The sequence below is a fragment of the Blennius ocellaris genome (assembly GCF_963422515.1).
Source record: "Blennius ocellaris genome assembly, chromosome: 15".
In the NCBI taxonomy this organism is placed as follows: Eukaryota; Metazoa; Chordata; class Actinopteri; order Blenniiformes; family Blenniidae; genus Blennius; species Blennius ocellaris.
Genome location: NC_137664.1, coordinates 10,967,327 through 11,028,274, shown reverse-complemented (window position 1 = coordinate 11,028,274; position 60,948 = coordinate 10,967,327). Strand labels below are relative to the sequence as shown.

The window sequence follows — 60,948 nt, the reverse complement described above, 5'->3', positions numbered from 1 at the left end:
TGATTCCAGGCACTTTATCCGCTGCTGGATGTGATAGGCTGCGCCGCCGCCAGCTGAAGGGAAACCGTCTCAGTGCACGTCCTACTTGTAAACCTCCACAGCGGGGCGATTTTGCGCGTTCCCGTGGACTCTCTCTCGCCATAGAAAACAAAGCTGAGCGTCTTCCATAACAGCTAGGGGTGCAGACCTGAGGAATATCCGAATTTACCCTGGATACGTCGCGCTGAATATGGATTTACAGTGGGTGTAGCATCGTCGGGAGAACCGAGCCTTCTCGGCTGGGGTGACGGCAGGACATTAACGAAACCGACGAAAAATAACATCTGTGCGTGTTGGGGGTTTTTTTGGTTGTTTTTTTTTTCTCCCTTTTCTCGGGGTGCTTTGTCTTGTCCACCTAACGATAGCAAACCATCATTCCCGTTTCAATCGCGAGAGATTCAGCTAGTGACTTACTAGCTGCCGCCGGAATGTATCACCATGTTGTCACCTAAAAGAAACTGCTAAGGGCGTCGGATTGTGAAGGAAAAGCAGAGAAGCTCCCCCCGGGTCCCAGCGGGTTGTACACCGGGACCTGAATCCGTGTTAGCCACAGCCGCGGAGCCCACTGTTTTTCGGCGCTATGGCGGAGCAGGGCTACTCATCCTGGTGAGTGCGCACAAGAACGCCGCCGACTACTCGGAGCTACCAGACGTTAGCTCCTATTGCTCACTGCCCAGCCTGGGGCTGCAATTTCCTCATTAAACCAAATGAATTGTATCTCTGTCGATCCACCCAAATGTGCCCCCTGGCCCCGTGTTGAGTGTTTCGGGTGCATTTATACTCGACTCCAGAGCAGAAATCCTGCAGATCCAGATATTTTACTGCTAACGGCTTAGCCTAGCTGCAGGTTAGCCGTAGCCGCGGCTAATCGGTAGCACCAGCTGATGCTTCGGTCAAATCCAACGCTGCTATTGTGAGGCGATGCTAAAGCAGCTAGCTGCCCCGCACTCGCTTTGAAAAAGCACATCGGGTTTCGACTTGTTCTCTACCCGTCGATATGGCCGCTTGTTGCACAGTTTAAACAACAACAAAAAAACAGCATTGCATGACAATGTCAAGCGGCTTCGTTGACGTTAGCCGTGCCAGTGAATTAGCCGATTAGCTGGTTAGCATTCGTCGTCGACCCGCTGCTCACAATAACAAAAGGTTCAAGCCGTGGAGGGCTTAAACAGCATCGCATGTCACGAATTACCGGCGTCCGTGTGGCGACAAAGCGCCAGGTTATCACAAGTTGCTTATTTGGATTCGTGAGGTGTTCACGCTTTCAGGCAGTGGGGGAGACATTTGAGGGGATCGAGCTTGTTCAAGGCTCGGAGATGCTGTGGTCAGTGAAATGCGCTGTCTCCGTGAATAAAATGACCACCTAGTTAAGGCCTGGCAAATTATTCCAGAATGAATTATGCTTGGCTCACCAGGGGGGGAGGTTGTCTCATTAGGAGAGCAACAGCATCTTGGTGTAAGTAGTACAACGTAATGAGTCTTTAAGATTAGATCAGGTTCATTGAATGGCAGGGGTCCACGCTTGCTTCTTCTCAAACTCTTTTTCAGTTCCAGTCCGATTCAAACCCAGGATCCAGGGAGAGAGTAAACATACCACAGAATGAAATTATGTCCATTGATACAGCGAAAACAGTAACTAAACGCTGTGTCTTGCAGTATAAAATACCACCCCATTGAAACAACTGCTGTAGTGTTTCCCAAGTAGAACCGAAACTGATTTCATTGTAGCTTATTAAACCAGCAAATGATGGGAAAAGTCACTGTATGCATAATTTTCATTCCACAGTGATGACTTATGTTATTGTTATGAAGCTGGCCTTTTCTTTATGTGGTGTGCACTTTGTTCATAATTTGTATTTCCCCATTACGTTATACGCCCCAAGAAAGTCCTTCAGTCAATTATTTGTATGTTGTAATTAAACTTGTATGTTTAAGGTCAGTCAGCTAAAACTTGTCATACAGCTGTAACCACAGTTAATTTTCACTACTGTTTTGCCAGTGGAGTGGCTTTGTGTTATTGTCGTATAAACATTCACAATGCTTTGTGATCAGAGTAGAAGGAGTAAAGCTCAATCATTTTCAAATTTCATTTCTGTGTTGATGTTAGGTGAAGCCCAAATAACCAATAGATTATGAACATCTTTACTGATCACCTCACTCATTCATAATGCTATTTAAAGTTTAGGTTTTTTTTAAATCGTATTTGCATTTTGCCAGTAGAGAGAATTGTGTTTAATGACATCTAGTTGTACTGTCGATATTCAGCATGTTGCTAACAGCAGCATTTTCTAAAACTAAACAAACTGACAGGCTTGAATGGAAAAATCCATCTTCTGGGTTTAGCGCATTTCCCCGCCATGCTTTTTTATTTATAGAAGTTTGAATGGTGTTGGCTTGGAGGGGGGGATGGTGTTTTTTAAATGCTAAATGTGAGGACTGAACTTTTAATGGAAAACACTTACAGAGTGATTTTATTTCTTATGTATTGGCAGTAGTGTCATATAAATTTAAAGTGAAGATGGAGACTACTTTTAGTTTGTTGCCAATAACAACTATGAAAAGTCTTGATGATCAGCTTCGAACCAAAACACAGCAGATCCCATAGAAATCATGAGTTATACGTCTCTTTCTCTCGATACATTCGACATGTATTCTGCCTGTGTTGGATCAATTTAATATGCAGATTTCATGCTACAGTTTGGTCATTCTGTTTCACAAATCCGAAGTCTATGAGCTTCACCAGACCTATTTATATAGTTTTTATTATCACTAATATTGGGTGATGATTTGGGAGCTGCTTTTGTTTGTTGTAGCTTTTACTTGGTCTGATTAACGTAGCAGGCTGAGCATCTGGTTTGACCTCGCAGCTTTGCCGGGTCATCCCACTGTACAGATGGCCTTTACACCCGGCTGAGAGCTGATCGCCGCTCAAGTCTCATCATCCCCAGATGTGGTCAATCCAATCGATTCCCATCGGGTGGCATTTACCCCCGTTAATGTGTGGCTTCCTGTGTCAGGACAGAATAGACAGATTATCAATGACCAATCAAACCCAATCTAAAGCCTTCGAAAGCTGTGCTTTCAAGCAGCTTGACAATAGGTTTAAGATGTGTAACTTCCAGTATTGAAGCAGTACTAAACATGCCTTCCACGGTTTAATGATTGTCCGCTAAGCAAGCGGGAGCATGTCTTCAAAATTAGGATTTTGTCAAAGCTGCGCTCCAGAAATAGATGAAATTAGATCATTACTGGCATCGATGAGCAAGTGAGGCAGAATAACTTTTAGAACTATTGCAAATCTCATTTAAATGTCAAAACAGGAGCTCCTAAAATATGAAATCGGGATCGAACGGATAATTCCTACTCAGCCTTTGAGATCATATAGTGATTACGAATATAGTTGTTAGCAGACTGGTGTTTATTGTGATTTTAAAAGGTTGTTGATGTGACAGAATCTTACAGTGGTGTTTCCTGTTCATACCATCATTGTCATGTTGGCAAACCGCAACCTGTCTGAGCCGCTATGTTTTCTGTATTTTAAAAGGATGGATTTGTTTTTCTGCTCGCACAGATCACATCAGCGTCTGCAAACACGAGTCTTTGTTGGTATTCTTTGCTCCCACCTTTATCACTGCTGTACAGGAGATGCTGCTGTAGTCGGCGTCACACCTTCAAAAGTGTAATGTTACGCTTGAAAGCACAAATAGACACTTGCAGCAGTGACATGTATTGTACATAAAGCTACCTGCTCTGCTCTTTGTGTATTTATTAAAAAAAAAAAAAGCCTGATTGTATTTCTATACAGGCAATATTTAAGCAGCGACAGCTTTAAACAGTCTATGTTTTTTTTTGTATTTGGAGTCAGACCTCTAATAACAGTGAGTGTAAAAAAACATCTGGTGGGGGAATATTTGCCAGTTGTGTTGTGCACCATTAGTTTTATAGCGACTGTAAAGCAACATGTATAAATTGCTTACAAGTAAGCCCTGCAGGAACTCCCTGCTTTAATGTCTGATCCTGACGACGTCGCGGTTAAAAGTTTGCCGTCTTGTTAGGTGCAGATATCTTCTGTGTGAGCCATCTGTTGAGGCTGCCCTCTGGTTTCTCTTCCTCACTTTTAAGTTTTGCAGCTGTCAGGCTGCACACTTTATATAGAACTTTTCAACCTTTTTTTTGTTTGTTTTGTGTCTGTGATCACGTAAGTCGGACTTCCTGAAGCAGAAAAACTGATGATCACAAAATGTTAGGTAAGAGCGAGACTTTGCAGTTGCAAGGCTTTTGTTTTTTTTCCTACATGTGGTGCAACGTCTTTGAATTTGAGGTGACAAATATGAAAACACCACCACTATTATCGAGGAAAGCTTTTAATTTATCATAGAGTCCAACATTTTTGTTTTTTTGTTTTTTTTTCTTTTTAACCATAGCAGTTTGAATTTGACTTGGGGCCCAAACAAGGACACAGTGTGGTGTTGTTCTACATCAAGTGTGAGGATCTGGAAAGTATTCATAGCACATTTCCTAGTTTGAAAATGTCACAAGAGGTGATTGGCAGTACCTTTTTTGGGACACATCCTCTTTTTTTTGTTTTCGGTGCTGCTGTTAGTACAGGCAGTACAGGGATTTAAGAATTTGGTGAATAGCTGCAGTACGTGCTGATACAGCCACTGGCTCACTGCGATGTGTGTGGGAATAACCACATGTGGCATTGAGTCGTCTCCGTGCCCTTAACATTTATTGTCTTTTCGAGAAAAAAAACATGACTAAACAGTTGTATAAAGAGTGGTGAAAAGGACGGGGTGCACAATTGATGAACTGTCTACTTTGATCATGAATCAAGAGTCGCCTTTAGACATTTTGGAGATGGAATGATTTTTGCCAGCCATACATTATTTGGGAGATGTCTCATTACAATGTAAAAGTCTCTGATGTTGTGCCATTGCTCGTTTAGGTGGCAGAGAGGGACAAGTGATCTCTCTGTCAATGCCTTCTCGCAGATTTGTCATCATACAGAGGCTGAAAGCTCGAATACTCTGAAGTTCAGTATAACAGACGCTCACACATTTAGAGAGTGTCTTCATGATCGTTAGCCTGTCTTGTGTTCAGACAGGAAAGAGGAGTGGGTTTAGTTCCAGAAGCGCCAAAGCATGGCGTTCAACTTGAGCTTGAACAACAAGCCGTGGCAACAAATGCCACATCTTTGTGACACATGGACAACCACAACATCACCAAGTTTCACAGCCAGAGTCAATTAAAAGTCGGTCAACACAGAACACGCATAAACCACAGTTACCTTGTTGTTTGCTTTGTTTTGGGGTTTTTTTCTGCATGAAGGCTGTGGATGTCATATCTGTCCAACTGAGTGAAGAAAATCTGCCCTGCTGTGTTGATGCAGGCAAGATTATACCAATTTTACTTCCTCAATTGTTTCATTGATTTTCACCCATTAATAAATTATTCTGATGTTGATCTCCAATGTCAAATTAGTTTGTTTTGGCACGATTGGAAGCCAGTCATTGGCTGGCAGTGATACACCTTCACCTGGGTATTGCTGACAAATTGACTGAATGTGAAAACTCCATTCAATTTGATCTTGAGTGGACCCAGACCACAATTGACAGCTTAATCTAAAAATGACCACAACGCTAAATGTTCTCCCCCTCCTCCCCAAACACGAATAAATGCATGAATAATTAATTATTTGATGTGATTTTTATAAGACTTTAAAAAGTTGCCATTTTGTCTGCTGGTTTGAAATAAGTGTTCAAAAAACCTTCGGCCCTGTTCACTGCACGAAAGGATTTATTGCATTTCATTGCAACAAATCACTCAAATTTGTCCTTTTCTGCCCGTTCAAATTTGTGAAAACGTTCGAAAAGCTCGATGCAACAGTTTCTCTTCACATTAATGTTGGCCTGGTACAGTTTCTGCAGCCTTCATACTCTGAAGGGTATCGGGGAACACATTTTATTTGAGAACTGCTATTCTTGATAAAACAGTGGCGGCTTTTATATGTGACTATAAAAGTTGCACACCATCACCTTGCTTGCACAGTCACAAATATTGTGATTATTTTAATATTACTCTTATTTGTTTTGGCAGATATCTATGCAGATTGCCCAAATGTATTGTTTATTTGGTCATGCATGACTGTTTAAAGGGCGATGCTTTGTTTTGGTTGACAGCAAATGTTACATAAAAGCGAATGATTTACATAACGCACATCAAAGTCTTCATGTCAGTAGGACAGCAGAATAAAAAAGCTAATTCCACCTCAGGATTGACTCATTTAATCCTCTGTAACACAAATTGATCCCCATGCGATGCTTTTACCAGCATTATCCCAGCACATGACTATTTCATTTACATCTCGTTCCTCATGATTCACCAATGGTGATCTCTGTTTAACTCGTCACTGCCCCTTGTTTCTGTTGCTTTAAAAACTGTTTAATCTGGGTGTTATACTTATGACTGTGGTTTTAGTTTGTTCCACTGTATTCATTATATCTTCTGTACCTGGACAAAGGGATTCATCATCAAATACAATTCCTCTTACAGTCAGACTTCAGCTGCTGTCCACGCTGAATCCACCAAGTACCCCCAATGTACATTGGAATATTATTTTAAACAATGTCCAATAGGTGAATCAAATATGTTTGTGTCAGCAAATGACAGTTGCAGGTCATTACTGCGACCGTCCATAAATACCTCCGTGGTAAAGAATTTAACAAGAAAGGCATTCTCTGTCAGGTAACCTGGTTATTAGGATCTAATCCCCAAATCCTATTATTAAGACCATCTACAGTACACTCTACTTTAGTCCTGGCTTTCTTAGACACTGTCTAATCAACTAATCATTCACATGACCTAAAAAGTAGCTGGTGCTACTAAAAGCCCCGTCTTATTAAAAAAAAAAAAAAAACTTAATGGACACTTGTGTCGAGCATTTAAGCAGCCATTGTACATTTCAGGTCCCTCGGCGCTTTGCAGCCAGTCCGACTGCATCTTGTGCACATTGACCTCTTCCTATCTGGCAGATTACTAAAGCACCTGTTCTCTCCACCCTGAGCAGAAGCACCACCAAGATTATCCTTCACAACTTAAAAGCCCAATTAGTTGCAATTTGGAGGGACAAAGCAGTCTGACCCAGCTCAAATTTCCAAGCAGAGGCTTCCACTCGTGGTGTTCATGTGCTCAGGAGAAAAAAAATGAACGGAACGATTAAATCTTGATCTCAGTTCTGATAGGTGTGACCAGCAGCTGGTGTGGCTCTTCCTCACCTCCCAAAATGTCATCAAACATTGTGCTGGAGGCCATCCTTGTGACTCTGAGCTCGAGCACAAGGCCATCTAATTCTAACACGACAAACTGAGCCTGCTCTCTATGCGACTCTCTCCTTGTTTCCGTCCAGTATGTTTTCCGAGTTGAATCACACAATAGAAACTATGACACAAGGTGTAAACAGGACTGCAGTGCAAGTAGTGTTTTTGTTCTTGATGGATTTAATCCATTGCTTCCATGTTTGGCTCAGAAAGTGGAGGCGAGTCAGTAGATTCCTGATTGGGAGGCCCTACACTCGGTAGCTTTTGTAAACTCAGTAGACGTTTTGTCCACATGTTTTCTTCATTGAAGCTTCAGAAAGAAATAATGGTGAGGGGAAAAAAGTTTCAAACGATGTCGGAGCTCTTTGTAAAGGCATATCTGATTAATTCTGAACAGAACGGTTTTGAAACTAGTTCTCTCCCCCCCCCCCCCCCCCCCCCCAAGTATTCATGTAAAAATGACTACGTGACACGAGTCAAAGTGTGCATTGTGTGAGTTTCGCTATCGACGTGCAAGACTTGGCAACCCTGCTTTACTTTGATCTTATGAAAGAAATTATTTTATTGCATATGCACAGTATTCAAGTGAGATTTATCCTCTGCATTAATCCATTGTGAAGGGTCAATAACTTTGCCGGGCCATAGAGCACTCAGGAGTATTGGGGCTTTGCCCCAGGCCCCCCCCCCCCAGGGGAGGAGAGGAGGGTGGAGCCGAGCGGTGGCTTTCACTATCCCACCAGAATCTCCTTCTGGTAAAGGAATTCGGTCCAGCAATCTACCAGCCACAATCTTGCATCTTTAACCTTAAGCTACTGTCCTAAAGAAGAAATTCCTTTGTCAAATACACACTTGTGTATTGTGATTTGTCCTGAAAGGGCAGTGGGGAGTTCTCCGGGAAGCATTTGGAATTCCGGGGTCTTGCTCAAAGGGCCCACAGTGGTGGCGGTTTCGGGTGAAGGACAAAATACCTTCACTGGGTGTTTGTTTGGTCTCCTAGTGAACTAGCTTTAATCACTCAAGAGGATATGAGTTTTATCCTCATCACCCCCTGTGGTAAAAAAATATTTCAGCAGATGGGGATATACATAGACGAGGGGGGAAGGGGGATATCCCCTTCGCCTACTCAGCGAATCGCACCCCGTGCTAAGCGATCATGGTTTTAATTTTGAAAAATGGATCAGCCTTTGCGTCACAGACGGATATTATTATGAGGATACTCACGCTTCAGTATCTGCAGTTTAAAGTGGCAAAAATTGTAAAAACTCTTCATTGTGGCCTGGCGACATGGCCCTTAGTGGTCAAGTCATGCATGCAACTGGTTTGATGGAGCCCGGTATTGGAATTGTGTTATTGAAAACCTAGTCTGTCAGCGAACAAGGACGTCTTATGGCACTTTGGGCCGCCATCCAGGCCTCAACAGTCCGGGATTGTATTTTGTTTTTAAATGTTCCATTCATCTATCTCACCCATGTTCTTACAGGCTTCTGTTCACAGAATTTAGACGAACCAGTTCGATGCTAGAATATGAATTAGGCACCGTGGTAGATTAAACTAGCTGTGGAGCTGCGAGCGGTGTTGACAGTGACGCAGTGACATCATTAGCGTCAGTGTATCAAAGAAGGTCAGTCTCTTCACCACTTCATGTGCGAAGCCAAGCTGCTACTAAGACATGTAACCCCTGTGTGTTAAAAGCAAAGAAAAAGCTGAACAGGGTGCAATTGTTGTGTGGCACCTGTGTTGTTGGACATTGATTGTGACCTACATCTCGGATCAAGTGGACTTTAGTTCACTGTAATGTGAAGTTTCTGTAAAGCTGAATCAGACTGAGTGTTTCACAGTGGGCATTAGGCAGCAGTCTGCATTGGAACAAACGAGACCAGGTGAAAGCTTCACGAGGCAGTATTGTCCCGGTGTCCTCATTCCACATTGAACTACATGTTACCTCAACAACCTGTAATAATTTATTTCTCACTCACTCAATGAATGAAAAGGACAGATGATTTGGCTCTCTTTTTTTTTTTTTTTTTTTTTAATACCCACTGCATCACAATGAAATCTGTGAGTTCCTGCATCAGAGGCGCTCCAGAATGAAAAATGATTTGACGTGCTGAGTCTTTTCATGCTGAGCTTTTCTATCAGGACTGGAGGGGAAGACTGGCCAAGCCCAGCAATACTCAAACAGAATGCACTGCATACCCGCTGAAATACAGATTTTAATTGCAGTGCCTGATAATTTCACCCATGAGAAATGGCACCTACTTTAGAACCCTGTTAGACCACTTCAAATGAAATAACCTTTTTATTAGATTTTTCTTTTTTTTTTTTTCTTTCTTTCTTTTTTTTTTTGTTGGAGGCATGCGCCTGCCTCGTTGCTCTGTATGTTGTAATAGAATGAAGTGTGAGCATTCACCTTATGCAGTTTGATGTCCTTGTGAACCACAGATTATGTTGTCAAGACTTGGCAGTCTTACCAGTTTTACCACCAGTGTTACTTTGGAAAGGAATGACTTCTTCAGTCTTACCAACTGAAATTTATGTTCACATACTTTAAGATGAACCAGAGACCTTTAATGTAAGGTCTGTTGCTCGTCTGAACTCGCGGTATTGTTGGCGATCAAATCGTAACTGTTGGTGTATCTATAGGGTTTCATAAGTCCCATCTCTTTACAAGACAATATTACATTGAGTTGAAATATTACATTGAGTTCCTCTTTTTACGTAGTTGAGAATTGAGGGTTTTATTCTCTCCAGTTACGGACAATTTCCATCATGATAAACCACACATTCAACTTTTTTATAAGAATTATCTGTAAAAAAATGGCTAAATGTAGCTCTAAAGCTTTGCAGAGGTAGACAGATAATTAGATCACGTAACGAAAGTGTGCGTTCCTCATCTCTCGCCAGAGTTTAATGGGAGAAAGACAGGTCTGACTGCACCTCTCCATCGAAGGCAAGCGTGTCACAATGCCAACCCTTGTCTTTGTGTCAGGAACAGGCCCGCGTTATAGTTAAAGTTGCATGTCAAGTCACGGCTGTGTCAAGGTCCCAGATAATTATTTTGGGAACAATCTGATGCTCAGACAAAGCGCCTCGTCCATGAGTTACAAGGCAGATTACATATATTTGTCTGGGGGGAAAAAACCGCTGGGTTTATTTCACGCTGAAAGGCTCGGGATTACTTGTGTATGAAAGGTTGGGATTAGACTGCATCCAAAACCAAATCAGACTGTCAGCACACTGTCTGATTAACAAGATGGAATGGAGCTGGATGGACGCAGTTTGGAAGCCACACTCCTCAGTCAAGACGGTGCAGTAAATCTGTCTTTGTTCACAAATAAAATGCCAGTCCCCTTCACTGACTTGTATTCATTTTTAAGCGCTCCCATGAGCAGAGGCGGCTGTGCCTTTTGTCCTTGATCACACTTGTTGTTATTTTGTCTTGTCCTTTACCCCAAAACTAAAATACATCCTCTGTGTGTTTTATGCACATGAAGGTCAGATGGTCGTGTTGGTCGAATGGCAGCTTTTCGGCAAGCTCCAAAGGATAACTTGGAACAATCCCACTAAGGGTGATTTTAAGTCGGCGGCCATGTCCACCCCATTGAACACTTATCAGCCACCGTAGATTTGATTGTGTGTTAGTCGAGTACATCAACGCAATCAGGCAGCGCCAGCGTGAGTCAATCAGCACTAACAACTCCTCCATTGATGCCTTTCCCAGCTCCAACCGTCGTCGTCAGACCAAGCCGGTAGAAGCCCATCTAGGCATTGTCAGAAAATTATAGGTTGAAAGTATTGATGACATGATCATATTGTATCTCTCACAATAAGTCGTTTTTTTTTTTTTTTTTTTTTTCAGCCCTCGTTTAACCTGTGTGGCGGGTATGTCTTTACACAACCTTAAAAAAATGGCATTCGCAAAACATGTGGCTGAACCTGATAGATTTGCAGAGTCTGTGATAAGTGAACAGCACAATTGGGAGAGACTGGCGGGGCTGTTCCGGGTTGTAATTGTAACCGTTGTGATTTGTGGGGTGGGGTCAGCCTTATTAAAGAATTATAAAAGTGGCCTTGTGTCTAAGCCTTACCTTACCTTACCTAGGACTTTGTCTTTTCAGTTGAGATGCGTTGTACTGAAAGCAACACATCTGCATTCTCGTGTTCTGATCGCCTTTAAAGCTCCCCGTGTTTGTTTTTCAGCTTTCTCAGATAATAATGTTTGTATATAAATTTTGGCTTTGGTGTGAATGAACTTGGGCAGAATCAGATCTTAACCTTTTTTTCATGAGCGTGTTGCAGTCGATATGCGACGTCACACTCGTGTATGACAACTAATACGCCTGTTTGATCTGTAGTTTAGTTTATTTTGAATGTCGTGCTCGCATTCATATCTATAATCAATACCTGCTTTCCCTCCAAAGTTTGCTTTTTTTATTTAAAGAAATCTCATTCAGATTTTACTATCAAACACTCCTTTCGTTGCTGCTTTGTTGTCAGCAGTACTATGCCCAGTAATCTCGGGGGGACTGAATATTTCATGTATCATGCAGCCTCAGAGCGTTGTGCAGTGATACATCTTGCATTCGGCTTTCACATTGTTTCTGTGTGTCGTCACCGAAAAAGATTTTTCAAGTTTTGAATATCATCGCACAGGCCAGATCGAGCCCTTTTGAGTGTCTTCCATACAAAGCTAATTTCATTACTACTTTTGTTTAAATCTCATTTCATATAAGTTTTCCTTTAACTCCTAGTATGAGATTTCCACCGAACATTTCCGTTTGGGTTGTAAAGTTTAGTGATGGAAGATCCATGCTTTTTTTTTTTTTTTTTTTTGTGGAAAATGTGTCAAAGACGGCCACAAACTCAGACTATGTGCTGACTGTTGTGGCCACGCCAAATTTAAAATAACTCACTTAAATGACGGTTTAGTGCCCGTCTGTTTTTCATATTGTCCTTCAGAATCGTAGCATAAAAAGTATAAATGGTCGAGGTTGACTTTTCGCTCATGTTTGTGCTTCTCTATGGGTGTGCACCCTCCAGCAGAGCAGATTATAGAGTAGAATCCAGAAACGAAACCACCTTTATTTCCAAAGAAAGCGACATTTACACAATTTACCTCATTTGAACAGTTTCAGGGGTGGGTTTTTTCTGCCCTTCTAATTTGTCATATTTGACGTTTGTATTCTTTCTTTTTATTTGACTTCTGAAAGTGAATGTGATTAAAGACAGGTTCCTCCTGTATCCTCTCAATCTCATGTCTTCAGATGGGACCCCAACCAAAACAACAAATCTACTTGTTTGTGGTTGTTTTTTTTTTTTGTTTTGTTTTTTAACCTTGGCTTGGATCAGCAGAGTGGTGCTGCGCTGAACTGATTAATTAAAGGTCGGGGTAAATAGTCACAGTCGCCACATTAGAAGTCAGCTGACCAGCTTTAATGTAACTTAAGATGTGCTTTAGATTCAACACAGGTGTTAAAGCAGCAGATTTATGTGGAGTGGAGTGAAGTGTTTGCGTCTTTTCAAATGATTGTTTATTGTGGAGCTCGTTTACCCCAGCTGTTCAGGATTTATTTAGAGTAAATGTCCTTTATGTAGCGGTAAACACTACGACTTGTGACACTCGTATATTATATTGTACCTAAGAAGATAGTTATTATAAAAACGGTTCTTTTATTGTATTTAAACCTTTTACTGGGGCACTTCTGAAATCCATGGGAATTTGTGATATTTCAATCAACTTGACGAACAAAAATGTGTTGGAAAGTGACCAAATGTCTACACAATTCACAATTTATAGAATCCTCTCAGTGGGTTAGAGGTGTGACGCAAATTCTGTTACAGATTGTAGATACACTATTGAATCGAAGTGTTGCCTCACTGGATTTTGAGTCACTTGCACGAGATAAAAATGCTTTCTGAAGTTATCCAACGAGATTACTTGTTCAATAAAGATGGAGAGATTATATGAGTCTTTAACTTTCATTTCGATCCTATAGCGTGTTATGCTGTGTAATACAAGTCTTCTTTCTCCTCCTTCCCCTCTAGGGCGTACTCCTTAGTCGACTCCAGCCAGGTGTCCACCTTCCTCATCTCCATCCTTCTCATCGTCTATGGCAGCTTCAGGTGAGTCTGAGAAGTCAAGATTGCAGACACTGGCTTGCAGGGCATGCTGATCACCGTTGACAACAACACCCGACATGTTGCTCTGAAGGATGGTTCATTATTTTTTTTGAAGCAGCCTTATTTGTAGGCTCCAGGAAGTCAGAACCCCCCCCCCCCCCCCCCAATATATATTATTTACTCATACCCAGTGCCCATGTATGGCTGTGTCTCAGCTGGTTCGATCCCAAACTTGCCTTATATTGAAAAGTGGTCAGGCAGCTCCAAAGGCAAAACTTCCTCCCAATTATGCGCGAGTACATCTTACCAGATTTGATGTCACAGCAGTATCAACATTCACACAACTCAAAAGGCGTGAGGGAAAAAGCTCGGTGATTGTTGTGGTTGGGGAACCAAGGACAGTCTGGTCAAATGGGACCTTGTGGCAAACCCCAATGGCTTTATTTGGACCAGGTTTTCAAGTAAACGTTTGCTGCATTTTGACAACCGTGTCATTTTTAGTGGTTAAAAACTGCTTGGATAGTGTAATAGTTCATAGTGACACCTCAGTCTGAAACGTTTGACACATGGACTACGATTTGAGGCAGTAACTTTTCTCCCCATGTATGAGTAGATAAAATAACAATGTTGGAGTTCAGTGTGAATTTAACAGTGCTTATTCAACAATTTTTAACATTTAAAAAAATGCCTAGTTCACATCCACTGCAGTATTGCCAAGTTAAGGTGAGCCGCTGCACTCAAGTATTGTGTGAACTGAATGCAAATTGCCCCGTGTTTCCACCGAGAGGGGCAATTCGCTCTATGGAAAATGTATCTAGTATTCACCGAAACTATGTCAAGCTGTACGGAGAAGCTCGACCCAGAATGGAAGTTGCCACACAAAATCACATAAATCGATCCGGTATCACGACGTGTCGCGTTGCACTTCATTACTGCAGCATTGTTTCATACCTGGTGGCCAGAGGCAGAGTTCAGAAGTAGAAAAGCACAAAGGGTGAAAACACTGTCCCACTTCTGAAGTGCTGCCGGTCACAAACTGCAGACGCACATGTGATGGGGAAAAAATTATGAACAACAAATCCCAGTTTCAGCTGGGGTAAATTAGAGGCAAGAGAAAGAGCACTGGTATTTAGAAGAACTCTTTTCAAAGCAGCGGGACATTTAAGTGCTTCTGTTAATCACAAACCATATTGTTTTTGCAAAACTCTGCATATTTACATGATATCACATGGCAGCAGTCACCACTGATGTGTGTGTGTGTGTCAGTTTGATGCTGTAACAGATTGTGGAAAGCGTGTTGGGACTGCTAAAAGAAGGCACATGTGTCAAAGTAAAGTCTAAAGTGAAAGAAATCTGTCACATAAGAATGTGGGGGGTTTTTTTCCCAGTAATTTATGTTTTGATTTATCACATTTCATTAGAGTTTTAATATCACACCTTCGTCTCAGAGACCAGGCTCATTTGAGAGATGTTTTATGTTTTTCTCATCCACCTCTTATTGGACATAAATGACTAAATCAATATGGTGTGTGTCTCATAGACAGTCAGCTGTGTTTCTGCATTGACATGTGAGTGGACTTATCAGCCGTTCACATACGAAGAGGTAAATACCATGTTAACCAAACAGCGTTGTATGCATAAGACGTAACTCGGTAAGGGAGAATTCATGGCCCTTATGAGATGTTGGTCAATATTTGAAACTGATCAGATCAATTCAATTGAAGTCTTTCGGCTGTGAAGCTTCTTCTGTCTTGAAACATATATTTTAGTATTGGACATTTGTGAAAACTCTCTGATTGATAGCTTGACGTTTTTGTTTTTTTTCCCCTTTTATCTGGGAAATCATCTTTAGAACATTAATGTCAAATTAATATGTTTCCCCAGGATAATCCGAGTGAGCCGTTTCCTTTCAGGGTTCAGTGTAGAGTCACTTAGTCGGTGACTTTCCTTTCCTCCGGGATATTTGTTAAAAGACTGTTGCATCAAGATCATCTTGACTGACTCCCATCAGGTCCTGGGCGGTTTTGTGCAGATCGTAGGTTATAACTTGGGCCTGAGTTGTAGTTTGATCACTTCTTCCCGCTTTGTGAACTTTGTGAGGAGCGTATGCTAAACTCTCAGATTAATGGCCCATTTCCTCAAATTCTTTACAGATGCTGCTTGATTTGGGAATGCCCAAGTCCACTGTAGCTATTTCAAGGGCAAATAATCCACGGCATGGTTCAGAAATGTAATCATTTCTTAATTATTCACAGACCTGTGTTGAGTCTGACAAGAACTAAAACAATCAGATTGCCATCTCGTATTCCCTTGAAGGAATGTTTTCACTTTGCTACGCTTTCCGGGAGGATCTGCCTTTCTTTCTTCAGAGATCCTGCATCTTCACTACAATAAAGCTGACACGCCAGCTTTCCGGCCCGAAATGAAGGAACGTACACAATGTCACCTGCTGCGGTGGTTAATATTTGTTTCTGGCACGTAGATCCTCTTAGAAATCCCCTTCTTGTCCTAATAATGACCTGCATGATAACTGTTTTTTTCTTCTTCTTTTTTTTTTACATTGATAGCATTCTGTCTTTTAATCAGTAAAATACAGACTCTTTTTTTTTTTTTTTTTTTGCCTGGACCCGACCCCCGACCCCCAAAAACGCCTTTAGCAAAGTCTGTAGACCCTGTTTCTCATTTCCCAGATTATTACAGCGAAGCCAAACACTGAACACACCCACTTCAGCTAAAAAGCAGCAGTACATGAAAAGCAATGGGTACTTTTCACCACTTTGCTCTAGATTTGTGTCTCTGCATAATCTCTAACTTTGTGAAGGTTCCGAGCAGCCGAGAAGTCCTGGACCCTTCTAGTGCGGCACGCCTGTCCTCTTGTTAGTGATAAGTAAATAACAACATAACCGCTTCTCCAGGCGTAAGTGACACTACCGAGTTCCTCTTATCCATGGCTTTTGGGTACAAACACAACAAGCTGAAAGGATCAATTCTGAGTCATTGTCTTTGGTTCATTGGCTTATATTAACAAAAACACAAAACACCATTACCTCATTAACTTAAGACCTGGTTTTAGCCACTCAGTAGTGCTAGTCACTTTCCTTTGCTTTGGGATCAAAACTAACACGACTGAGGCAAACATGCTCATAAGAACAAAGACGCACACTGAGGTATTTGCATTGATTTCAGTAGTAAAGCCGCGTGAGAGAATTTCAATTTTCATTGGCATTGTTTGCATATAAAAATGATATCTGATGGAAATGCGCTCTGGTTCTCAGCCATAGAAAATAATAAACTCTGCTGTGTTTAGAGCTGTACATTATAAAATGGATATGTGATAATGTGGTTTGGTATTGCAATGATGATGATTTGCATAAATACATAAGTAGATTGTGAGCTTGTCTTTGTACCTTGCTCACTTTTTTTTTTTTTTTTCATTTTATTTGGAAATCTGGTAATTGCACATTTTCTGTAATATCCATATTGCACAGGTTGATATTGCAATAACTTCTGCAGCCTTGGCCATATGTGTGAAATTTGAACTGGTAATGCACATGCCTTTTAAGTGGGAGTTTGGCTTTTTCAAAAGGCGCCCCCTAGTGGTGATTTCCACACCAGGGGAACGCATCCATCCTTAATGTGGCCCAGGTTGGATTTGCAGTCTATTTTTACATGTGCTGAAAGTGCTGTCTGCAGTCTGATCACCTAAAACACAATTTAATGCAAGATGGGGAAAAAAAAATTTTTGTTCACTTTTCTCAAGTGCACACGCTTCTGAGACCCTAATTCATGAAGCCTATATAACACAGTGGCCTTTGGTTTCCTCCCTCTGTCCCGCAGGTCATTAAACATGGACTGTGAGAACCAGGAGAAGGATAAAGATGGCAACCCCTCAACAACAGGGTCTTTCAATAACAGTAACACAAACAACAGTAAGTGGCGAAATTACCACGACGGTTAATGTCGTCACGACCCCCAGCGCAATTACCGAGGCCGTTTGACGAGTCCTTCTTTTCCCCACGTTTATAATCACATATTTCTATGTGCATACATGCATGGCTGTATCCACGTGTGTGACTGAACCTCCTTTCCTTTTCGTTTGTTTTTTCAGGCATTCAGACCATAGACTCCACACAGGCCCTCTTTCTGCCCATAGGAGCCTCTGTGTCCCTGCTAGTCATGTTCTTCTTCTTTGACTCGGTACAGGTGGTCTTCACCATCTGCACTGCAGGTAAGTACAGCGCGCCGCGCCGCAGCTCTACCACTACCTATATGGCGTTCACAGTTCTATTCACTTGTTGATCACTGGAGAAGGCTTTTTTTCCCCCCCTTAGGGTTAATTATTGAAACTGAACATCATTATTTGCCCAATTGACGTGACGGAAACAACAGGAACAAACCGTGGCGCTGGATTAGGCTTCAGGGTCTCACTGCTGTGTTTTGTTCCTCTCCGCAGTACTTGCAACAATTGCATTTGCATTCCTCTTGTTGCCAATGTGCCAGTATCTGACCAGGCCGTGCTCGCCACAGAACAAGTAAGGAGATACCGCCGATTCTTTCTCTCCGCAAATATTGTGTAAACCGCACGATGTTTTGCCGTTTCACATCCAGTCAGATAGCGCAGCACTGCCCATTCAACCATTTACGCATCCATCAATCATTCGGAACACAGCGGGGCAACGGTCTGCCCCAGCTGACAACGGGTGAAGGGTAGGCTACGTCTGGACCGGGCGAACACCGAAGAGACACGCACTCGCACCGAAAGTCATTTAAATGAAACTCGCAAACCTGTTTTTGGAGGATGGAATGAAGTATGAAATGTATATCCTTATGCCATGCAATTATATGGAGACAAACACAACTGCTTCCACACACCTATAATCAATTCAGAGACGCTGGAGAAAACCGACACGGGGGGTGGGGGGGGACCTGCAGTATCTTGCTGAGGAGAGACTTTTAACCAATAAACATGCTTTATTGCATGATGGAGACCCATCAGCGTTATCTTGAGGAGTTGATGACACTTTCTATTTTGTACAACCACTCTTTTGTTGTGTTATTGCTTAACAAAATGTCAGGGTTTACTCAAAAGTCATCTGGTTCAAAGGTCCTGGGCGTTCCAGTCTGAAGTAAAGCAGCATGCACAGACTCACCAGTAACATCCTCTCGACGTGCACACCCTCCTATCTTATCCCAGTAAATCTCTCTCTGCTTTAAAGAGCCAATAATAGCTCCACCTCCTACTAAAACCCCCCCTTTCTGCTCAGTGTTTTACTTTGTTGGCTTTTTAGTGGTATCTCGGTGCTGCTAGTAAAACAAAGAAAGTATTAAAGCTGTAGTTTGCATGTTTGCCATTCATGTGTCGTGGGCACCGTCTCAAATCCTGCAAGCGATGCTTGCTTAAACAAATCCAGATGTGCGCACGTGTGTGTATGTCACTGTTCTATGGGAGGCGGGAGTCGCACAAACAACCCCCCACAGGAACAAGAAGACAAACGCTTGATTGAATACTACTCGAGCTGGGTCCGATCAAACAATCAAATGGTGTTTTAATTTCGCAGGTTGTTATTCTCTCTACTTCGCCACCTGAACGCGGGCACATTTTTCACTCTGAGCGATGAAACGCATCGGCCGGCGATGGATTCCATGATGTGATTTTAATGTGTATCGTCTGCACGTCGTGACCCTCTGTTTTAGGATTTCGTTCGGCTGCTGTGGGCGTTTCACTCTGGCCGAGCTCCTGTCCTTCTCCCTCTCCGTCATGTTGGTGCTCATCTGGGTGCTGACCGGACACTGGCTTCTGATGGACGGTGCGTTTTCCCCGGCATGACCCGACTCTAATATCACTGCTTTCACAGCATTTTTATATAATTTTTTTTTTATTCTACACAATTCAATGCATAATTTGCTTCAAGGCTTATAGGGGGGGAAAGTACAGATAAGACGAGTTTCTGTGAAGTGAAAGGTGGTGCAGGGATCATACCGTCAAAGTATGAAGGGAAAAATGTTTAAAATGTGTGAAAAGTAGCACATTTTTCAACCTTAAATGGAAACATGAGGGTTTTTTTTAATTCATATTATGGCTGCTTACTAGCCTCGAGTGTAGAATATAGTTCAAGCTATATATTAGCACGAACTAATAGAAAATTCCGTTTTCATCGTCCTGCTGAAGCAGGAAATACAGGAACGACTCGGTGAACAGACTTTGGTTATCTTCAGGTTGTCGCAGCAGCCCCGCTGCAATGCCGACAGTGGAATACTCAGTCGTGTTCGTCAGGCTCTTGTTTAAAACCTTTAAGATGACTGGTATTCATAAAAAGGTAATGACAGACTGAGGAAACGGAGAACAGTCTTCCGTATTCATTTCCAGCAGGCCGACTGAGTAATGGGGAAATTGCATCCATGATGAAAGTGCAATTTCTTCAAACAGTTTAAAAAAAAAAAGTGTGAATGAAACCATATTATAGCAACTTAATTTCATGTTTATAGCTTTTTTTTATTGTTTTGTTCTTTTAACAACCTCTTTTGATGTTATTTCATTGTGCTGTGTTTAGTCTGATTTTTGTTCTTAGAGATAACTTGTTTATCTTCATTTTATTTTAGTTGGCTGACATTGAGCCATTTGTTTTTAATTCGTTCTTACCCACCGTTATATTATCTCATTCAGCGTGATCTGTTTTTGTACCATCAGTGTTGTCTTTGTTATTTTCACTTTTTCTTGTCATTTGTATTAGTAAAGGTGTTTTTTGTTTGCTTTTATTACACTTCATTCTGATAATAACCTTTATTTTCTCTTTTATACAATGCTTCATTCTTTTCCCCCCTCATTCTTGTCATTTTTGTTTTGGTTTTATTCAATTTGTTCGTTTTGTCTGTGAAGCACTTTGAGATGCATCGACTTGCATGATAGGCGCTCTGCAAATATAGTTTGAAATGCTGGTCGATTGAACCAACAACAGCTTCATTCATGAGGTCATTGATTTGCGTGAAAATCTCTAAATGTTTTAAACAACCTACAAGTCAGTTGAAGTGAATTACTTGTCCGTGAAGTCGGCCCGCCGCTTCGGGTCATTCCCCTCCACCAAACGTGTCGTTTTCTCCCTCTGCAGCTTTAGCCATGGGTTTGTGCGTCGCCATGATCGCCTTCGTGCGGCTCCCCAGTCTGAAGGTGTCCTGCCTGCTGCTGTCGGGCCTGCTCATTTATGATGTGTTCTGGGTAAGAAACACGGCCAGGCCGGAACTTTAAACCCGCTTTCACGGGCGAATAGCAAGAAGAACGTGGAGCGAACAAGACGTGGCGAATGTCTCACTTTCCACAAAGTAATAACGATTCGGCCTCTATATTCAAATCTTTGCGTCCTTTAAATTGAGCAGCACTGAGTTTCAACTTTAGAAACTCACAAGAGAAGCAACTGCAGTGAAATGTTTAGACGCTAAGTGGCTGAAATGAAGCTGCGCTGTAAAGGACGATCTGTCTCCATTAGCCAGACCTCAGATGAAGATTATTTCCTTTGAGAAATTAAAAGCATTTAAGCTCTTATCTTCACCCGGCAGCCTGCGAGCACATCACCTCCTTCATTGTAATTCCCCCTCCGATAACTGTTTGTGTCCTCTGTTAGATTAGAAAAGACAAACAACACTTATTTTCAATAAATTAATTTTTTGTGATTTTAGAGCTGGTGTATTGAAAGCACAAAGCTCATTTCGCACACTGATAATGAGAAGTGAATTCACAGTCATTTGGACTGAATGCCAAACGAGTTATGCAATTATATCATCCAGTTTCGCTCCGAAAAGTAAACAAGACAGTTTTCTTGCCACCTTTATGTGTTTTTATTTCCATAATCTGTCATAATTTGTCATTCTGGTGAAATGTGAAGTCTGACTTGTTTGTTTTTTGCCCTTTCAGGTGTTTTTCTCAGCCTACATCTTCAATAGTAATGTGATGGTTAAAGTTGCCACCCAGCCTGCTGAAAATCCCATAGACGTTCTGTCCAGGAAGCTCCACCTGGGGCCAGGGATGGGCCGCGACGTACCCCGCCTCTCCTTACCGGGCAAACTGGTCTTTCCCAGGTAACACTGGCAGTAATGGTGGCTTTCAACCTGGTGAAAAGCTGCGGATAACATTTAGTGTTTGAAATTTCAAGGGATGATTTCCTCTCCCCCCCCAAAAAAAAAACGTCTGATTCATCCGTGCTGAACGTAAGAATGTATTTTTAGGATAAAAGAAATATGAAAGCTTGAGGTTACTTAGTTTCTTGTCCTCGACTTTATTTTATGATACCTGGTAACAGCAGCAACATGTACAAACACTATAACCTGGTTATCAGCAGCACAGTCCGAAGCCTTTTCTTTTTTTTTTGATTCACACACAGTTGAAGCTGACATTTATCATTGTTGTAAGACTTCCTGTTACGAAACGATCTTTTTCTCTGCTGTCACCGTCTTTAGCGGAAGTTATTCTGGGTGTTTTCACACTTGTTAGTGCAGACTCAGGTGCAATATTGTGTAACTGGCCAAGAGCGCCATGCGGCAAAGACCCCCTCCGTTTCCCCCACGGAAACACTCTGCTGGTCAAAACCCCAATTTTTTTTTTTTCTTTTTCTTTGCACACTTAATATTTCTGAGCTTTTTGTTTTGACACGACACCTTCGCAGAGTGACTGAAGCCACTCTGTATGAAGGCTTTACTGAACCACCGCAGGCTCCGAAGAGCTGTTGATCATTACACGTTGATTAATCAAGTTCAGCGTTTGCTCACAGCCGGACAAAAGCAGGTGTGAGAGGCGCCCCGTCAGGTTTTCCCGTTTTATCGCCACAAGGGCTGCTTTTTTTTTTTTACTGGTTCGACTTTTTTTATGTTCCCATACGACCTTCAGCCCCCTTTTTCAGGAAAGAAGCCATTAAAACACAAATGCTTCACATGGAAACTGAAGCCCCCTGCTCTGACAGCCTCCACCTCCACCCAGCTGTGGCGTCTCACCGTCGTCCTGTTCGTTTGTGTCCCCCTCAGTTCCACGGGAAGTCACTTCTCCATGCTGGGAATAGGAGACATCGTGATGCCGGGGCTGCTCTTGTGCTTCGTCCTGCGTTACGACAATTATAAGAAGCAAGCGAGCGGGGAGGTCCCGGGGCCCGGTCGCATGCAGCGCGTCTCCTATTTCCACTGCACTCTCATCGGATACTTTGTGGGTAAGCGACCGACCCGGCGGCCCGGGCGGATGTAAAAGTCTTGGTGTTTAATCGTTTGTCGGTGACGGCGGAGGTTAAACTCTTAAAGCTTCAATAGGTGAAAATGTCAGTCACGTTTTTCTATTTTTCCAGGTCTGCTGACCGCGACTGTGGCGTCCAGGATCCACCGCGCTGCTCAGCCCGCACTGCTGTACCTGGTGCCGTTCACCCTGCTGCCTCTGCTCACTATGGCCTACCTGAAGGTACGCACCCCGCATGAGGCAGAATCGGGTCATTTGTTTGCAAGAGATGACAGTTTAGTTGTCTTTTTTGTTTTTTGTTTTTTGCTGAACTCAGCAGAAAAACAAAGGTCAAGGACAAGTGTAGATTTTTCTTCTGGGACAATTACAAGTAAAGTTTAAAATGATACAGTAGGACTGATCAATTTATCTTTTTTTATTTCATCATTACTGCACCACAGAATTCTACTTGGCGTACTCATAAGTAAGGAACATTTTAATGCAAGTAGTCAGTTTTGAAAACGCAATGGATTTGGAAAGTTCGTCACATTAACACATCACACTGCACGTTTCCTCTACCAAGGTTTCTCTGTCCTGGGGGGGGGGGGATTTTTCAAATGTGTCTTGTAAAATATTTATAGTATTTCCAGAATAATCTTTCTGAGCATGCGTCTACAAGTTTGAAACAAGATGTTAAAGGAGGAAGAAATTAAAGTAGCACATTTGTGATTTTCTGAAGAACGTTATGCTTTCCTGTCTTAAGTGGTGGGTGAAGATTCAGGCTGAAACTGATGGAGACTATAAATGTGTCGGTGTAATGGTCATAAATCAGTTATTTATAATGGCCTCGTGTCGTTTCAATATTCTGTAAACATTTGGCTCATACTGGTGAAACAACGTTCAAATTAAAATACAGTAATAGGGAAAATCGGTCAAAAACAGATATAACTTTGTCTCGCATAGGAGGAACTGCACGTATTATTTGTGGCGACATCTCACACTCTGAAGGCCGCCACACGGCCATCAGTACGAAAGATGGCTGGATGGCTGTAAATCACTGGTCCTATGTCTCGGTGAGACCAGATCTAGGAAGGCCGTTGTCACGGTCTTGCCACCAAAGACAACCTGTGATTAAAAAAAAAAAAAAAAAAAAAAAAATTCAGTGTCAGATATTTGGGGTGATCGTGACATCTGCTTACGAGAAATGATGGCCAATTTCATATTTACGAGCGCGAATCTCCCAATGTCTGAATGCAGCACGAGACAATACTGGAGTGGTAAAAGACGCCAACCTGTGAACTTGTAAGATTGTTAATATCGTCTGCAGGAGCCTTCAGGCCCCGAAAGTAGAGTTGCTGTGTACCGTGAAGCAGCCATGGTCTTTAATGGTAGATAAAATGTTAGCGACGGCGGGCGTCCTCTCCCTTGGCCTCCCGTCTCGTGTCTGATGGAGTGTTGGTGGTGTCTCACAGGGGGATTTGCGGCGCATGTGGTCCGAGCCCTTCCACACCAAGACCAGCAGCTCTCGCTTCCTGGAGGTATGATGCACCCTGGGATCAAGGACCGGTGCGGCGGGGAAGACTGCAAATCTTTTTTCCCCCTCTCGCGAGAGGGAAGGAGAGAGAGAGAGAGAGAGGGCGCACTCACAGTGAGGCCATGTCGTCATCACTCGTTCATGCTTTCCACCAAATCTTCTGTGACAAACCCTCAGAAGGACACCAGTGTGTGGATCACAACGCCCCAACACGACTTCCCGACGAACCCCCCCCCCTCCCCTTTCCCCCTTCCCCACCTCCTTTCATCTCCGCTTCCTCTTTGCTGTTTATTTCCTCTTCATCACATCACATCCTGCCCTTGTGCTTTTTTTTTTTTTTTCCTGTTCTGCCTCCTTCCCCCTCTCTTGTTTAGCTGGTCTCATTTGCCACACTTCCCTCACACGGCCCGTCCCATTTGTCAGGCCTCTCACTCTTTCTCTCTCTCTATCTCTCTCTCTCTCCCCTCCACGTTTTCCTTCTTTCTCTTTCATTACTTCTGCATCTCTCTTCATCTCAGATGAACTCAAGGGCCAGGCCTCCCCCACCCCCCCACCCCCCCACCCCCCACCCCCACCCCACCTTTTTTGTGGACTTGCGGATGTGAGACATGGCTGGGGTTTATATCTATTTTTTTAGCATTGTTGTGGTCATTATTATTAATATTATTATTATGGAACGATTTGAAAGAAACTTGAGGAGAGGTGGAGCGTTGCAGCAGCACAGGACAGTGCCCAGGAGCAGCGACGCCGTCGAGGAGAATCTTCCCCCATTCCCTCCCGTCTCGTCGTCCACCCCCACCCCCACCCCCACCCCCCCCCCCCCCCCCCCCTCCCTCCTTCCCTCCACAGCAGCTTCTCCCCCGCGCTCCCGCTCTTCCGACACTCTGCCAGCCGCCTCCTCTCTGGTCATCTGCTGTCCTCATTCCCCACCATCACAGATAACTATGTATTTTATTTAGAAAAGTTTTATTCTTGGCATATACAGAAATGATGCATTATAAATTGTTAAGCTGTCCCCTCCTGCGCTGGATGGGCCACTTCTATTTGTATATATGTGTACACATGTATTTGCAGTATCTTGAGTTTGTACTTGTGTTTCGGGAGCATGTCGATCAGGGTGGGGAAACTGGTGCCAGCGTACAGCCAGGTTCTGGAAGGATTGTTGTTTTGTTTTTGTTTTTTGGGGGGCTGCCAGTCACTTTAAGTCACAAGCATCCGAGGATGTTTTCAAAGATTTTTGGGGTGGCTGTTGCGACAAAACTGATGATTTCTTCTTCTTTTTTTTCTTTTTTTTTAATGGGGATGGGCGGGAGGGGGGGGGGGGGGGGGGGCATCGGTCGCTGGTTGATGACAAACATAGTTTCCTGCTCTAGTGTTAAAGTGTGTGTGTGTGTGTGCGTGCGTGTGTGTGTGTGTGTGTGTGTGTACGGTTATTTTACTGGGTTTTAATTTGAAATCGTGTGAGAACGGTGACAATAGTCAGGTTTGCATTCACACTGGGTGTGATGAACCGGTGGTAACAGTCTGTCCAACCTGGAGCATTTTACACAAAACTCAATACAAGCTTCTTCTTTTTTAATAGCCCCTAATAGAGAGGTAAAAAAAAAGAAGGGTTTTTTTTCCCTTTTCTTAATAAATGAATGTTGAAATCATTTTTAAAGCTTGCACCATGAAACCACATCATGCTGGGTTTTTGGATTCAAATGATCCCTTTGCACATCCGATATTGACACTAAAAATAATCTTTGAAGCCTTTTTTTTTAAGTCCGTCAAAGTGTGATGTTGTCAGATAAAGAAAAAAAAACCCACACACATTACATCTGAACTTTGAAAATGTCAGACCTCGGTTGATGGAGACCTGACTATTGTGGGAGCGAAACCTCGCAACCTGGAGACGAAGACGCAACGTGGTTGGATTTTACCGTGTCGTTAGCAGACGAAAGGCTTTTCCGTGAATGGACGGCTCGAGTGTTACGTCAACTTTGTGCACCTGCGCATGATCGGACCACATGAATTCTGTTTGGACCTAAAGGGAGGGCAGTTACAATCCTCTGCCGCGCCACATCCACCAGCGGAACGCGGAGACTCCGGCTCACCCACAGATTTTTACTTTCACTGTCGTCTCTCGGTACCCGGCACTTTTTGTAACTCCACTGTTTTGTGGTGCTCGTCAGTTAGTATCCAACGTGTACTGGGGGGGAAAAGTGTGTGTGTGTGTGTGTGAGAGCACGAAAGAAGAGATGTATGAATGACTCAATTTGCTGGCTTTTGATTTTTTTCTCTTTTTTTTTTTTGGTCTTTTTTTACATTTTTTTAAATGCTATCTGGCCGTGCATGTTAAATGTACAGTGTATCATTTCTCAGACTGCATTAACAGGGCTACTGCAGTTTTTGTTTCTTTTGTTGTTTTGTTTTGGGGGTTTTTTTGTTGTCTTTTCGAGATCTGCTGGCCAAACACAGACGCGCTGGACCTATGAGCTCGCGTCAGTGGGCGGGACAAAGGCTGCGGGTCAGAAAGACTGCCATTGGTCAGCTCTGACCTTCACTGGCTGGTTCACAAAGGCTGCATGGCGCCCAGTGCAGTCGTCTAAACTCTGACGTCGTGGAACTACCAACTCCCCCTCACCTCCTCATGGACATGGAAAATCTAGAGATTTATATGGATATATATATACATCAATGTGTGTATATATATATATATGAATGACGATCATGGTGACTTTTTTTTTTTTTTTTTTTATAGAAAACGGTTTTTATTTTTAGCCCCTTGTTTTTATTTTATTTTCGTGTTTAAGGGGGTTTAAAAAAAAAATTTCCTCCCACCTCTTCTCCCCTCCAGCAGAGGACTCGGGGCTCTGCTGGTGCCTCGATTTTACGGCTGAATGGATTCTGTATAGAAAAATGGTGAATTAAAGTAAATTAAGAACTGTGTAGTGAAACATGAATCCTGACGCGCTCGATCTTAAAAACACATTGTCTCCTTTTAACCCCTCCTCCCCCCCCCCCCCCGACCCGACCCTCCTCATTCAGGATTCTGCTGTAAATAAACATGACTCTAACTGTAACCCCAGCCTGTCTCGTTTCTTTGGGTCACCCATTCATTAGAAGACTTATTTATATCTGCTCTGGAGGTCCTTTTAACCTTTCCGAGGGCGGTCGAGGGGAACCTCGGCGGTAACGAAGTGAAAACGGGGAGGATGAGATTGGCTGAGACCTTTTTCCAGGGTTCTGGTCCTGCACAGATCACTTCAGGCTGTTGAGGGTGTTTTGTGCAGTTTGGCAGCATGGTTAAAACGACACCCTCCACTCAGTTTGTAAAGGGCGGGGGGTGGGGGCACCCTTACCAAACAAGTGGAGGAGAACTTCTAAACGGACTCAATAAAGCAGCTTCATAAAGCACATTAAAAGAAAAAAAAAATTTTGCTTGTTGACAATGTCTGCAAACATCAACATTAAAGTGGGTTTCTTTAAAAGATGTATTACACCAAAGTGTATGCAGGACCAATATCATTTAGCATCAGAGGTTTGTTTGGGGGAGCAAGAAAAACCCATTGAGGAGCATTATGAAATATGATCATTCACTCAATGAAGTGTGAACATGGTCAATCTCATTTGGGTGAAGAAAGGAAAAATAGTGAAGTTTCTTTTCTTGTTTCGAGCCAGAGAAAGTGCAACCTGCACCGCTTCCATCTCATCTCTATAGCAAAGGTACATATGAAGTTTATAAGCCGTGTCATTGTGTACTTGAAGGTTAGCTGTGCTTTACAATTCTCTCCGTCTTCTGTAAGGCTTTATGAAATTCAGGGTCACCGAGTGATGATGGCTGAAGCCAGAGTACATCACCAGTCCACCACAGTCACACACACATTCATCGATCAACTCTTCTAGTTGATTTTTGTTTTTTTCCCCCTATCAAATTCCAAACGAGCTATTATTTTCCACTAAATATGGAAATGTCTCATTTGCTCCATCTTAAATGTTTTTAATGTTCTTTATGAGAATATTGGTTTATGAGATTTTCAAATTGTATTTGTTTTATCGCTACGTGTTTGTTTGGTACAAGATTTCAATGTTTTAAGAATTGGCAGTGGAGGAGTGGGAGGGTGGCACTGGTCTCATTTATCATGTTTAATTAACCAGCTTGAATTTTTGCATTATAGAAGAGTGGAAAATTAACTTGATGGCCCCAAAACTATTGAATATGTGATGTAATTTCAGCATGTGGGGGACAAGTCTTTCTAACAGCACAATGTGTAATGAAATAACTCAAAATTAAATCCAGTTCACATCGGGATCACAAAATGCAGGTTTTTCCATGATTCATATTCTGTAGTCGTTTTAATGCACAGCGACACCCTGTAATATGACTGACGCATCTTGTGTGCCTCTCAAAAGCTTTTCATCCATAGTCCTCTGCTCTGGCTGAATGGAGACCTCATTATACTCCCTACTATTAAGTCAAATGAATGCATCTATTGGCTTTTTAAAATTGTATGAAAGGTATCTCTTTAGAACACTGTGACATTTTATCATTTGTACTACAGAAAATAATGAATGAAACTGCACAAACTGTTCTGAATGATTTATCGCCCAGCATGTCTTTTGTCATTCGAGATTAAAATACCAAGTTGTACTTCCATTAAAAGAGCAACTTTGAGATCATTTTCTTGGGTGGGAAAAGAAAGGAAGATAATCAAGTCCGACCCGCGTTTTGTTTGACTATCAGTCTCATAATCCTCAAGTATAAATCGTTTTAATTCCATCTTTTACTTTGCTGTAAACAGATTGATAAACACATGCAGTACCTCACTTCACCAGCAGGTGTCAACAGAGCACAATTATCTGAAAACGCCATTTAAAAAGATCTTCATAATTCATAAGCAGACATAATCCATATAATACACCCAAGCAATTATAGAAATTATTTTCTTTGGTCAAAATTATAATTATAACTTTCTGCCGTTTAAAAGTGTAAACAAACAAAAAAACAACGTAAAATTTCAAGCCAAACCATAAAGTTTTTATTTTCGTTTCTGAAACGGAATCAAACTATATAAAATCCTCTCTGAACTTAAAGTAACTTGTCATCCAAGTAAGGAAACGGATTATTGCAGGGGGCTGAGGAGAGATCTCTTCACCCAGGCTTAATGAGAAAATGGCTGCCTCAACGCACACCAAGAGTCTGCAACAGAATGGGGGCGACATCCACAAATGTTGGATCCTTCTGTCTTTGCTTGTATCTGCAGTGAGTGTGGGGGTTTTTTTTCTTTTCTTTTCTGTGTCTGATTAGATGTAGGAGAAGTGTGTTAGCAGGTCTTTTGTACAATAAGCTCAGAAGTCAAACCACATGACTTTAATCAAGGACTGTGATGAATGCACCATCTACAATCTGAGACTTTGTACATCGATAATCATAAGTTTTGACTAGAAATTTGGTTAACTGCTTAGTAGTTGTTGTTTTGGGTTTTTTTTCCCTCTTTGTTTTACTGGTATTCTCACCGAAAAATGCCATCAGACCAGCAGAGATTGCCGCAGCCTGACCCAATGACTGTGCCTCTCCAGGGATGGGTGAGCTGGTTGGTGTGTGTGTGTGTGTGTGCGCGGTGGAGGTTTGGGTAAGGTCGATGAGGTCAAGACAGACAGTGTCCACCCCTCAGCACGTATTGGTCAGAGCGGGCGCCGGTGCCGCTGCAGCTTTGAAGCCCCGAAGTGGACAGAATTCCACCACGGCCATGGGGATTGTAGCATGTCATTTGTAAGAAATTTTGGCGAGATGGTCCTAAAACGGAGAGGCTGGCTCTCCGCTGGTATGCGAGGGTTTGGTATTCAGAGGTGCCTCAGGTATTCTCTCTCGTCGATTATGAAAATAGAAATGTTCAGATTCAATGGACCCAGCAACCGCTGCAGGAGGAACCTTTGATCCGACTCTTAGTTGCAGCAACTCCGACGGATCAGATGATTTGACAATTGCAAGATGATCTCATGAATTTGGAGGATATTTCTTATTTCATATTAGGTTTAATTGCTGTACAACAGCACATCCAATACATACTTTCTTACCTTGTTTTTTTTATCCCCTTTAACTCACAAGTGTTGATTTCATCACATATTTTATGTTTTTTTTCCCAATTCCGATCGATGACTTGCCTTTTTTTCAAAGGCTGAATAAGAAAGAGGAAATGCTTCCATAGTTTAAACATTAGACTTCCTAAAAGTGCAGATGAAAAGCTGCTAAAATAGCCCAAGGTATACGCATTATTTGTTGTCGAATTTAGTCTTTTAGGATTAACAAAAAAGAGTGTTGAAGTTGTATAAACTGGAACTGGTCTCTACAGGAACTGGCGAACTTTCAGTGTTCAGTTGTATTAGTGACTTGAAAATTGTTTCACCCTTTATGGAGCACTCATTAAAATACATGAAAAGGTGTTGTTGGAGATGTTTTATGTTCTCTCGCTCTCTCTCTCTCTCTCTCTCTCTCTCTCTCTCTCTCATTTATTTCAAAAGTCATTCCCACATGCAATTCATGTAACAAAAGTACTTGATCAAAATCATGCAAATCTCTTTCAGAAGCATCAGTCTGCTCAAAAGCCAAGTGTAAAGTATAAATCAGAAGTGTTTGTGCATTATCACCACCTTCACTCACTCAAGAAATTCTGCACAAACTTTGGCTTATCTCAATGTTTGGCACAGCTGAATCATATCATCTGATACGCATGATTAACACACACTTCTTGAGTTTGGAGGAACTCTTGCAAGTTTCCTGATATAGTTTGTGTCATCTTGCAGTTTCAACTGTTACCTGTTTGTCTTATTAGTTTAACAGAGAGGCAGCAAATTCACCTGGACTGTGTGTGCAGCAGGTCCTCCGGCCAATTCATAGAAGTGTATCTAAAAACCTCGAGAGAAGCAATGCCACTCACACACACACACACACACACACCTCATGATGTGGAAATGTTTCAATAAAATATTTCAGTGGCAGATATGAATAATGAAACCACTTACCAAAGCACCACTGCAACTAATGATGGCGTAAGTGTTGCATTGAGCCTTTAGGTTCACATCAAATTCCAACAGAGGGTGGAATCTGGTTGGTTTAAGAGGTTGACTGCGGCATTACAATCTGTGCGTATGGCAGCTTTTCTGCAGCGATACTCCCGTCGACGTATATATTTCCACTGCAACCAGTAAATATATAAACCGGAGGAAAAGCTCATAATAAATTTCAGAGTCAGTAGCACATGAAGTCAGCCAGTGCAGGTAATTTAAAAAGTGCTGGTATTTATTGGCGGTGGCCCCTGCTCATTTTAATGGCAGAGAGGTTCCTTCCCCTTCTTCTTCTGCTGCTCTCCTCCAAACCAGGCATTCCTGGCTTGTTTAAATAAGGCCTGCCTGCCTGGGCGCGGGTAGATTCCCCTCTGGCCCTTTGCCCTTTGACCTAATGTGCATTCCGTATGTAAAGTGAGGAATTCCTCTGAAGTTCAGTTAATGGGGTTGAGTTTTTTCATCCTTTGGACTCTGCTCGTGGACTCGCTCCCGTTGGAAGGCAAAAACAAGACCGGCGTGGAGTTAACTCTGAGTTATGGACGAGCGTTGTTGTTCATTGATCCTGGTTTAAAAAAAAAAAACCCAGTGCATTCTGAGCTTCAGTAAACTTGTACAGTGATCCTCGGGAATCATGACTAATTGATTTAATGGTGGTTTTGTTGGAAGCCTGCAGGTCGGAGGAAGTTTGTGAGGTTCTTCCATTTGTTACAGCCTATTTAGCTCTGTTGCTGAAGGAGCACAGCCGCTATAAGATTAATGAGATTATTACTGATAAAAGGTCAAATAGCCTTTTTTGTTTAGTTTTCAACCATTTTTTTTTTTTAAGGACAAAGATTAATTATCATCTACATGGAGGGCAACAGGACAGAAGGTGGGGAAGACTTGTGGTATGAAGTTGTGATCGGTGACGTTCGGGTATTACAAATACATTTGACTCCACACGTGAGCAGATCATTTGCTAATAAGTGTAAAATCCGAGATTATCAGGAAAGTGGCTCAGATGTCCTCATTTTCCAAAAGGACATCATGAAAAGGCACGTTGTACTTATTTGTTCGCAAAGATTTGACTTCATGTGTAAATACGACAACTTTGACTCATTTTAGACACCGATGGGTAAAATATAAACATTTGATAAATGGTTCAGAAAATCGTCTGAAGTACTTAATATTAGAACACATGAACTACTTGTGAACTGAAGTGTTGATTATCTGTGTTATTTATCCTTTAAAGACTCGCTGAATAATATTAGAGGTGTGTTTTGCTCAATTGTTACTCATTTAATGCTGAAAGGAAGCTCTCACCTGTATGCAGCCATATAGAGCTTTCATTATTGAATATTTTAGCTAAAGTTATAAATCTTTTATATGATGTTTGTATATATTCTAATACAAAATTGGGTTGGGGGGGAGAAAAAGCTTCTTCGTAAGTCTAATTTACTTATTTCGTGCATATATTTATTACAATCCAGGATGTAGATGTGCATTCTAGAGTTCATTCTGTCCCTTTTTTGAACATGTATATTAGTTTAAAAACCACAGAAAAATGTGAAAATGACCATCAGCAACCCAGCAATTAAACCTTTTTTCAGGTTTCACTTTGTTTCGTGAAAATTGATTTACAGCAAGGTTTGCTGGTTATGATCGTGGCACGTCTTTAACCAGACATGGCTTTTTCGTGAATAAACAATTTAATCAAAGAGCTTTTGTTGAATAAATATTGAAGAAGCTCCTCTAATAAAAACTGAAATGCACTTTTGAAGATTTCTAGGTTCTGCATTCATGGCAATCCGCCTCCATAAAGTCCATATAAAGATCTGCTGTGTTCTGCTGCCACTCGTGAATCAATACATTATTGCTTTTAAAGCGAGTCACGAGGTCAAAAATATTCAATTGATCTCATTCATTTCAGAAATGTCATCAAGTGAGGAGCTGATAAAAAGAGTTGAGTTTTTTGTTTTTCCTCCAAGCAGAGGCCAACCAGAGGTTCAACGTAAATGAAGGAGGAGATGTGTTGTGGAGTTGTTTTTATTGTTCTGACGCTTGCACACCTCCGTGAACTTTTGGCTCAAGCAGATAGCAAACATGTGAGCCGACGTCTCTCTCAGGTTGGAGGCGGCGGGGCAACCGAGCCGAGTCCCCCCCCACCCCTTGGGGGGGGGGAGTAGCACGTGAAGATGGATCGTGGCTTTCCTTGCTGTTGTGCTTTAGGAGCCCTGTGTACTGTTGGAGAAGCTGTAAAAGGCTGTGCCACCCACACAGCTGGAATGTCATGCATGCAGTCCATAGAGTCTGTTTCGAGAGGGAGGCAGAGGAGGGGAGGAGGGGTGGGGGAACCCTCTTTTGGAAGAGACCCGGGCGCACAGGGGCTCGGTGCTTGAGGTGGGGTCTGCTGCTACTACTACTACTACTACTACTGCTACTACTACTACTACTACTACAACTACTACAACTACTACTGCTACTGCTTCATAGAACAAAAGACGAAGCCCCAAAACCTTGTTTCCACCCACCGAAATCTACTCCATTAAGCTCTTTCTTGCTGTGAGAAATCATCAATGACGATCCATCGGGACTGTTTGGTGTTGAGCCGGCGAGAGGAAATGTGGAGGGAGAGGGAGATGTGAGATGGAGGGGATAGGGGGTTGGGAGAGGTTAAAGGCCAGAGGAAGAAAGGAGGTACATTTTCAGAGGATGGGAGGTTCGGAGGAAAAGAAAAAGAGGGAACAATAACTCCCATGTTTAAAAGGCTTTTTTTTTTTTGTCTTTCTTTCTCAGCCTCCATGACACCTCACACAGGCTGCAGTTTAAAGTCAGGCCTTCTCGGGAGGGAGTGGTAGTTTGTGGCACTTTCCCCTCAGGCTCAGGAGGAGAAACATTTGAAAACATGAAACTCATTTTGTTTGCGCAGTTTTCTCTCTTTCTGTGTCTCCTACTTCCTCCGAGGCACACTTCCAAATACTTGTTCGTTTTTTGTTTTGTTTTGTTTTGTTCTTATAAACATGGCTTCTTTATATTTGTGTAGATTGATAACTGTGGTTTAATGTGATTGTTAAATTTGCAGATGTTTTTGTTTGGGTAATACTTTGTTTTTTTTTTAATGTTTTAAAGATGAAGCTGAACATGCAGATGTCACAGAAACCAGGGAACCGGAAATGTTTCTCGTTTTCATGAGTTTTTGTTTTTAAATACCCAACTTCTAAAAAGTAGGATTTTATGGGATAAAAGTGCACTTTTTGGTGTTAAAAAAATTGTTTAAAAAAAACTGGCAGATTTCTTTTTAATCATCTTGCCATTTATATGAGTCATCTCTCAGTGTATCGGCCTGTTTATAGTCAAACTTACATCTTCAGAAACTGTGTAATTCAAAAAGTTAATTTTATTTGACTTTTGGGTGCTTCTAAACAAGCCTGAGATATTCCTTTAAATCAGTAAAAATTGTTTAATTCAATCAAATTAAATTGTTAGTGTGTTTTCAGTGGGTTCTTTCAGCAGAAATACATTTTTTACTATTAATTGTCAGCTCTTGTCACAGTTTTCCTGTCTGTTAATTTCTAGATTTCCCAAAACAGGAAGGCCATTTCTTATTTAAAGGCTGTAATGCATTTATTTAGTGATGAAAACACCTGAAAGCTGCTGTTTAGTATGTCTTTAAAAACACCTGAACAACAGGATGAAACTGGAGGTTGAAGCTGATTTGAGGATTTGTGTAAATCAAATAAAGGAAACTACATAATTAATAAATACATTTTAAAAAACCCTTTCCTTAATGTTTTTTTTCCTGTCTGTAAAAAATACAATTGAGATTATATTTTCATTTGCACACTTCTGATGGAAGCACTTTTCTCAATGTTTCTTTTAGTTTATCAAAGAAACTCAACATTTGTTTGTTTTTTTTAATCTGTTCAAAAGTCACAAAAACACAGTATGAACTAAATTATTTTTTAACAAATACATTTCTTACCTGAGTTGTGTTTACTGTCCTGTCCTTTCCGGAGTCAAGGGAGTTCACGTGGTGAAGAGAACAGCAACTCAATCCATTTTTACTTCAGTCAATTCCCTAAACTTGAGACGTTTGTAGATTTCCAGAGAAAATGTTCTGATCATGTTTATTCATTTTTCTTATGTGGAGGATCAGAATCATTCAGATTTAACCTGAACGATTTTAACATCGTGTCATGTCTGTAAATGCTTTTAGAAATTGTGATAATAATAATAATAATAATAATGTCAGATAATGTGCAAAGTTTCCCCTCAATCACTGACAAACGTATTTAAAAGTTTTCTGAAAAAATAAAAATGAAACCCTTTGCGTCATGGAGTGTATTTGAAATGTATTTATGTAATATTAGTTTAGTCGGTTTTTTTTATTGAGTTATGGTGTAATAAAGGAAGAACTGCGTGTAGCTATGAAATCCAAACATGTCATGAGATGAGTGTGTTGGAGCTTCAGATGCAGGTCTCCAGAGTTTTGACAGCACTGTGACAGGACACGGTCCAGTTTGAGGACAGTCACCGGAAAAGGCCTCTCCCCCTCTCCCCATCTCTCTCTCTCTCTCTCTCTCTCTCTCTGGGTGTGTGTGTGTGTGTGTGTGTGTGTGTGTGTGGAGGGGGGGGGGGAGGCAGACGGGAAGCGGTGGGGGCATCACCGCTCCAAAACCTTCACCGGATCCATCGTTGCCCCGCCTCACATCAAACATTTTTCTGCCGACTGGCTGCACAATCAGATCCCTTCTGAGTGGGCTGGAGTCGGGTGGGTGTGTGGGGAGTAAAAAGTGGGCCCTCTCCCACTGGATAATGCCATTATTTCAGCTCCTCTGGCCAGGAATGCCAAATTTCACAGCCCGCTACTCCTCTCTGTGCGTCAATCAAAGCTTCCCCACCCAGGGGCCGAGGCGCCCACCGGGTCCGCCTCCTGCACCGTGTGATCCGATCCCAGCATTGATCCCTCACATGCACGCTCGTCCCTCCTATTATCACTTTCACGAACTTATTTAATCGTTACACCTTTGTTTTGACTTTTAATAGTGTTTATTCAGACTTCTGTACACTGACGCATTTAGGATAGATCGGAATAAAGAGCCCAAATTCCCCCCCTGCATTTGTCTAATACTATATTAAATCGATCGTTTAAATTTAATTTGGTCAATACAGGCCTGATCCTTGCTTCACGTCTGAGGATAAGCCGGGTTTAGTCCATATTCGGGCTAATTAATACTTCACTCTCCCCACCCCACCCCACCCAAGAGACTAATTCCAGACAAAGTGTAATCCCTTTTATTAGTGCACAAAAGATTTTTTTTTTTTTTTTTTTGCGGCCCAAAGTAAATAAAGTAATTAGTGATGAAGCGTGCAGATACTACAGTGCGGGGGAGATGACGAGAAATTTGTGAATGGGACACATTTAATCAGGTATTCGTTGTGCGCCGTGACGCGTCGCGGCGCGCGGCCAATCCGGGGAGCGCTGGAAATGTCGAACACGCAGAAAGCGGACCAATGGCGCGTCACATAGCAAAGACTAGCGCAAGAAGAGGCCAATCGGCGGGAGGCATGCAAACGAGGAATTTGCTCCGGCAGGCTCTGAATGTCAAGTAGTCAAAGATGGAGTCCGGATCTGCGAGGCCGTGTGCTCGTGCGTTGGGAAGACTTCTGCCGTTTCTCTCTCCCCCCCACCCCCCCACCCCACCACCACCACCACCCCTCCCTTCCTTTTCTCTCCCGCAGATTCCGCCCGCAGCCGCAGCGGGATGACGGCGTGGATCCTCGGGGGAGCGCAGCCGCGGACGGTGGTTTGTGGAGAGGGTTGCTTTTCTTTGTTTTATGGACAACTTTTTTTTTTTTCCCCTCTGCCCATTACGGATGGTCCCTCCCTTGGCTTAGATAGTATTCATGGTTCTGGAGGAGGTCGGTGGTGGTGGTGTTGGTGGAGGGAGCAGCAGGAGGTGGTGGTGGTGGAGGAGGAGCAGGAGGAAGAGTGGTGGTGGTCGTGGTGGTGGTGGTGCTGGGGGAGGTTGTGTCCGCTGTTGAGTTGTAACTGATTTTCTTCTCCGTTAAATTGCTCAGCGCATAAAAAAAAAAACTTGGAAGTTGCAGAGGTGGAGATGCGATGGAATCGGGCGCGTTTACGTTTCGATGCGAAGCCGCAGTCGGGAGTTGTGGGTCGATCCGCGCGCCGCTGCGCATCTGGAGGCGAGAAAGGGGAAGGAAGGGAAAAAAAAAAAACTTGACCAGGACGCGATTTTAACACCGAGTCCAAAACCGCGTCCCGCACCTTGATCGTGGCGCAAAGCCTCTCTCCAAAAAGGACGGACATTTTCACTGTGATTGTGCGTGCGTGTGTGTGCGTGCATGCGCGCGCGCGTGTTGAGCCTATATGCTGTTGTGCAATCTAACAAGTCGTCAGTATTGTGCTGAGGGGGTTTGTGAGCTTTCAGAGCAGATCCGGTGGAGAAGGAGGCGCACAGGCCGCTCCACTCTCACGTATGGCGGATAACACGCAGAAAGCTCCCGAGAACAGGTAGTATCCTTGAAAATACTGCAACTTTCAAGCGTTTTTTTGTTGTTGTTGTTGTTTCTTTTCTTTTTCTTTTTCTTTACATGGAACTATTAGTGGAATAAGGAACGGTTAGAGGCTTCGTGGTATTCTGGAGGATTCCAGCCCTCTTTTTTTCCTTCTCTGTCATGCTATAGATTCTGTAGGTTGTGTAACAACGCGTTATTGTGCAAAGTTGCAGGACCTCCTTTGCTTTCACTGCCAGGGATTGTTACACTTTATCTTAAGAAAATCTTTTTCCACTGTAAAGAAACCAAGTAACTTTTTTTTTTGTTTGTTTAATTTTATCCATGTTCACCTTTTTAAAAAAGAAAAAGTGAGATTTTCTGCTTTTGGTTGATTAATAATGCCAGTTTAGATTCACAGCAAAGAGGCTTTTTCTTCTTCTTTTCTTCTTCCTTTCCTGAAAATGTGTGTTGTTTTATTTTCAACATGATGGTTACTCATGAGATTGTAAGCAGTCTGTAACTCCCTGAAAGCGTGTGTGTGTGTGTGTGTGTGTGTCTGTGTGCGCGCGCCCCCCCCTCCCTCCCAACCCCCCCGGGTTTCCAACCTCCCATTTCTCCACCAAAATTAGAATGCATGTCATTCACTGCAGAGAATAGTATGGGCCCACATGCTGGGAAATTCCCATTCTCCCAGGGCGAGAGTAACCAATGCTGTTTAAGTGAGGAAGTTCATTTAACTCCACAACTGAAAAGTAATATTGGTAATCTGTAACATCCTAACGTTTTTTTTTTCTTTCTTTCTTTTTTTCTTTCTTTCTGGTTTTGTCTCCCCACAGATATGTGATTACATTAATGTGCACATTAGGCAAACTTTAAAGGCCAGTTTACCCTCTGCAGGATTTCAGGGTAGTTTCTACATCTGATCCAAATAAGCAAATAAGAATATATAGGAACACTGCTATGAGTTTTTTTTTGTTTGTTTGTTTGTTTTTTTCTGTAAGTGAGTGGATTTTTTTAAGAGAGGTTGGTTAGTTGAGTCAGTGTGTGCAGTGGAGGCTGATGGTGTCCATGTTGTTGTCCACTGCCCTTTTTCTGTTGCACTACTGGACACTGAGATGAGCAGTGCAATATTAAAAGGGCATTGGCTGATAAAACAGAGACCCACACTTCCCTTCACTGCCTTAACTCTTAATCTGAATGTAGATCCATAAGGGTGTCTTTTTCTCACCCCCACATTGTAAAAAAAAAAAATAGAACTCCCTTGTGAAGATACATTTCTAGTTAATACATTTTTTTAGGCCACATTCCACAGCCATTATAAATCAGACGTAAAGCATAATCAACTTTTACATTTAAATTCCAGCAACAATTGGAGCGTTTCGCCCTCTGGCATCCCCGCGGGTTTTAATACCTGACTAACTGGCATTGTTGCTAATTTAAATGTAACGTGAGTTTGGCAGTGAAGAATGGCTGTCCCCATGTCCACGTGCTGACACATGCTGAGGTCAGCTGCTTTGACAATGTTGCACTACTGTACCATCCATTCTAGCAGTGCAATAGTATTGTCATAGCATTTGGCCTCAGCTCACACTAAAGCGGTGCTAAAGGGCTCGTTTCAAACCAGTTTGTGTAGATGTGGGGCTGACGACCGATAGCAGGTGGTGGCTCAGAGCGACAACAAAAAAAAAGGGGGGGGGGAAAGAAAGAAAGAAAAGCTCACTTCCTAAACTGTTTACTCAGTGCTGTATTTACAGAGTGGAGCTTACACACATTTGTAGGCTGACACGGTTCCTAAATGCACTTAGTTGAATAGATTTTAAAGGAGGAAAACACTTTGCTGGGTGACTTATTCCCCTACTATAGCAGACATACTTGTCAAACTGTCACCATTTACACACATCAAAGCAGAACGTGGCAAATGTTTTTTACGAACCGTGGGTCATGATAAATTTAGATTATAAGTACATTCAGATCAGTCTTTCCTGTATTCAGACTTTCTTTTTTTTTTTTAAAGAAATTCTCCAGTTTGTCAGGAGTTTAAAGCCTGTTTGTTCTTGTTTTGTCATCACAGCAAACACTGAGCCTGTGTGTGTATTGATGATGGTAAAATAAGCAGATGATAAATGGAGAGTGAGGGCGGGTGTGTGTGTGTGGGGGGGGGGGGTGGCTCTGAGCATCCTCGGTCGGTGGTGGCAGGTCGATGGGGGGAGGGGCTGTTTGGGAGGAATGTAGGGAGCAGGGCCCTCTCACCCCCTTGCGTTTTTGCCTTCTCCTCTTTCTCTCTTTCTTTGCGCGTTGAGATTAGGTGTCACTGTGTGTGTGTGTGTGTGTGTGTGTGTGTGTGTGTGTGTGTGTGTGTGTGTGTGTGTGTGTGTGGGTGGGTGTGTGGGTGGGTGGGTGCACGCCTCGTGTTTGAACCCTAAAGTAAGGGGGAGCAAGGAAGTTTGTTTGTTTTGATGACTGTCAGCAGAGCTTCCTTGGTGGAAATGTTTAACCACAGTCCAGTTGCTGTTACAAGCTGCCGCAGAAGGACGCGAGCGGCCATTATTAAAAACAGACAGGAAACATATTTTGGGGCACAGTTTGCCCCCCCCCTGCTGCAGTGAGAGCTTTCAGGTGAAGGAGTGAGTGGAGCAGGGCAACATTTCAGTCTAACCAGCTTTTTAAAAATAAATAAATAAATAACTTCCCAAACTTTTAGAATGCGTGAATCTAATGTAAAAAAAAATAAAATAAAATAAACAAAAAGTGTTTTTATGCAATGGCACTCTGAAGGAGCCCTCAGTCACTTGACTGTGTGAAATTCTCCCTGAGTAAAGAACGTGACTTGTTTAGGCTTGCTTGCAATGCTTGCTGGGAAATCCTGGAATGTGTGGAATGGGGGACGGTGGTGCTTCTGCAGTTATCTGACTGCAAAGAGCAGCGAGTCTCCGGCAATGGAAGCCGACATGTCAGCGGCGCTTTCTGTGAATCACAGTGCTTGCCGATTTGAACGGGACGGAATACAAGCTAATGAGGAAAAGACATCTGCTTTGAATTAATTACACAAACACAACAGGCTGGGAAAAGTCGCAGAACAAACGCTTTGCCTTTTTGTCGTGTATTTGTGGCACTGCTGTTGGTCGAGGGAATGTGGCTCACCCTGACTGCTCTTAATCAAGGAACAATTCTTAAGAAATGCTTTTTTTTTTTTTTAATAGCATGTCACACGTACATGTTCACTTATGAGTATATTGTGTTTTCAATCACTCCTTTGTAACGGTTCATAAAGCATTTATGTTTTTTAAAATGCCTGTGATGATTATCTTTTCTCTCAATAAAACCAATTAAAATAGAAGTTGTTTTCTTTGTCTTCATTTTCTTGGAGGAAAAAAAAAGTTTAAGATTGGATGTTTGAATATAACCAGTTGAATCTGCAGTTTATTAACGGGAAAAAGATAAAAACCATTCTCAAGATAATGTAGACTCTTTGCAGTTTACCTTGAAATTTTGGAAGTGAACAGTTTGTATCAAATGTGAATGTTTGGCTTTTTTCAAATCAGATTTTGTCCTGAGTTTATTCAGTGACGTTTTTTTATAAGGTCCTTGTTGTGCCAGTATACATGTATATGTTCCTATAAACGCAGAACAAGCCATTTGTATTTGTTGAAGAAGAGGACATTTAAAAAAAATAAATCTTATCTTTAAACATCTTGGTCGAGGAAAAAAAAGAGATTTGGAGCTTCGAGTTTTGTGCAAAGGCTTTGTGTGAAAGTAAAACTACTTATTTGTGTCAGAAATGATAAAAAAAAAAAGTTTGCATTGTAATAGCTATATTATAAGTATGATCAAAAACGTGTGTCTTGTATTAATAGCTGTCCAAAGGATAGATAAACCGTGTGACTTTGTGCTTGGTGAGCATAGAAAGGTGCAGAAAAGAGCAACACAGTGCAATGAAAGTCTTTGGAGTCTGAGTTCATGTACATGACAGTGTAATTAGGCATAAAACTATGATTGAGGTCTAAATGAGGGTGAATCAGGCCTGTGGCCAAACACACCATGAGGGAAGTGTAAACTGAATGTGAAGCTGCTCAGGTGTCTGAATGGTGTTGATGTTACGAGTCAGGTTTCTCTATCAGGACCTCAATGTTGTAATTTCTGTATTTAATTTCTACACCACAGACAGTCTAATGACTTGGTCGGTTTATGTGTCGGAATTCAAAGGCTCCGGTTCAGCCTCCATCTTAGAAGGATGGAATTCTAAAGGTGTGGTTCAGGTAGAGAACTGGTGTGATTTTGAATTAATATTGTTACACAGAAAATGTGTATTTTTACTCACTGTGCAGTACGATTCCATCTGGACTTATATCAGATGTGCAAATAGAAAGAAAGGAACAAAATAAAATAAAACAAACTTGCATTTGTTGCAAGCATTCCTCTGAAATCCTCATTCTGCATTCTTCTTCCAGCCAGCATCAGGAGTGTAAAAGCACTGTTTACTACGCTGCAGATCGCAGCACTTGCCTGCAGACTAAATATTGCCATCAGGGCTGTGACATTTGTGACATTTGAAATGTAAAAGTGTCTTCCTCTCAGCTTATCGGGAGACAGATGAGGACACGGGACTGCAGCAAAGTGTCTCCACACAGACAAAACGCACATCAAACCCACTTTTTTAAATGCCGCATTGTTGTTGTTTTTTGCTGTTGTTTTTCTTCTTCAACCAATAGTGGTCTTTTAATGCCATCCAAAGGACACGAGCTGCAGTGCAGACTCCACTGCTGACCTGGACATCATCATTCACCACTGAATGAATAATGACTAAATGAAAGTTTAATCCTATGTCAGGCGTGTGACTATTATTGGCAACACACTTTTTTGTGTGCTACTAATGGTTAATGACAGTCGTGAATTGAATCGTTTTTGTTGGCTGTTGTTTGAGTAAGATTCAAATAATTTCAGAATAGAATAGAAAAGAATAGAATAGGTGTAATCAAAAAAAAAAATCTAATTTATTAAAATCAGAAATGTTGGACTCTCAAATAAATACAATCTGTAGAAAAACATGTAAGTGTAAATAGCATATTCTGCAGCTGACATAAGTGGCTGTAATTCACGATAATAGAATTAAACGGAAGTATTAAAGGAAGTAACGTGCGTCTGTCCAAATTTCTAATATCTATGTATTTCGGTGACTAAGAGTTCATGATAAGCGTGAGGATCTTTGTTTCAACAAAACATCAATGGGTAAAGGGTGATGAGGTGGAATACAATGAAACAGAGAGGATTCGAAAACCCACATTCAATACTACAGAGGAAGGATGAAAGGTGAGAAAATAAAACACGACTCGGTGAGTAAAATGTATCAAGCAACCGCAACAATAAATACAGGTGACCTGCAGACAATGGCGAGGGAAGTGCAGATGAAACCAAAATAGCCCCCGATACAAGAGATGAAATCATCAAGGAAACATTTGCGTGTGTTTATACAAGCAGGTTCATAAACAAACATTTGAATTGTGTCCCTCAAGTATTATGGAAGTGTTTGTTTGTTTGTTTGTTTGACTCGCCCTTGTGCAGTTTATTGCAGACGTTTAACACAATAGAACTCGTTCATTTTGTAAAGATTAAAACAGAGTTAATGTGATTTATCATCTTGACTTTCAGAAGGGAGAAAGAGAAAACTTGATGAAATGTGTTCAGTAAAAGCAGTGTGAGATTTGTTTCACTGAAATGAAGCATAGCAGGAAAACGGTCTGAACAGGCATAAACAAGTGTCTGTGCTTTATTATCCGATGTTGTAAACGCTGGTTGATTCATCCTGGTGAATGATAATAATATTACTGAGACTTCCTGCAACTTTAATACGTGCGAAATTACTCAGTTTATACCAACAAGTCAAAAAATTTTTTTGCTATATTGTTTGTATTGCTGTAGGTGATCACTGGTTGACAAAATAATGTTGGCTGTCAGGGAAATATAAGACCGACAAGAATGTTTACGTTTCTGCAGATAATTGAGGACATTTTTACTAATTTAATCCTACCTGGTTGTGTTGATGAGGGGATTAAGCGCCACCCAGTGGACAAACAAATTAGTGCAGAAACGTAAACCTAAAGGGTTAATTCACCCAAACGACACCTCATTACCAGCAGGACATTTACTACACTGTATAGTAACTAATGGCAAGTTTATGTTCTTCATTGTGGTTCGACTTTACGGATTTATTCAATCGAAGGTTTTAAACATTCATTTATTTCTATTTAGTATTTCTAATGTGTTTGTTCAGTAGCCACATAGTTATCCTTCCAATTTTGTATTTGTATTCGTCATTTCACGGTTTGCCACCCTTAACTCGTTTTGTTTATTTCGTGTAAATGGATTAATTTTATATTTGTGTTTCAAAAAAACGTAAGGATGAAATGCTTCTTGTTTTTAAATTTTTTTTAAATAATCATCCTCAGAAACAATATCCCACATAGGAGTTCTAGTTCAAGGCAATGTCTGTGAAACTTCAACCCTTGATCGATGCTTTTATATCATCATTGGAGCTGTGTTAGTATTCCAGCGCCAAATCAAGAATAAATGTGGTTTGAAACCTTTCTATCTCGAGTTTGAATCTTCTCTTTTGGTTTTCTTATCGTACATAACTAGAGACCAAAAACATGTGGTTTAACCATTATTGCTGACTCTAAATCGGCTGTATATGTAAACGGAAGAGCATGATTCTATTATTTGGTGTTTGCCTTGCGATGGAGTCGTGACCTATGCAAGATATACCCTGTCGTTGTCTGTAGGCCACTGGGATCAGCTCTTGATGCTCTGTATTTGTTATAAGGATTGGTGGATGTAGGGACATTACAATGAAAAATACGTAAACAAATATTAGTTTATTAAAATCATTTGACTGAAGTTGCAGCAAAAAAGGAAAAACAAATTCTCCCCCCAAAAAAACATCATACAAACTCAAAATCAATAGTGCACCATAGATGTAAACACATGCGTCACTCATATATACACTTTCCCTGAGATTGAACCTACTTCCTTTTTTTTTTTTTAATGTTTAAACGGTAGATGGCATAGCAATAGACATCCTGCAGGTGGAGCAGTGGCATGGAGTTTTATTTTGGAGAGGATGTTCATCATGGCTGCACAGGAGCTGTCACACCTCCAAACGTTCCCCTTCATCAGCGGTAACTGTTCCCCAGAAGAAGAAAAACATTCCCCTGCTGTGTGTCTCCATGTTTTTTACGGTCCCACATGCAGCCTTTGGCACTGCAGGATGGAAGCATATCGAAGAGTTAACTTCTCTTATGAACACAAATTGGGATCAAAAAAAAAAAAAAAAAGCAAATGTCTCATATTTACCTCAGTTAATCTCGCGAGGGGGGATTGGCGACAGTATTTTCTGATGAATCAAACTCCCCGGAGTTTTCCGTAATGTCCTCGTGGGGCATCTGAGGGACAGCAGAGTGACGTATGTTAAGAGACGGAGGACCGCCGTTCGCACGTATTGGATGGACAGAAGGGCCGAAGAGGGACCGACCAGGACAGGAGGAGCCATGAAGAGGTAATTGAAGGGGTAGCGCAGCAGGTTGATGCAGGTGGAGGAGTAGAGGTCGGCGTAGCGCATCAGCTGGCTGGCGAACAGCGTCTGTCTGGAGCCGCTCCGCAGGAGGCTGCCCATCTGGCCGTAGGACATGTCCATCCTGTAGGTCAGCACCTGCAGACGTCACAGCAGAGAAAACTCTTTAGATTCCAAACTCGCTGTCGTTGTCGCGGCAAGGAATTGATTCTATTTGTCATTGTTGTATTTTGGGAGCTCACAAGGTTTAAGCTTTCGCGCAATAATAATAGAAAATTCCAAACAAATGATTTGCCATTGCGTTTAGCTGTGTTATCATATTTTTTTTAATGAGATATGAGCCGATAGGAAATGGAACCTCCATATTTTCTTTAAAATTGAAAAAAAAAAAACCAACAAATTAAAATTACAATTACAAAGTTGGTTCAGTTGTCCGCTTTGCTTTCGTACTCTTCTAAGTTTAAAGCAGCAACTTGTGGCCATAACTTTTTCAATTATGACAAATAATTCTATTCGAATGGTGTCAACAAGAGTTTTTTTTTATTTTTATTTAGACTGACCTTCATTCTCGTCTGAATGGAGCTGATTTCTGGAGAATCTTGACTGCCCAGGTGCCTTCAGAGAACACAAACACAAACATCAACGGCTACTTCAACACTCATCGAACTCTGTCATCGCGAAGAGGAAAGCCTTATTGACATTTTACTCAAATCGAATAGCAACAACAGCTGAAAGAACGCCGCATGCACTTACCAGCCACTACATTATGAACACTTTCTCAACTACTCGTCACACAAAAGCAGAAGCTCAGCCAATCGCGTGGCAGCAACTCAAGCATTTCTTGAGATGTCGGTGAAGCTAAAACAGGATGGGCTGAGTTTTTTCACAAACTGCGGATTTTCATGCGCAGCTACTTGTCGGGTTCACGGAGAATTGCTCCCTGGGCCAAAATACCTCGCTTGAGGTTAGAGGATGAACAGGAACTGAAATAAGCAGTAATTATAATCAAGGTAAGGAGTAGACCACCTCTGAACACACAACATGCAGACGACCACAGCGGGAGATCTGTATTACTGTTTCTATATACAACATAAAGGTTACAGCTTTAAATAACTAAAAGGGATGAAATTTAAATAATGCAATCACAAAACCTGTGATTATGTTTTACAATATTCTCTCTGATCAGATACGATTAAGTATTGCCAAATGCGGTTTCAGTGACGACGCATAAAGCTGTTGAGTCCGAGAAGTTGCTGTGACATCAACTGCATGAGTTGGTCTGGTATTTTTGTCAATTGTGACATGACGTCTGTCTCTCGAAACAAGAGACCTGCAATATCCTGACTGCGCTTCAGCGTGTTGATTTGGAACGAGGCCTTTTTGTTTTCTCGTGTGGACTGAGCCGCTGTTTCAATTTGGAACTGAGAAACCCTGCGGTGAAATAGTAAAACTGACGATTGAGGACAAATCAGAGATCTAAAATTGCCTTCACTCAGTTTTAATGCCCACCTGGAGAGTCGCAAACGAACCTCAAAGGCATGTTTTTGGACTGTATGAGGAATCTGGAAAACCGGGAAGAAAATTCTATTCTCACCACCATGATACTGTGATACTCCATTCGACTTAACACACATGAATTCCATAGCAAGGTGTGACTGAAATGCTGTGATGCAGCATTTTATAAATACCCTTGAAACGCTTCAGTAGGATTTATGATAATGTAAGACAGATGGACTCACTTATATATTTCAGCGAGGAAGACGTCGAGACGTTTCAGCTCCTCAAAGACGCCTGAAAAAAAACCAAAGCAGCAGTGAACAATTCGAAAGGCAACGACTACGACAAAGAAAAGAACCACAAAAAAAAAACAAAAAAAACGAAGGAGTCTTCTTATTCTCACTTTTCTTCTCCTCCCACAGCTGGAGCTCCCTCGAGAGCTCTGGCACGACCAGGAAAGTCTTCCAGCCCTGGCGCTTCTTGGATTTGAGGATGTCGCCAAAAATGTGATCGCCCACGTAGAGAATGTCCTTCCCTTTGACGCCAAGCAAGTCGCAGATAATATCGGAGGATCCTGAAACAACAAAATGGGACAGCAATCCAGACGACGCTCACAATAAACACATACAATCCGGGGCCTTCAGTAAAGCGTTTGATGTTGTTTTTATAGGCGTGAGCGCAGGTTGAAGCCCGGCAAATTTAATGTAGACATTTATAAACGTCACCTCCAGAGTAAACTGTGCCATTCTGGAGGTCTCCGGTGTACGTCCCAATCCGAAGCTTTCCCGTGTTCTGCACCAAAAACAACAGATATGAATAAAAATGGTTTATTTTAGTTTTTTTTGACAATCTGCATATGGACATTTTCTTTTAAATTCTTTCATACCGTGTCCACTTGTCTCAGTACCGTCCCTTCTGCAAAGAACAGCGGCTTTCTAGTGTCTACAACAATCAGGTCGAAGAAGGAGCGCCAGGGCATTTTGGGATTACCAGGCTGAAAGGAAGAATAATTATTTTTTATTTATCTTTTTTTTTAAATCAACAAAAGTTTTCTTGGTGAACTTTTATAAAGAATTCAGACGGAAGTATAAAATGCTTTACCCTGATGCTACTTTCTAGGAGGTATTTCATCATGGCCTTGGTGAAGAAGAGAAAACATGCCGTTATAATAAAAGCTCTTTTCAAACATTTCCACTTCAGTTGCATTTATCATCGGGCGACTTCCGTTATGCTCCAGTGGAGGTGTACGTACTTACCTCAGTGTAGTTGAAGTCACTATTTGTGGCGAGGAAGACCTTTGCCACTTCTTTTATCCTGTTCAAGAGCACAGGAAGATCTGGCTGTACAAAAAAAATAAAATAAAAAAATAAATATTGTGTTTCGTATTTCAGTCAGCTATAATAAATCTCGGTGCGTTTTTCTCAGTTTACTTACATCTTTGATGACGAATTTATCCAAATTTTTGATGGTTCGATCTTTCAGGATTCCCTATGCAAAACGTTATAAGTGATGCGACTGTTATTACGCAGGCAGCCAAACACGCCGGCCTTATTGTTTCATTAGAAAGCTTCAAAAAGCAGACAGGGCTTGTGAACTCACTGTGTCGTGGATGAAGTCCATTGCGTCTCGAACATCCTGGAACATGCTTCTGAAGGACATGAGAAGGTCACCGTGCTGGTAACCTTTCCGCAGGCTGGAGGAGGTTAAACAAGCAGAGATGAGTGAAAAGAGACGCAGACATTTTAAATCACGGACATTTAAATACACTTTCTCACTCCAGGCACATTAAAACATTCATTTTACTGCTACGTGTAATAGAATTAATTTTTTCTGGTGCCTTTCATTTAAACTCGTCTGAAGTTTTGGAGAAAAAGAAAGTTACAACACCGCCCCCTCCTGGTGGTCTATGCTAATTGCCAACTGCAGCATCTCACTGATAAAAATTGTTTTCTTGAAACACAATAGGCACTTTTTTGTTTTTTTAAGAAATAAATGATAACCTTTAATTGTGGTTATGCTTTAAAAAAATTTTTTAAAGAACTGAGAGAGATAGATGCCCATCTGCTGTACAGCAGAATAATTATTCAATTAAAAAAACAAAAATGAACAGTTTGGAAAACTAATGTGGTGTGGGTTTTATTTATAGTTGTTTTGTTCTCCTTTGTATGTATTGTAATAAAAAAAAAAATTAAGCTCTTGTTGTGTTTCTGTCTTGTATCTTATTCTAAGACACTTCCTTGAGGAAAGTGCACATTCTAAAGATGAATAAAAATCTGGTGTTGAATCACTTTGTCGGGGTAAGCAGTGAGCGGGATCGCCAACCTCATGAACAACAAATCCAACATGTTCACTCACTTTGTGTATCGGGTGCAGCGGGTGAAGAAGTCAACCAGGCAGGCGTAGAGATAAGTCTCTGCAGGGTGCATGGAAAGAGTTAATTATAAATAAACAAGCTTGAAAACAAAAGGTTTCTCAAGCTGAGGACAAATTCCGAAGGTGGGACTTTCAAGTGACCCATTTTAAGAAGTCTTGTCTATTTCACATAAGAACAAATGCACAACTTTAAATACCTGACAGGTTGAAAAGAGTGTTGAGGATGTAGAATCGATCTGTGTCGTCTCTCTGGATGAACTTGTTGGGGTAGTAGTTCAGAACTTGTTGGCTGAGAAACAAAAAACAAATCACACGTTACAGATTGGAATGGACAAACTCATTAAAATGACACAAATGTAGAAAAGAAATGATGCAGAATAAACACTTTGATATACACACCTGAAAGAAGCACTTTTCAGTAAAGTAAGTATGAATGAAATCGCACACTATCCATGACGCTCTTATTTCTGTTATCTTAACTATTTGCATTTACATGTTTGTTTGTTTTTGTGACTTATTAATGTATTGACATACTGTTTTACTCGGTTGGATTTGGGTCAAGCTGCTCTTTGTGTTTTTCTCCCGGACTTCATCTCATCTCTGCTTGGCTCGACTCCAGCAGCTCACAAATGTGTCCATTGTGAAAAGAACATGAACTAATATCTCTTTACCCTTTGAGGAAGCGGAAGCCGTTACTGCAGACCAAAATGTTCCCGTTCGAATCCACCTTCAGGAGGTTTCCGTATGTGGTGTCAACAACTAATCCACTGTAGTGAGGGGTTGTAACGGATAAACAAAGTTACTGATACTGAATGGGAAAAAAAAGAAATAAAATGACATTGGTTGAAAGACACTTGTGCATAAGTGGAGACTGACCGAGTGGCGAAGCTGGGGTCATAGGTGTAGCGGAGAAGCTCATGGGGGTATCCAATAGAAACCATCCTGTCTCTTATCAGCTCAAACCCCAGGCTCTCGTAATCAGGAGACTTATACACTGTGGCAAAAAAAAAAAAACAATCAGTACACGACCACCAAATCTTGTGAGGTTAACAGTTAACCTCTGACTCACAAAGCTCTTTTTATAATGTGGCGGCTTTGCTCACATGCGAGTGTGTAGTCCATGTCGAAGCCGTAGCACTTGATGTTTTCCAGACTGACGCTCCTGGTCACAAACACCCTGCAATCAGAAAAGACGCGCAGACACCGTCAAGACAATTTGACAGCTTGAGTCTCGAAATGACTCAAAATGTGAGTTCGCACTCTTTCTCAGCTTTTTCGACATCACCTGTTGACAAGACATTTTCACGATGTGTTGGGTTTTGTTTGGTTTTTTTCTCCCCATCACGGGAGCGTTTCAAACCTTAAGCCTTACTTTTAACCTTCTGTGACCTTACTCTACTTTTTCTTGTCTTGGGAGATAATTTCCTGCTGTGACCCTCTTCTCAGTGGGGGTGGAGTTGGGTGGAGCCTCGAGTTGTTATCACCTCGATACTGTCTTCAGCTCTATTTCAAAGGACATTTCCAAAAGAAGGTCCTTCATTCTTTTTAATCAAATCAATGGTGTAAACTGCACATAGTTTGCTGTCACTCACTCACACATGATCTTTGTTTTTGTGTTTTTTTTATCTGAGACATGAGGCTCTATCTGCAGAAAACCTCCAGTCTGCATTGTCTCGACTCTCCATAACAGCTTGTACATATACTGTGGCTGTAAATAATTGACCTGCAAGTTCCTGTTACGTGTAATGTGTCGCTGCCTTGCTCACTGATGAGATCAATTCAGCAAACAGAAAGTGACAGGAAGTGGATCTTACTGCTGGAGGGAACACTTCAGTGTCTCCTGGCTTAGAAATCGAGTCATGTTGTGCAAAAGGTCAGGATACATCAGTTAAAAAGTATTAGGAAGAGTTTCAATTTATGGGAAGAACATTTTTTACTGACTGATTTACAGTGCAAATACATAGATATTGGTATATCAGGAGCTACAGAAAAAGAAATATGCAATTTACTGACAATATGCAGCTTAATAGAGAATAAAACAAAAACCTTCACACGACACGAACTTGGAAAAGTTTAGGATTTTTATTAAAAAGATCCTAATAAAGAATCTTCTTAAAAACTACTGTTCATTATATTGAATTTTTGTTTAATATTATTGTTTATTCGGTGTGTCTGTATAAAATAGCTAGTAATTGGTTAGAAAACTTCAGAATAAAAGGCTCTAATATTAATTAAAATTGTCAATCATACTCAGTTAGGATCAAGAATGGTGTTTAGAAATCACCAGAGTAAAATACGTGATGTGGATTGTACTAAAGTATGAACACAATTTGTTTTATTTAGCTATACTTGGTGAAACAAAATTGATATCCAAACTGTAGGGCCATTTAAATATGGGTAAACGAACATTTATATAGTCCTGTCAGTGTTTTTGCATGTCTGTGATGTTTTGCACTCACTTCTGGTCAATGTCTCTCTTGGGTTTGGGCTCCTCAGAGGAGATGCTGGCCTCCGTGTCCATCGCGTGCGTCGGCAGGAAGCTGCTGCAGTTCAGCTCCAGTCACGAGCTTCTCGTTCACTTACAGCCGTCGGTCATTGGACGCAACTTTAAAGGGACAAACTCATACACGTTTCGAGGGTGTGGCCATCGCTGTTTTTGTTTTGTTTTGGACTTATTTTTTTTCTTTTCTTTTTTTCTTTCGTGCTCAAGCAGGAACTCCTCCTCAACGTGTCCTTAAACTGCGCGTCCTGCTGCGCGTCTGACGTGCAGATTGTCTTATCGGAGGCGCACACGCGCGCTCTGCGGCCGCGCGTCTGCGTAGTTGGAGGGAGTTTCCCCCACCCGATGGCTCCAGTCAGCCCCAACTTCTAAACATCTCTCGATGAATTTATCGTTTTCAGATGTTTGATTTATGAACCGCTCCTTGAGGTCTTCAGAGGTCCCCACGAGTGACGTCAGCAGCACGTGCCCACAGAAGTACACAAGTCAATAAACTCCCAACAACAATCACCCTGTCTCATGGAAAACATTGTGAAAGGAGAATTTAAACTTTATTTTCAAGTCTACTCAAGTTCAGAAACACTTTCTGTAAGTAAAATGTCTTATATGAACAAAAACTATAGATACCTGAAAAATAAACTCAACTACAGAAGTACACACACTTTACTTGCCCACTCTAATTTAAACACACGTGGATTTAATAGTTCAAAAAACAAGAGAAATCATTGTAATACAAAATAACAACAACAAACAACAATCAAAGGTACAGTTTGTGTCACGGCGGGGAGCCGGCGTGTGGAGTGTCCTGAACCCAAAAGCAGAAAGCAGTTTGCAAACTGTAAATGTTTATTGAGGGAACAGGGAAAGGGGAGCTGGAACGGTGACGGGACCCGGGGGAACTCTGGGGGGCCTCTTGGAACCGGGACTGGACCCGTGAGAATCTTCAGGGGGGGGCCTCTCGGGGATCTCGGGCATTGGGGGCCTGGGGAACTCGCGGGCTTCTTGGAAACGGGGACGGGGCCCGGTGAACTCGCGGGCTTCTTGGAAACGGGGACGGGGCCCGGGGGAATCTCAGGGGGGGCCTCTTGGAACCGGGACGGGACCCGGACGGGGAACTTCTTGGAACCGGGACGGGACCCGGACGGGGAACTTCTTGGAGCCGGCGTCGGAACAGGAACGGGAACCACCCCGGGGAGGACACTCACCCCCCGGGGAGGACAACACCGACGCACCTCCACACGGAGTGAAGACTAGCAATCCTCTGGCACCGGACCCACCTCCCTGCAGGGCTTAAGACTGCTTGACAATCAATTAGCTGATTGCCTGCAGGAGTGCCAGAGAGGATCCGGTGCTGGAGCGAGGTGTGTGAATCCTGACAGTTTGTTTGTTTTTATTTAGTTAAATGGGAGCACAAATGTTGTAAACATACTGTCATAAATATTTAGTTTTACATCATTACACCAGTTAACTTGGCTACCGTTTACACATTTTCTCACCCTTGTGTTAAAATAACCATATTTTGGTTGCAAATTCACAGAAACATCCAATATTAACTGCTTTTGTCGTCATTATTTCTAATCTGCCCATGAAATGCTGCTTTTCGTGAAAAACCACTGACCCATTTTACTAACGAGTGTAAACATCTTTGTTTGCTTGGCTTGTTGTCTTTTAGAAGTTAAAACTCGTCTAAAACAGAAGATGTATTCATAGTTCACCAGTTCAGAGATTTACATGTTGCATATGTGCCATTGTTGGTCAAAAAGTGATCATTTAAATTTTAAAACATGTCAAATCCTGTGAAGTAACTTGAGAGAGGCCTGTCTGAACATCTGTTTTGTTCTGGAGATGGTATTCTGGGACAAAATTAACTTTTCCAGCATATTTTGAAAGTCAGAATATGTTCCTCAGACTTTATTTGTAAAATTGGAAGTAAATAAGTAGACAATATTAATTGCAGATATAAATTGTAAGTAAACAACATTAAACTATTTGCAAATGCTTGGGTTGTGCATCAGAAGAGCAACAATACCATTTTTTTCATTAGTCTATGTTTTATATAGATGGCAATATGGCAACTGATTCACTTTAAAACATGTCACCATTCTTGTGCGCCAGATTGTAAAACTTCTTTTTTCTACATTGAGATATCGCTATGGATATTAATTCTATCTCTTATTATTATATTTTATTATTCTTATTCTTATTCTTATTATTAATTATATCTATGGAGCCTTTGCCTTCACACCCGTGTTTGTGTTGGTTGCATAAAGAGATTAAGTTTACACAAGCATCATATTTGTTTTAGTTTGGGTTTTTTTATGTCATACTCTAAACATTTATGAGGGTTTGCAATGTGTTTAGTTTACAACTGCTCGTTAGCAGCATTTAGCCGAGCGTCCCCGTCATTTGAGATGCACAAATCTGCTCGGCAAAAGAAAAATGGCTGCGAAAATGGCTGCGTCCTTGGCACCGCCACACTTAGGCCATGTTTCCGCCGCATAAAAAGCACGGGGACGGAGCGGAGCGCTACGGAGCAGTAAGGTAAAGCGTAATCAGAGCCAAATCTGGTGCGTTTCCTCCACAGAAAAGTAGGTTAAAATGTAGGCGGGGTTCAGAGCGCCACAGATAAGTGACGTTGCAACAGTAGTCTCGGCCGGGGCGGCAGATCTGGATCTTATGGATCCTCTGTTGTCGTTTACATCCTCGATGTGACAAGCGCTCTGCTCCCGAGTCTGTCCCTGCCTGGGCATCTTCTCTTTTGGGAGCAACATGAAAGTTGCGCAGCAAACAGACAACGAAAAAAAAAAAAAAAAAAAAAAGCAACCAGTGCAAAGTTAAATATGTTAACAACAGAGGATTGACATATGCCGACATATTAAAACGTTGAGGGCGTGTAGAAAATCACTGACCAATCAGCAGGCGGCACCTCAAACTCAGACCGGTTCCATGGTCCCGAGTACCCCGACAGAGGGGTGGCGGAAAAGGAACCACCTTTGCAGTGGTTATTTTCGGAAATCCTAAATTCTTGCGGTGGAAACCCGAACCTTAAAAGACTATACCGGTCTATTCCTGTACTTTTTGTGTGGTGGAAACTGGTCTTTTTATGGAAATCACAGCGCCAAGCTGTTCCACAGTGCCTCCATCCACTGAAAGCACATGAAGACACAGCTGAACACGTATGGTTTCTTCTTACTCTTCTTTTTTTTTTTTTTTTTATGAAAATGAATTCAGCTCACATGTTAAACTAAGCAAAGACCAATTGTTCAGAGTAACCCTGATCTCAGCAAGTTAAATCGACAAAAACATACAGAAAGTCACAAAACACATTGAAATATGTTGATGGTGAAGTGTTCTGTGCTGATTCCTCTGTGTTGACATGCTGACCTCATTGATAATCTCCATGACTAAACCTCCCCTTAAGATTTGAATTGAATACAATCATGTGAAGCTCATTTCCACTCAAGTCCTTTTTATTCAAGTAATTACAATCGACCAGAAATACAAACAAAGTTCTTTCTGGTGAAAACAATACTCATTTTTACAATAGACATAAAATGATCTTATTATTTTCAATTAAAGCCTTTTCGAAAAGCAAATTCTCTCCTTTAGGGGAATGTGTGTTTGAACTGTGGAATGTTTTTAGATTAAAATGAGGTCTCTTGTATTTTTATTCCGTTTGAATAGTCGTGTGTAGTTGTTTTGCTGCATGCTGCGCCAGATTTGCTGTGCATCCTCTCAAACTCTGCAGTGATCTCCAGTATCGTACGATTCTTGGTGTCGGGGACGTTGAAATGCACAAACACTCCACAGCCAATGCAGACAAGCAGAAATATGACAAAGCAACAATAACCCAGATTCTCCTGGAAAGGAAATGTTCAAAGAATATTAGTAAATCAGTGTGAAATACATTTCATCCCTTTCATTTCAAACAAGGTATGTCTTTTTTTTTTTTTTTTTTTAACCTTTCTTTTAAATGCACTTACCACTAAGACAGGAAAGCTGATCCCAATAATGAATAGCCAAATCCAATTATCAATGCCGCCAAATGAGTATGCAGCCGTTTTGAATGGCTGAGAGAAGATTTGCCCCGGGAAGAAAGGTGTGACCGCAGCTTCAGGAAGAACACAAAGTTACATTAAAAGCCAAGAACACCGAACACTCAAAAGAGAAGCAGAAAAGCAAAATCTTGCTTCTTTCCACATCACATAGTCACAATATCCATCGTGAAACTGTTTCAGAAAAAGTACCTTCACATTGTAGACTCCAATCAACTACAATATAATGTCATCATCATGAAGCAAATCAAAGAGGGGGCGGGCATGTGGTTCAAGCTCTGTGACACAAGTCTCATCCTGCCCCACTTTGAACATCTCCTGCTGGAGAAAATACTTGCAATGATCTAATAGGAAAAACCCACCTGGTCCACAGGAAAAGGAGAACACAAGGAAAAAAACGAGGACCATGCTGCAGTACGGCATCCACGAGATTTGAGTCTGGAGTATTAAGAATAAGTCACTTATCAATACATTACGTGCAAAAAATAATAAATAAATAAATAAATAGCATAAAACATTGTTGTTGTTTTTTTTCTGGACTCACTTGCAGATACAGAGTGGCAGTGAGGAGCGTCAGTATTGCACCCATGCTCAAGTAGCCTCTGACCAGCAGGACCTTACTTGACACCTTTTCAATAATCATGAACTAAATGATAAAAAAAAATGTATGTCATTTAATAGATGTTCATCACTTGCAAGAAAGAACTTATCAACAAAAGAGCCACATGAGGTTGAATAGCGACAGAAGAGACATTTTCAGACGTTGAATGAAAAAAAAAAAAAAATATATATATATATTTTCCATCTTTAAGTTAGCAACTTGTAAAATTAGGTGCAACAAAAACAGTGCATGAATACCAGGAGTGAATATTACACAATATGATTACACTATTACTTACACCGGTTATAGAGGCGAACACTTCACAGAGGCCTATTCCCACAGCAGCGTAAGGTAAACTGAGTTCTGGGATTCCTGCAGCGCGAAACACTTCAAAAGAGTAAAAGTACACCTGGAGACAAACACAAAAAAACACACACACACACACACACACACACACACACACACACACACACACACACACATTTCAATTATACAGCATCGCTCTTCGTAGCATCATTGAGCTGCAGAACCAAGAGTCTGGATGTCATTTTTTTCCAGGTCGACAGTCATTTCTTACCTCCAAATAAAGAGAAAGTACAGGAAGATGGTTAAAAGATACGAAGACTTGATAAGACTTTTGTAGATGAATGATAGCTTTTGTTATCATATACAACATTGAACAGGTATTGAAGGTATTATGGCTCTGTAGCCAGGGAGCCGTGCTTAATATTGAATTTGTTTTATGACTGTTTGCACATTCAAATGGGCAGATGTGTTTTCTTTCAGTCTCTCATTCTCCACGTACAGACTGTCGACTCTGGACCAACTTCAGCAGAACATCTGAATGAATCAGTCATGAGACTGACTCACACGGCACTGTCAACTCAGTTAATGTCTCAACAGCAATGTGACAATAAGAGCACTGGGTACACAGGATGAACACAAACTAAATGAAAAGGACAATTAAAAGCGATACATGAGTTAGTTTTTCCAATGAGTTGCTTTATGTTTACAGTAACAAGATTGTGTTTGTGTGTCCATCAATTATTCATCTTTGTTTAGAGAGTGAGAGAGAGAGAGAGAGAGAGAGAGAGAAAGATCTATGGGGTACGTTTGGAGTTAATAGTAAACCCTACAAACTTGGCACTGCAGGATGAAACTAGAAAACCCTTAAGCCTTAAGGGTCTGGCCTTAAGCCTGGACTGGAAATCCAGACACATCCTCACTGTGAGGCACGAGTGACAACCCTTTACAGCCCCGTGCATTTCTATGCATGTATTGTTCGATGTCATTTACATACACCCCTCTTGAGTCAGATATAGAACTTACAGCGGAGATGCCACAGAGCTGCACTGAAGTGAAAACAGCAATGAGGGTCATGAACTGCCAGCGGATTGTTCTGTCCCCAATGAGTTCCAAAACAGAGCGGCGGTGAGCAGTCTTTAGGGCTGCGTTCTCCTCCAGCATCTCCTCCACTGCCCTGCTGTGGTCTTTCTCGCCCCAGAGTCTTGTTAGAGCTGAGAGGGGAGCACAAAAAAAACAAAACACAAAAAGTGAGCTGCAATTAACACAAGGCTAGAATTTATCTGCAGAAGGAACTTCACAGTGCGGATGTGTGTTTTTTGCACCTTTCTCACACTCCTGGCGGTCTCCCCTCTCCAGTAACAAGAAGCTGGGGGACTCTGGGAGGAAAGGCAGCGTGAGGAGCTGCAGTATTGCGGCGAAGCAATTGAAACCGAGCAGCCAGTGCCAATTCTTCTCTGTACCAAGTAACTCTCTGCGCGCACAACACAGGGATCGGACTTAGCAAACAGCAGATGATTCTCAATTATGGAGTGTATTCTGATTCTTCATCAATATATCACTGAGCCTCCTACAACAGCACCTGACTTTTACATAACTCCACACAGTATAGGAGATTTAGCCACCATACCTGATCCCCAGCAACTGACCAGTGACCTTCCCAAGTGCCATAGAGGTGGCGACAGTCACACCCGCCCTCCCCCTGAGCGTCTTCGGAGCGCAATCAGCGACAAACATTGGTTGAGTCAGAAACATTATCCCTGGAGGTGTATGCAGCGGAGTCAGGCATCCAGTTATGTTCAACAACATGGCAAAACAATGTTGAGGAAAAAAATGCAGTTAACAAACAAGTGGTAAATTAAAAATGTGCCATCTGCAGGATTGAAAACAAACAAAACAGCTTTAATAAGGTTCACCTGCATGGATGCCGTAGAGAAATCGTCCCATCATGATCATCTCAAAAGACATGGCTGGTTTGCTCAATATCATCAACACAGCTCCTGATATAGCCCAGACATTGTTTAACAACATGTTTTTCTTTCTGCAAGATGGTGAGATGAAGACTTACGCATTACAAGTGGAGACCTTGAGTATTTTGGGGGCAAAAAATGAGATGTTCATGTTTACACATACCTTCCAAATTTTGCGAGCAGTGGACCAAGTATAATTGACCCCACTAACCCCCCAATACTATAAATGGACACTGTGAAGGACCAGATGAGAGAGACATGCCACTGCTCCAAGGAGAGGTTGTATCTCTGCACACATGTTCTGTTAATCAGGTCCTTTATGAACTGTAATGATAACAACCACATGATCTGTATTCGGGCGGTTAAGGGGTTTGCCAATAGTCCCTTATAATGAGATGGTTTATCAGCATCCTAAAAGTCAATGTATTAAAAAAAACAAAACAAATAAAACATGAAATTGAAAATAATTTTTCTTGATTAGTTTCTACAATTGGGCACGTCCAATATTGATTGGTGGAGCACAGACTGATTGACAGGCTGAATATTGATTGTGGCATGATCACGCTCCACCAAAGGCAGAAATCACTGCTCAATGGCTGGCCAAGCCTCATGGACCATCTATTCTACAAGTTGGATATTATTTCCTAATACATTCCATTTAACCCCCTTCCCATCTCAGATTTCCATTTCGTTTTACATGGACAACGACATTTTGAGGTACGGCGACTCACCACAGAGGGGGAGGTCATCACAGATATATTGTATCCATACTGAAATGTGCCACCGATACCAGACACTACGACCACAGCAATTAGAAGAGGAAAGTCCCGCTGCAGAAACATGAAGAAAATAAATATGCATACAGGTGGATCATTTTCATGATTAATACATCGAGTCAGTAATGATTCCTATTGAAATAAATCCTCATTCATGTTTCATTTTCACATTTAATAAAGCTATAAGAGAGCAAATCCTTAGCATTCACAGAAATGGGAGAGGCAGATCAATAACTGAATTTAAAACAAAATTAGATCAATATTCAATACCTACCAATTGTGCTACGTACTGTGGCATAGTTGGAGTCCAACGGTTGCGTCTGAGAAGTCTTTTTGAAATCTTACATGAGCAGTGCACATATTTAACTGAGCAGTGAAATTATTAACTTTCTGCCAGGTCAAAGAGAAACAGCAATGTCGCTTATGAAAAGAAAAAAAAAACAATCCCGCATCTTTAAAACATTGAGACGTTCCATGAAATGCAATTCTTAAAGGTGTCATCACCCGGTATTCTCACATATCCAGTCTCACTTATATTGTCTTTAAATCAATTCTTAAACTTTGTTAGCAAAAAGAAATAATAGAGCTTGTTTTGACCCTTTTTGGCAATGCAACTTTCTCTCATGAGAGTACGTGCAAGATTTTGACTGGTCAGGATGTTAGGTTTGATTGACCGCAGGAGCTGTCATGGATATTATAGTGCTGTGTGATCGTGTTTTTTTGCTCATATGAAAAAAGCAAATAAAAAAACCAATTACCGTCTCCAAACATCCACGCAGCAGAGCAATGCATCGCGGAGATTTAAAATGAAATCTAGGGGGTCATCTATAATATCTAGCATCCGTGTCATCAGGGGCTCCTGTGTTGTTTTCAACACAAGAGGACAATCGAAATCTCCTGTTTCGAGGGGCACGCCCTTGTGGGTGATTCTGGTTTGAACAAGGAGCCCAAACAAAAAAGAGAAGCCACTTTCAAACTATAGATTTTCAGGCAACTTTGAACTGAGGTTCAACACCGTTATACATTATATACTTTATATTAAAGTATTATTATTGTTCCTATAATACACAAGGAAATGTGATTTCCAGGTGGTGACCCCTTTAAGAGGAGACAATATTCAGGGTGTGTGTGTGTGTGTGTGTGTGTGTGTGTGTGTGTGTGTGTGTGTGTGTGTGTGTGTGTGTGTGTGTGTGTGTGTGTGTGTGTGTGTGTGTGTGTGTGTGTGTGTGTGTGTGTGTGTGTGTGTGCATTACCAAACATAGCCAACTTCAGCCACATTGGGAGGGGATCTCAAGGCATGTTGTAAAAATAATAATCACTATAAACAACAAATGATAATAAACCAGTCAATATTTGTGACAAGTTGTCTTACTAGGTACTCGGTAGTCCTGAAATACTTCAACTTCCTGTGTACATACTAACATTATGAAGACAAAATTCTTAGGAAGAATCAGTTTTTGGTTAACTTATAGTGAATCTATAGGACAGTAGGTAGAGAGACATAATGTTTTTGTATGTATTTATAAGCAATGCCCAGTCCACACACACTTTTTTTTATTATTTAA

General features: G+C 41.6%; 3 protein-coding genes across 5 annotated transcripts; 1 reads left to right on the top strand and 2 right to left on the bottom strand.

Annotated features, from left to right (window-relative positions):
* The first annotated feature begins 401 nt into the window (after positions 1–401).
* sppl3 (signal peptide peptidase 3) lies at positions 402–24,271 on the top strand. The gene is made up of 11 exons (XM_080510377.1): positions 402–645; positions 13,404–13,481; positions 17,316–17,407; positions 17,587–17,706; positions 17,932–18,010; positions 19,173–19,285; positions 20,585–20,691; positions 21,385–21,548; positions 22,488–22,666; positions 22,799–22,908; positions 24,138–24,271. The coding sequence occupies exons 1-11, from the start codon at positions 620–622 to the stop codon at positions 24,207–24,209; spliced, it is 1,140 nt and encodes a 379-aa protein (XP_080366503.1). The 5' UTR covers positions 402–619; the 3' UTR covers positions 24,210–24,271.
* A 20,333-nt stretch (positions 24,272–44,604) lies between these two features.
* Positions 44,605–51,752, bottom strand: nt5c2l1 (5'-nucleotidase, cytosolic II, like 1). Of its 3 annotated transcripts, none has more exons than XM_080510374.1 (18): positions 51,638–51,752; positions 50,282–50,355; positions 50,055–50,172; positions 49,850–49,945; positions 49,376–49,467; positions 49,161–49,218; positions 48,405–48,498; positions 48,240–48,293; positions 48,062–48,145; positions 47,907–47,942; positions 47,692–47,799; positions 47,531–47,597; positions 47,209–47,379; positions 47,048–47,099; positions 45,869–45,923; positions 45,270–45,446; positions 45,092–45,180; positions 44,605–44,998 (listed from the first exon to the last, which is right to left on the bottom strand). In XM_080510374.1, exons 1-17 carry the CDS (start codon positions 51,697–51,699, stop codon positions 45,097–45,099), a joined length of 1,482 nt encoding a protein of 493 aa, XP_080366500.1. In that variant the 5' UTR covers positions 51,700–51,752; the 3' UTR covers positions 44,605–44,998; positions 45,092–45,096. The 3 variants fall into 3 exon arrangements, with proteins under 3 accessions (XP_080366500.1, XP_080366501.1, XP_080366502.1); XM_080510375.1 differs by having other exon boundaries at positions 50,282–50,681; positions 51,638–51,737; XM_080510376.1 differs by lacking the exons at positions 44,605–44,998; positions 45,092–45,180; positions 45,270–45,446; positions 45,869–45,923 and adding an exon at positions 46,174–46,870.
* A 3,036-nt stretch (positions 51,753–54,788) lies between these two features.
* Positions 54,789–59,681, bottom strand: slc2a11l (solute carrier family 2 member 11, like; the record flags this gene model as incomplete). Its single annotated transcript, XM_080509910.1, has 13 exons — positions 54,789–54,824; positions 55,389–55,538; positions 55,662–55,789; positions 56,096–56,171; positions 56,278–56,379; positions 56,633–56,743; positions 57,664–57,851; positions 57,963–58,111; positions 58,268–58,397; positions 58,554–58,678; positions 58,771–58,931; positions 59,339–59,437; positions 59,658–59,681. 13 exons carry the CDS (start codon positions 59,679–59,681, stop codon positions 54,789–54,791), a joined length of 1,479 nt encoding a protein of 492 aa, XP_080366036.1.
* Between the last annotated feature and the right edge of the window lie 1,267 nt (positions 59,682–60,948).

Excerpts from the sequence above, each read along its gene's own strand:
- sppl3 (XM_080510377.1), top strand. The coding sequence starts at position 620 with ATGGCGGAGCAGGGCTACTCATCCTG. Across the intron at positions 19,286-20,584 it reads ACACTGGCTTCTGATGGACG|CTTTAGCCATGGGTTTGTGC; the intron begins GTGCGTTTTCCC and ends CTCCCTCTGCAG. Across the intron at positions 20,692-21,384 it reads TCATTTATGATGTGTTCTGG|GTGTTTTTCTCAGCCTACAT; the intron begins GTAAGAAACACG and ends TTGCCCTTTCAG.
- nt5c2l1 (XM_080510374.1), bottom strand. The coding sequence starts at position 51,699 with ATGGACACGGAGGCCAGCATCTCCTCTGAGGAGCCCAAACCCAAGAGA. Across the intron at positions 49,468-49,849 it reads GGCTTCCGCTTCCTCAAAGG|CCAACAAGTTCTGAACTACT; the intron begins GTAAAGAGATAT and ends TTTGTTTCTCAG. Across the intron at positions 45,924-47,047 it reads TTCCTCGCTGAAATATATAA|GCACCTGGGCAGTCAAGATT; the intron begins GTGAGTCCATCT and ends TGTTCTCTGAAG.